The sequence below is a fragment of the Diadema antillarum genome, unplaced genomic scaffold (assembly GCF_040938485.1).
Source record: "Diadema antillarum isolate AM-2024a unplaced genomic scaffold, OU_Dant_1.0 seq00000906_RagTag, whole genome shotgun sequence".
In the NCBI taxonomy this organism is placed as follows: Eukaryota; Metazoa; Echinodermata; class Echinoidea; order Diadematoida; family Diadematidae; genus Diadema; species Diadema antillarum.
Genome location: NW_027271764.1, coordinates 259,969 through 330,000, shown reverse-complemented (window position 1 = coordinate 330,000; position 70,032 = coordinate 259,969). Strand labels below are relative to the sequence as shown.

At 38.5% G+C, this 70,032-nt stretch overlaps 2 protein-coding genes across 2 annotated transcripts in view; both read right to left on the bottom strand.

Annotated features, from left to right (window-relative positions):
• Positions 1-5,496, bottom strand: part of LOC139741137 (A disintegrin and metalloproteinase with thrombospondin motifs 19-like) — a 12,008-nt gene extending 6,512 nt beyond the window's left edge. The window contains exons 1-5 of the mRNA XM_071651723.1: positions 5,425-5,496; positions 4,405-4,420; positions 2,409-2,518; positions 1,628-1,717; positions 514-629 (exon numbers count right to left, since the gene is read on the bottom strand). Coding sequence (XP_071507824.1) covers positions 514-629; positions 1,628-1,717; positions 2,409-2,518; positions 4,405-4,420; positions 5,425-5,496 — 404 coding nt within the window. The remainder of the gene's footprint in view (positions 1-513; positions 630-1,627; positions 1,718-2,408; positions 2,519-4,404; positions 4,421-5,424) is intronic.
• Positions 5,497-25,041: 19,545 nt separating this feature from the next.
• LOC139741126 (cholesterol 7-desaturase nvd-like) lies at positions 25,042-68,764 on the bottom strand. The gene is made up of 7 exons (XM_071651712.1): positions 68,208-68,764; positions 31,491-31,682; positions 29,371-29,555; positions 28,273-28,367; positions 27,030-27,177; positions 25,862-26,035; positions 25,042-25,223 (listed from the first exon to the last, which is right to left on the bottom strand). Exons 1-7 carry the CDS (start codon positions 68,668-68,670, stop codon positions 25,062-25,064), a joined length of 1,419 nt encoding a protein of 472 aa, XP_071507813.1. The 5' UTR covers positions 68,671-68,764; the 3' UTR covers positions 25,042-25,061.
• Positions 68,765-70,032: the final 1,268 nt, after the last annotated feature.

The following is a 70,032-nucleotide window of genomic DNA, read 5'->3' as shown; positions in this document are numbered from 1 at the left end:
ATCAACGAGCAACTAAGTGTGTGTTACGAAACGAGGATTTTTTTTTTTTTTAGAAAAACGAACCTTATTTCAATTTGGGATTAAAGGGATGGTACAGTATTGGTGGAGATGAGAATTGGGCTTTAAACTTTTTGCGAGAGACCAAGAAAGATATGATGTAGTACAGAGCATACCATTTTAAGAGGAATTCAAAGTTTATTTGATGAAAATCGGTTTTGAAATGGCTGAGAAATCAAAAATAAAGTAAAACAAAGCAATCGTAATAAATGTGTGGGTCCCACACTTTATTAGAATCGCTCTTTTTTGATATCTCAGCCATTTCAAAACCAAATTTCATCAAATAAACGTTGAATTCCTCATAGAATTACATGCTCTTTCATATTTAGAGGTTCCTCATTATTTCACCAAAAAATGTTAGAAATCTGAAATTAGATCACAACCAAAACTATACGATCACTTTAACTAATCTTCGGGAGAACGAACATCACCCAAACAACATACAAATGAATATACCTTGTTACTAGTATGGCTGCATCGTAACTGAGATCGCTGGCAACCCTGAACAGTTTCTGCCAGGAACAAAACTTTCGGAGAGCCATGACTGCGTTAGAAGTATTCGGCAGTTCACCCTGAAGAAAATGATGATGATGATGATGATGATGATGATGATGATGATGATGACGATGATGATAAAAATAATAGTATAATAATAACGATGATAGCTGTAATAGTAATAATTATAACAATGATAATAGTAATAGTAATAGTAATAACAAAATTGATAATAAAAAACACGTTCCTCACTTTGATCCCACATAAGCCCCAATTACGGATGATACTTTTTAGTTCTATCAACCTCTTATAGGCAATATGAAAATGAATAATGTTTGATTTGTTCAATAATATTGATTAATTGATATGAATATATAGTGGATTTGGTGAGCAAGAATTCTTCTCTAGTATGATATGGCCTACATAACTATTCCGATCAACAATCTTCAAGCTTCACTTTTAAGTTGGTCCCCCATCTACATTCCCCAAATTATTTGTCACTCAATTGTTTCACTTCTTGAATTGCTTTCTAAAGTATAGTGCACCCTGCTTTTTGGATTACATATGTTGACATCACATCTCTTTCATTTCGTTTACATCGTGCGCATAATAACTATGTGTCATTGATTATGTTTAGATGGAGGAAAGATAAACCTCAACTTAAACTTGATTTTGAACTTAAACTTGATATACAAGACGATTTTACTTGGTGGGTTATGCAAACGAAACACATGCTCAAGAGCGGTTGTATTTAGGAAATACTCAAATTTATTCACGGCACAAAAATTGAATACAGAGATGAATTTTCGTTGTTTTCAAAACGTTGCTAGTTACCAGGATGTGTTTTTTCAACATGTATGTATACAGCCGATTCAGAATTTTGCAATGTCTGTGAAAACGCAAACCATCTTCTAGAAATTCCGCCGAGAGAAAGAAGACACAGGTATGCAGATAGCTAAACTTTGCTTTAAGATAATGTCAGTACAACAGTTTAACAGTATAGTATTTAACAGTGTAGTGGTATATCTAACAATACAGTATGTAGCTAATCGAAGGCAAGTAGTTTTGTTCTTACATGTAGGTCACGCTGGACAAGTATCAGTTTCTTCACGCTGAGAGTTATATTGACCCCTAGGTTCTTGACGTCGCTCCACAACCCCGCTGCCTGATGATTGAAACAAAAAAAAAATTTAGAAGGACAAAATTTGCACTCGATATTGCTCTTTTAATATTACAATCATGATGAAATGATACAGTGGAAAGAAACATTGTATACGTTGCAGATGAACGAAGACATTGTGACAGAAGAGTCACCAAAATCGGACATATGGCATTTAAAAGTTTTGGAGGGAATTGAACGCAACTATACATGTAAAGGAAACAAACTCCAGTGTCGGTCGCACCTTGCGCCTGACAGTGTCTGATTTCTTGAATTGCTGTTCATCGTAACGTTTCTAAATAGCAGCAAGTTCATGTTATTGAGTTAACTGCAACCGATAGTTGCAAATAGTAGCAAATACATCGCATGCCATGCATGTGAGACAATTTGGTGTCTTGGATCAATATAAACTTATATGACATTCTTTTGCGCTTGCTATTGTGTTCCAGTAGGCCCTACATCTAGGCTTCACCTCGTGTCTTTTCGGAACAATGTCTGTCAGATGGTGTCGTGAAAGTTGCTTGGAACAAAATAATTAATATGCATATAATATTAATGTCTACACATTCATAATGACATGTGCTCATCCTCATGACGAAGTCACAGATGTGGAAAAATCATGATCTCATGCATGGTATTACATTGCAGGATATACTCGAGATATAACCATTAGCTATATAAAATCGTGAGTTCTTACCTGATTCAGGGCGTTCGTGATGTAGTCCGCCGTGCCGTTACCATGGTAATGGCATACGTCGGAATGCACGACTATCAGCAGTTCCACAAACTTGGGCGGTAGGACTTCACCTAAAATGACAGCACGGAGGCATGTACGAGTGATCACAGGAAAATGTGCTGGGGTTATTTAAACGCTCCGAGTTACGGATGTGTAATGCACTGGTGTAATGGCAAAAACTCCCCCGTTTTTTCTTTTATTATAATATGGTAGACCCCCTGGATGAATTTGACTCAAAAGTAGGCTCTATGTTTATCTTTCGTCAGAAATTAGATGGTTGCTATTCAGACTAACAGAAGGAGAATGAAATTTTAAAAGTTCATTAATCAAATTGTGATAGAGAAACAAAAAACTTTTTGATGAAGATTCCAAGAAATTGATCATTTTATACATCGTGTAGCCTTCATCATACTCAACTAGTACTTCAAGTTCAAGTTCAAGTTGATTTATTTCACTTCTAACAAACAAATAATAAGAAATACAAGGGAACGCTCATATACAAAGACGTCATGAAATCAGTACCACAATGCGATGAACAGAAGAATAACATTGTAAAAGAGATACAGGTAAATTATCAACAGAGATACAAATAACTGTTACGTCACTGTGGTAAATGCATAAACAATATTGCTGGAAATGGAGGGGACTGCTAAAAAGCAGAGCTTGTAGAATGCAGTCCCCTCATAGAGAAAAAAATATCATTGAAAAAAAAAACAGCAACAACAACAACAAATTTCCCTAAGCGGTAGCAAAAAAAAAAAAGACAGACAGAGTAATACACACATACATGCATACATACGGACGCACATTAACAAACACATGGCGCCTCTCTTGTAAGGAAAAATTGATGAGAGGATAGAAAGATATAGTAGTGAAGAAGGTAGTAAGTCCGAGGTGGACAAGGGGGGGGGGAGGAGAGGGAAATGGTGGGTCATAACTAGGGCACTGGAGGCACAGAAGCACGGGCTCGCTGATTAAATGATTCTTTAACTATAAAGAAAATGTATAAAAACTTAAAGCTTGTTTTACATTATTATCCAGAGAATTCCAGAATTTTGGTCCAGAAAAGGAGAATAAAGATTTTGCAAAAACCGTCCTAGTCAAAGGCAAATGATATTCATGGGATTGACTGGTTGGATATGCATGAACAGTTTCATTCTTTAAAAACATGGAATCAAACACAAGGGGGAGAGAATGGTTGGTGAGTTTATACATGAATTGTCCTAATTGCAAACGATAGAGGTCATACATTTTCAAAATATTATTTTCGTGGAATAAATTATTAGTATGACTTCTCCACGATTCGTGACAAATGATACGAAGAGCTTTTTTCTGTAATGATAATATTCTTTCTGTATAAGTAGAAAAAGTGTTTCCCCATGCGAGTATCCCATAATTAATAATGTTTTAAGTAAGGTAGTATCAAAGTAGAATATAACATAAAAAGTACATTTTTGGGAAGATAAAATTTAACTTTGTTCACCTATATTCCTTGAAATAACACGACATACAGAATCAATATGCGAACCCCAGGTAAGTTTATTGTCCAGGATCAAACCTAAGAATTTGATGGAAGAAACTTCTTATATGACCGTGTCTTCCAGGAAAATATTTCTCGGTAAATTTTCCAGTGAATTACTGAACAGCATGCATTTAGTTTTTTTGCAAATTTATTGATAATTTTGTTCGCTCTTATCCACTGAAGTATCTTCATTAATTCACTATTTAAAATATCAATTAATCGATCAGAATCAGAATCAGATAGAAACATATCAGTATCATCCGCAAATGATAAGAAAGAGAGGATGTTTGAAGAATTTGACATATCATTAACATAGAGAATAAATAAAAGGGGACCTAGCAAGCTTCCTTGAACACCACAGTTAACATTTTGCGTAGTCGATGCATGTCCGTTGATAGATACAAATTGTTTTCGATTAGTAAGGTAACTCCTGACCACTCCAATGCCTTAGCTGTAAATATGAAAGAATAAATGAATAAATAAATGAATGAATATGTATATATATATATATATATATATATGTATATATATATATATATATATATATGTATGTATATATATATATATATATATATATATGTATGTATATATATATATATATATATATATATATATATATATATATAAAATAAGATTCAAGCCTTCATCAGGTTCATTGTTTGGGAAAGGAACAATCTCCAGATATAAATATTAATATAAATATAAATATAAATATAAATATAAATATAAATATGAATATAAATATAAATATAAATATAAATATAAATATAAATATAAATATAAATATAAATATAAATATAAATATAAATATAAATATAAATATAAATATAGATTTAGAGATAGATATAAATATAAATATAAACGTAAATATGAATACTAGTATAAGTATATCATACATACATACATACGTACATATACATATGCATACATCAAAACAACACGACGCAATTAACCCATAATTCCAAAGTATTTTGGTATGTCATATAGGTAGCATGCAGCTTCAAGCTGAAACATGAAAAATTGCCTTGTAATTATTCGAGATGCTGACTTGATGTTCCTTCTTATTTCTATTCTTACCAAAAGCAATAGAAGATGTGGCTGATTTTCATAGAATTAGTGACATAATGATGTTAGCAAGTAGCGTTATCACAAGCATCATCAACACTTTTAATGTTGGGACTCTCCTTAGTTACCATGCTGAGAGGTACTCATTTGCAAAGAGGACTGTGTTCGAAACTTTCAGTAAACCTACTCAAATTTACACCTTAGTGTTTGTTCAGTGAACATCTACATGGTCAGGGAGACATCAATTTTTCAGTCGTAAGCTCATTTTTGCATTGATTAAGGAATCGGAACTGAAACTGAATCTTTAATCACAGTGGGGCACATTTTGTCCTGCAAAAAAATCAATGATAATGATTACGCTGTCTGTGAGGACACGTGTAAGCTTCTCACCAAATCTCCCTCAAGGATTGCTAGCATTGAGAAAAGCAGAACGATGGCTTCAGCTGGCAACAGACGTCTCATGGTGTCAACAAACTTTTCTAATCCTTCGCAATCAGCCGACCATCACAATGATAATCCGTCATTAATCCGCCCTTATTTCTTCTGATCTGACATCAGACCTTTGTGAATAGCGCACTTCTCATTTAGAGGGCATCTACCGTCTGGAAATCCGTCACAGCCTGATGCCGGCAGCTTAATCAACAGTTAAGGCAAGGTTCAGCTCTTTAAACTAAATCATCGTTTGGGGATTACTCCCACGCCAATATATCCTTTAAAAAACTTTGCAAGTAGAGCGTTGCGTGGGCTAAGATGTGGGTGACTGGTCGAGGTTCTGGTGCCTAAAACGGTTATGGCGAATGGGCGAGTGTGCGTGTGCATCCGACGCTAATGTTGAAGAAGACGGGACAAATTCCGTCCAATTGACGATGTTCTCACCAGGCCGTGGTGGGTCTCATCTCACTACCAGATTCCACTCAAGAAGCAGCGATATTGCTGTCTCGCGCAAAAAATTTTCTGTTGTGAATGCCAAACAAAATCAGAAACAAAATCCTCCTTCACAATTAAGGTGTAAGATGACCACGTCAGTATGCGATGAGGTTTAGAGGGGATGGCTAGTAACTGATCAGTTGGAATCAGTGGGAATGCTGGGGGATGATTGTTCCAATCCTTGTGGGATTCATTTAAGAGTATATGGTCTCATATTCCAGTAATGTGCAGTTTAATGTTTCCAGGTTAGCATGCCTGTACAGTGACGGGGCGATTAAACTGCACATTGCTTGAATATGAGACCATTCTGTAGCAAATAATTTTCACACAACAATAGATATATAATATACTCTTAAATGAATCCCACAAGGATTGGAACAATCATCCCCCAGCATTCCCACTGATTCCCACTGATCAGTTTACTAGCCATCCCCTTTAAGGGTGCCTGAAATTGAGATGAGACGGAGAGGTGCAATTGTTAAAATAAAGAATTGAAGGTGCGATGTAAAAAAAAAAAAAAGACCTAAAAACTAATCTAGTGGTGAAAAATAGATATCCACAGCATATAAGTCGGTCTTGTTGGCTAATTCCATGACAAAGATTCCAGCACAGCACTGCAGTTCTACGGCGTTTTTGCTCGACAGAGAGCCCCTAGCTGCGTCCGTGTGTGGGTTTAGCGCTCCACAAACTCGGGAGCTGACATGATGGAAAATCCTTTTAATAAATCCTAATGCTATCATATCACGTAAGTTTCCGTCATATTTTGTAGTCCCTTATTCCTCAAGAAACCTCTAAGATACCCCCCCCCCCCCGCAGAAAAACAACTACAACAAACAAACCATCAAAAACCAAAGACAGAAACTAAAGGAAGGAGACGAAGAAGAAGAGAAAAAAAAGTCTTAGGAACCTTCTGAATTAATAAAATCCATTTTTCATGGAGAAGTCGTTCACGGCTCTCTCGTGGCCAATGATGACTCTTAAAGTTTGTGGTGGTAAAAAAAGTAAGTCATACTCAACTAGAGAGAGAGGGTGAGAGAGGGAGGAGATGCAGGGAGAGAAAGTGAGGGATAGATAAATAAATAGATGGAGATGGAGAGAGATGATGGCGATACGAGGCTTGAAAAAAAAGGGGGTGGGAGAGAGAAGCGGGAATGACGTTCACTCGCTCTTTCTCTGCATTAAACATCACTGTTTCGCTGTGATTTTTCAGCCAATCGTCCCCCGGAGGCACTCGTGAGAATGAATAACTTTTCCCGCGGGAATACTTGAGTCGATTGTCGGTTCAAACATGGGGTTAACAGGGAAAATACATTCACCCCCGTTTTTTCCCCGGTTCTACTGAGTTCTCCTAGTCGTTTCTGCTGACGGTGATTCTTGTTTTTTTTTTTTTTTTTTTTCTCTTGGTTGTCAATGCTGCGGTCATTCTCAACACAGAAGATCAAAAAACAATTGATCATAATCATAATCATAATCATAATGTTTAGATAAATGTTTAAATAATCGAGGAATTCAGGTTGCGCAAACAGATGCAGGCAACCCATAATGAGGCGAGCAGTATTCAAAAAAAGCCCAGCTTTGGTTATGAGACAGTTATGTCCATAGACGAGTGCAGGAAATTACTGTGATCCGGGCCGGCCCAATGGGGGTGGGGGGGGGGGGGGGGTACTCTTTTGCAGAAAATGACTAGGGTCTGACCATTTTGTCCACCCCTCACCCCCCCCCCCCCACACACACACAAACACACTTTTTTGGGCAGAAAATAAAGGGTCTGACTCTTTGTTTGTCATTCGATGTCGGTGGAGATTTAAATTGGCAGCCCAAACTACAAAAACTGTTTTTTTTTCTTGGCTTGTCCTCCGATTTAGTAGACGAGTGACATCCAAAACGGTAGATACCTTTTTTTTCTCCTCATATTGTCGCCCCCCCCCCCCCCCAAAAAAAAAAAAAACACCTAGCGCCGGCCCTGGTGATATCCACAGAAGTTTTACCTAATTTCGACAATGCACTGGTTGTGAAATGATTCTACATTTTCTCTCGTTGTGTGCTTGAAATTTTCGATGATCAGTGAAACTACGAAACATTCATTTTTGTCGTTATTTCTGTTACCCTTTCCGTAGTGTCTCGTCAGAAATCGTCATCTCGATTCGATGGTTATAGAACAAATGTACCATTGAGAATTTAGGTCGCGATTTCTCCACACCGTTTTCCGTCAATCATTCATCAATTTCTTATAAAAATCACATATCGATACTTTCTTCTGGTAGAGGTAGCCACGAGCATATACCGTCAGTAAAAACATGGACAGTTTCTGATATTTTCGATTTTTCTTTTGTCTCCGTTTGCACGATGCTGTCCCTTGTGGTCAACAAAAGTTACGAGACAGGATCAATAGAAAATGCAATTCATGTCGTATCTGTTGGATGACTGTGGTGTTGGCGTTACCATATTTTCGTCGTGTTTTAACAATAAATTGAACAATTTTGATCCGTAACCTAAACGAAAGGGTCGGGTCTAAAAACTTTGATACAACGATTAGATCTTGGTTTGTGGTTTTAAGCTCTAGAATTCTGTAACTGGTAAATCGAGTGGACTACCTAATAGGAAATGACGCCCTTAATGATAATCTTTGGTCAGCCTGATATGATAATCTGAGAAAAGGGAATAGCGCTTTATACATACAGGTGGTCTAAGCGCCACTAGCTGGATGATCTCGGATGTTCAAACGGGTGCAAGTCTCGAGACCGACACCCACGAGTCATATAACCCACAAGTCATATAGCCCACGAGTTCGACACTAAGCAAACGAGGCCCATGAGACTGACACGTACATAATCCCCGTGTAGTAATGTCGAACTAGTGGGCTGTTTTTGCCTCGTGTTGAACTCATGGGCTGTATGACTCGTGTGATGGGCTGTATGACTCGTGAACCTTTTTTCAATGTCAAACTGGTGGGCTGTATGACTCGTGGGAGTCGGTCTTGTGGGATAACCCCAGTTCAAACAGGTCATACATTTGCAATGAATTAAAGGACAAGTCCACCTTCATATACATAAGGATTGAGAGACTGCAGCAATATTAGTAGAATACATCAGTGAAAGTTTGAGGAAAATTGGACAATCCGTTCAAAAGTTACGAATATTTTAAGTATCTGCGCAGTCACTGCTGGAAGAGAAGACTACTACAGTGTATGATGTCACATGCGTACAACTATATAAGGAAAATAAAAAGAGAATTTCACAAAACTTTACTTTTTGAATAAAGTGCACATTTCTTCGACTTGCTACTGACGAATGTTAAGGGTAATATCATTCCCCCGGCCTTCTGAAAGAGAGAAGTCGAGCGTTCTTTTGTTATGCGAGAAAAATGGAAATATGTTGAATTTTCTTTATTCTTTCTTTATATCGTTGTACTCATGTGACATCACAAGGTATAGTAGTCTTTTCATCCAGCCGCGACTGAGCAGAAACTTCAAAAATTCATAACTTTTTAACGGATTGTCTGATTTTGTTCAAACTCTCACTGATGTGTTCTACTAATATTGCTGCATTCACTCAACCCACATATCTATGAAGGTGAACTTGTCCTTTAAGTATTTCAACATTTTCAGAATCAATTTGGAAGTCTGGATTCGATATCATTGTGTATCACATACCTGTAGGTTAAAAACGAAAGCTAAAACACCCATCTTAAATCTTACGGAGAGATTTTGCAAAGCAACATAAACATGCTGTACAGCGCATATTTAGTTGGATTTTTTGTCCCTACTCCTGTGTCCGATCTCGATCCATTTTAGACTTTTATCGCAAACTTTAAAACAAATGTATTTCATTAAGCATAATCATTTTGAACATTGTGTTAAAATTCCCTCCAGCGATCAAAAAAGAGGCCCCCGTACTGCTCCTGTGACACAATATTTTTCATGTTTTAGGTTTGCTACTCCCCAGCATTATTTTGGTGCTTAGTCACAGGCAGTTGAGATTGGAAAGGCACCTCAGCCGAACAAGGCCGAAATGTGGGAAATTTCTCTTTTTTCATATCAGTGACAATACACGATTAAATCGTCAATGTTCAAACATTATTGTAGGCCTGATAAGAGTATTACCATTCTGTCGGTAAACTGAATCGGGGAGGTGAGACGTGTCTCTGCACCTCCCTGGGATTAACAGACGAGAAAGGGACGCATCTATTTTGTGTCCTAAGCTGACTTGGGCGTTTATAAATGTCTCGACAGCAGTTTGAATTCACCTCACTGATATATATTTCTTTTGATTATCCTTTACAGTTGGAGGCGAATTCTTCTTTTCAAAGAAATGTATTGATTATAAACAATAAATTGAATGTGAGGGATTTTTCGCTCCCGATAACCCACTAAGAGTAAACCTTAATAGACCCAATGCAAAAATATCTTAAAGCCAGTAGAATTCTATACCAATGACAAATGATCATCAGACTCACCGGTAGCACAGAAATTTGTTTTCCATGCTTGGAATGCGATGTAAAAGTCGCTAATCCATCTTGAAACTCTTACACAATTCCCACCTTCTGATCTGGTTTGAACATTCTTGTGGGCATGTTTTCACCAGTTTTAGTGGACCCTACAGCTGCTAGTACAACACAGGAGTGCTATAACGAAGCACAAACGTACATAGGGTGTGTAGTGAATGGGGTGGTGAATACAGTACGTGTACCCTTTGCCTGCAGTTTGTAGTTATTCATTCGTGACAAAGATATGAAATACTTCGTATTATGAATTACATTTTTTTCCTTTCCACAGAGTGACGTCACTGTGTAAATGGATGGAGTTGTACAGACCAGGGAGGTGAAACGAACACCTCCCTGATGTACAAACGCAGGTTCATGCATCAATAGGCCATGGAGCTCCAGGAATATGCCTTGTAATTTTCCACACACGCTGTAAGGCAAATGATTCCCGTTGGAAAAAAGCAGGATAACACAGCAAACATATGTCTAAGGGTTTATGTATGTATGTATGTATGTATGTATGTACGTATGTATATAATAATAATAATAATAATAATAATAATAATAATAATAATAATAATAATAATAATAATAATAATAATAATAATAATACTAATAATAATAATAATAATAATAATAATAATAAAAGTGTACTAAAATCACACTTAAATGGCGGACACGTGATCACAGCTCTAAACACCTGGGCGGTAGCAGTTTTGAGATACACAGGAGGAGTGGTCGAATGGACGAAGGCTCTACAAAACCCACCAAATGAGTGCTGATGTCGACAGGTTGTACCTGCCAAGGAAAGAAGGAGGCCGAGGGCTCGTGAGTGCGTCAGATTGCGTTAAAATGGAGCAAATCAGCCTCAACAATTACATAAACAGCAGTGAGGAAAAACTCCTTCGAGCCGTTCTGGTTGAAAGTGGAAATAATGTAAACGCCATTGATCCACTTGCTTTCAAAAGCCAGAAACGAACAGAAAGATCTGCAAAGTGGAGAGAAAAGCAGCTGCACGGGCAGTTTTGCAGAGAGACGGAGAACATCAGCAGTAATGACACATGGTTATGGCTGAAGAAAGGAGAACTGAAGAAGGAGACAGAAGGACTGATCATCGCTGCCCAAGAGCAAGCACTGTCAACAAATGCTCTGAAAGCCAAGATACAAAAGAGAGATGTGGATGCCACATGCAGGATATGCCGAGAAAGAGACGAGACAGTGCAACATATCGTATGTGGCTGTAGTAAATTGGCGCAAAAGGAGTACAAAAGACGACATGACAAACTGGCACAAGTCCTTCACTGGGAGCTTTGCAGAAAACATGAAATACCATGTGAGAGCAAATGGTATATGCACGAACCACAGAAAGTTTCTGAAAATGATCAAGTTAAAATCCTGTGGGATTTCGATGTTCAAACTGACAATGTCATCCAGCACAGGCGTCCGGATATCATCGTCGTAGAAAGGGCTCGACAGATGTGCACAATCGTCGATGTCGCGGTACCGGGAGACAGCAGAGTAGCCGAGAAGGAGAAGGAAAAGATAGAGAAGTACCAAGACCTTGCCAGAGAGCTTCGCCGCCTGTGGAATATGAGAACGAAGGTGATCCCTATTGTCGTTGGAGCACTCGGAACAACGCCAAAGCAGCTGCGACGGCACTTGGACGATGTTGGTGTGTCAGATCGAGTGCAAACGCTCCAAAAAGCAGCATTGCTGGGGACGGCACGAATCCTGAGAAAAGTACTGGAAGTCTAAGGTTCCAGGATGGAACTTGACGTGATATTAATCTCCAAGAGATATCTTGTGAAGCTAGAGATAACAATAATAATAATAATAATAATAATAATAATAATAATAATAATAATAATAATAATAATAATAATAATAATAATAAGGTATCATCTACCCAGGGTAGCCACTGCTCTACCAGGAGGCCCTGCCATTATTACCCCAGCGTTGCCAGGTACCCATTTATACACCTGGGTCGAGAGGGACATAGTGGCTAAAAACATCTTGTCCAAGGACGTAAGCACTTGGCGGGATTCGAACTCGGGTCCTCCGAACGGGAGTCTTATCCATTATGCCACAGCGCCCCCACTATATATATATATATATATATATATATATATATATATATATATATATATATATATATATACACACACACACACACACACACACACACACACACACACACACACACACACACACACATATATATATATATATATATATATATATATATATATATATATATATATATTCGCAATGTTTACATTCTAAAGGAACACATTAACAAATGGAAACTGCATTTCATGTTATCTGCCATCAGTTAGGCACTCTTATTATCGGTACGGATTAATTTCCCAGCTCGGCGTTGTCTTGTATGAAGATTGCATTTTTTTTTTCCGTTTGACATGATCGCATGTACGATAAAGTAAGAAAAGTAAGATTATCGTGTTAGGTCGGACCTAAACAGGCAAGGGCTGTCATGCAGCACACCCGATGGTGGACTTTAATTGTTGTTGTTGTTGTTGTCGTGTTATTGTTGTTCATATTATCATCATTATAATTATTCTCATTACTGTTATTATTACTGTTGTTGTTGTTATAGTTGTTGAATCAGTGTGTATCGTATTTGTTTTGGTTTTGTAGAACAAGAAAAGAACAACAACAACAACAACAAAAACCCTGAAAATGAATGAAACCATGCTCCCCCACCAACATTACCCTTGCTCGAATTTGCCTGTCTCTCTTCTACACGTCCACCTGCTTGGGTATCATCTATCGAGGCCTATACGTTAAAGAGACTGAATTTTGTTGTTGTTGTTGCTGCTGCTGAGATGGGAACTCAGGTCTAACTTTTTATGACATCATTTCTTTGTTTTAACCAAAAATAAAGAGGGGGCGTGCACCCGCTGTGCCCCCTCTGGATCCGCCACTGCTCGCTATTGATTATATCCACCAATCCTTATATCTATCAACCACTATTTCTCTCTTTGTAGGTATCACAGTCATTTCAGATTTCAAAGACATAACCCACTCTCTCGTAATCTATTTCAGCTATTGTTTTTATTTCTCTTTCTCCTCATCTCTCCACGGAGCATATGGCTTATTTTGCTCTCTCTCCCCCCCCCCCCTCTCTCACCCAATCCATATATCTGAAATATCTTATCTATCTATTCATCCATCCATCCATCCATCCATCTATTTACTTCATTTATCTATCCTATCTATCTATCAATTATCTATCCATCCATCTTATCTATCTATCCATCCATCTTATCTATCTATCCATCCATCTATCTTATCTATCTATCCATCTATCTATCTATCTATCTATCTATCTATCTATCTATCTATCTGTCTGTCTGTCTATCTATCTATCTATCTATCTATCTATCTATCTATCTATCTCTCTATCTATTTTTTCTATCTATTAACCTCTACTTCTCCCTTTGTTGATATCACAGCCATTGCAGATTTTCAAGACATATTTCACTCTAGAGAGCATAATACACAGTATGCAAAATGAATGAGACAAAATGCTATAGAATATAAATGGTCACACAAAGATTGAAATCAATTTTAATGAAATCAAAAGAAATGCAACAGGAAAATAAGCTCTCACAAATTCACTGGCATTGTCAGCTTAAGCAATGTGGAGCTTGGTGAAAAGGGCATCGAAACTCAATTACGAAAATACTGGTGTAGAGTGTATTAATGTGCATACAACCAGAATGGGATATATATCCTTTGCCATATACAAATACACATTGTATGTATCTCGCTGCAAACATACACCAGCATTAGTATATGAATATACCGGTATACCTCCTGGTAACTGGACATAGGACAGGTACTTTACAGCAATATATAACAGGCGCCGTCTCCTACAGAGTGGAGTGAGAATGAAATACATATATATTCTCTATGTAACCGTCACACACTGGGAGCTTCTTTTGTAGGTCAGAAAATAAGTCTGTACATGGCAAATGGAATTAAATGCCTACATCCTGGGAGCAAATGTTACCTGAAGCCATGTAGAAAAAAAGAAGAAGACAGAAGCAAAAACAACCCCAAAAAAACAAATGAGAAAAAAAAATCTTTGTCTTTTCACACCAATGGCATGTGCTGCAGCTCCCACACGAGAGCCTGTTCACATAGTATACATACAATAAATTAATATTTGTTTGTGAACTGGTGTTCAATGACACATGTGATGCCAATCAACATGAAATAGAGAATGCCAATGATTATATAACATAATCCCAAATTGCTAAACACATATGATTTCATTGGAAGAGGCATTTTTTAATTCATTTTTTTTTTATTTTACTTTCTTCCTTAAATAGAAATGCATGTCTTTGTTTTCTTTGTTTTGTTGTAGTGTAATTCAATATACTTTAATATATTTTCTAAAGCTACAGTGACAGAGGATCAAACTGCTTTACCCCTTATATGGAATAAAGTTAAAACAGTATTAAAGTTTCTTCATGATGTCAAGGCACAACTCTTAATCACGTACAGTACTGTCAGACACACCTAAATTCACATTTCTGACGACATTTAGTCAGGAAATTACATATATAGGCAGATGCTTGCTTCCGACAAAGAATGAAACACAAATTGCTGTACTCACAGAATGCATGATCCCTACTTGCTTTCAACTACTGCACACAAGGGCTTAACAGACACTCATTAATACAGTCGAGTAAGTAGAAAGTCATAACTAATTATTGTAGGGCACACACAAAATTGCCATCCGAATCATTCATTATCTTGTAGCTTGCCAATCCACATACTTCCATTTTACATCTCATCTTCATCTTTTGCCCCCAAAAAAGACAAAATGCAATAAAATATCAAGAAGATAACAATGAATTGCATATGAAAGACTAAACCCCTCTACACATACATCAAAGTTCAATGGCAACCCACATTAAAAAGCTCATTCATATCCCACTGCCAAGCCTCCAAATGCCTAAAAAAAAGGACACCAAACGGTTATGACATTATTGCTCTAAGGCCACATTGATAATCAATTTTCAAGGTTACATCTATCTACACATACACTTGTTACAGGAGCTGTGAAAGCATAATAAGAGCATCATCACAAAATGGACTTGGTGCCATTTTGAAACATTTTCAAGTAAGTTCATCATCAGAGAGAGCAACTTATTTTTTTTTTCCAGTGATAACTCACTTATAACATAAGAAGGAATATTCTTGAGGTTATGATTAAATATAACTTGTATTCTCTTATACTTTCCCCCTTTTTTTAGCAGTTTTAATTGTAAATATCTCAACCTGACAAGAATAGTATTCTATTAGCTTGTTTTGCAATAAAACTCCATTCTACAGTGTGTCTGAGTCAGTAGTGTGATCACCTCAAACAGTCTCGTTCCTGGTGGATATCTGTCTTACATTCTTATAGTTTGTTATCTACTTTTCCTATTTTTCTATGACGTGTTTACAATTAAACCATCTTAACTCCATTTCACATCTTCTGGCTTACAGGAATTTACCAAATATACAATGCAAAAATATAAGATTGTTCACCACAATCTGCAATATCACAATCAAGACATTTTCTTGTCTTTTTTTCAGGTGATACCGGGACAAATATTTGTTTCAGTTACCAATCCACTCCAGTTTACACAGCACAGAAGCAGGGTAGGAGAGTACACTGCACTAAAAATAGACTTGCAAACTGCTGATATGTGGGGTACATGGTGTGAACTTTGACCGTGCTAGATCACTAATTAGACTTCTGTTTTAAACAGACTGTGAGAACCTTGGGGGGGGGGGGGGGGGGGCAACTATAGGAAAGATGATGAGAGAGAGAGGTAAAAAAGAAAATAAGACATTTGGAGATGGGAAGAGGATCTGTGTGGAAAGCACTGTTAACCCATTCAAGGTGATAGGATTTAATTATCTTGTACACCACTCTTGCCCTTAATAGACCCCAACCAGGACTTCATTCAGATCTAGTTCTGAACAATTGGAAACCTAGATTATCACTGGTAGAAAAAAAATACAGGGAACTCAACAAAATATATTGTCATGCAAGCATTGCGCAACATAGTACTAAGAGAGAATACATGTAGGCCTACAGTCTAAAAATGGCTGAAAATTTGAAGGTATCATAAAAAAGCTAAAATGTACACAACAAGGACTGACAAGATGAACAGTAACAACTCAAAGAAATTCAAAAACCCATTTGCATGGCAATCTGTCACATAATGCTGGGTCACTTTACAATGAAACACAACAATGTACAAAAACTGTGAAATGCCAATAAATCACACTTTGTTGGAATGTTTCCCATGTTAAAGACTTGCAATTGTATGAGTGCAGACACACATGAGAAATGTCATAAAATAGACAGCTTGTTTGGCACGCACACAGAAAATACACCAAGGTCTAACATAGAGAGCTCTTACATCTCAAAATAGAACAAGTAGTGCCGTCTGCCTGATAAGTATACTATCTTACGCATACAAGCGGATGTCTTGGTACAAGAACTTGCATGCATCTTGGCATACAGCATGTATGTCCCACACAAATCTGTTCCTAAAAAAAAAAAAAAAAAAAAACCACAACACCCTAGAACAAATGGCACAAATGTTTCGCCATCATTGACATGTGCACATACACAGGGCTGCCAACACTCATTCATCAAAGTCAGGAGGATTTCAAAGAGCCATAGGAGCGAGACACTCGCATGTTGCCTGCATCTCTATGAGCAGATTGATTCCCTGAATCCAGGAGATTTTGATATTCTCTCATCCAGACATGGAAGAGATATCAATAGCAAGCTTCAGGTCTTCAAAGCTAGTGCTAAAACAATTATGTTAATTAGGCAAATATATATATTTTTCAAATGGTCTTATGCACATGCGCAAGACAGACGTTCCCATTGTCCAACCCAGGAGACTGCATCATCTCGGCATTCGCATTGCAGGTCTGAAACTTGCTAATGCGTGATTGCAGGGGAAACTTCCAACATAGAACCATGGAAACTGGACATTTTAATATGTGCCCTGCTCTTGCACTGATCAAGGCTATTGCAACCATGCACCAAATTGCGATGCGTAGTTCATTGCAATTAGTACACTGTACAAGAGAAGTCCTGTTAACTTTAACAGTCTTATTTTTTTATTATTTTTTTTAGTGTGGAAAAAATAAATCTGAATTTCCTGACTGCAGAGAAATCAGATGACCAGGTCAGTGAAGCGTCACGTCTAATGCACTCCTGCCTTTTACACAGCAAACCAACACCCCCAGTACTTGTCTGATTCTAACTTTCTCTGTTCATTCACTCCGGCAACAGTCTGAGCCCAACTCTTTCATTCCTATGAATCTGATTCCTCGAAGCAAATGCCCCCTTTTGCATGTCTAACAACTCTTGACCCTTGCTTTAAAAGCAACTTCACTGAATAATAAAGCTGCAAATCAGGCAATGGCCCATTTATTACTGTATTTCTACTCATGAGATCGCACAAAGCACTACATCGTTTATATTTCCAACAAAAATTGCTTGCTATTAAACAAGAATGAGAGAAAATGTGGGAAAAACAAAACACCCTAAGGCTAACCCTTCAGAAAAACAGACTGTTGTATCCTTGTAAAAAATCTTTATAGTGAGGTGGAATGCTATTACATAAGTTTCAAAGCTTGTCAAGGCCAGGGAAGGCTTTGCTGAAAAAATAGTAAGCATGGAATGCATGAAAGATAACAAGAAGTGACTGTCTTCAAAGTAGGAGAATTCACCGAATTTAACGGTACTGGACAGCAAAATCTTTAAAAGAGGGGAAAAAAAAAGGTCGGCTCACCCTTTCTCAGTGACAAAGCTTCAGACTAAAGCTCATGATTGCACTAATACTAACTACACGATACATATTGACGTAAAGAATTTTATTCTCCGTATTGTTAAGTTTTCAAATGAGGAAGAAAATATGTACATCATGTCCTCATTACGCAAACATTCTCCATTCAAGGCATTTTGCATTGCGAGATGAAAACTGTAAATAGAATTGATCTCTGAAACACTTTGCTACATTTTTTGTTCTCCTAAAAGGAGCTAGTGGCTGTCACTATAATACTTGAGGATATTGCATCACGCTGTCAAATTGGTAATGTACAAGATATTTGGTTCTCAAAAAGTGCTATCTGCCAAGAGTAAACAATAAATAAACAACAAATTTCATCACGTCCTGCACGCAACAGACCAATCAACAATCTTTTCTGTTCCTGCAAGGCAGCGTCTTTGTGGCGTCAGTGGCTCATTACAATTTTTGCTTAGTCAACATCACCTACGTGCAGAATTTCGGCTTCAAGCGTCTCTTGCGTCAGTCACTACATCCATATCATGCTCATTATCTGCTCTTGAACTTTGAACTTGACGTTTGATTGACAAGGCCTATAATATTTTCATTGACACAGCAACTGCGACCCATTACTCATTTGTCATTCATTCTGTAATCTTATCTATTCTTAATAGCTCCAATCAATTTAGTTTACTAGACAAATTTTAAACTTCCCACTTCACTATTTAGTCTATTCCCACACTCACCTCTCTCTGAAAAAAAAAAGAAGAAAGAAATGGTATGAAGATAATGTTCCAAGTTTGACGAGTGCGTCAGCTACAATAGACCATTTCTATAATTTTATCACACTAAATGGATGTTTCTTTCCCTACAGCCTAGTAATGAAGCATCTCATGTACCTGCTCCTCCCATTAAGTTCCATAGGCAGGAATTTGCTTAGTTGTTGCTAGGTAGGGCAAGCCTCTGGCAAGCTTCGCGGTTGGAATTAAGGGCAACTTTCGTGAAGAAAGCATGCATAAAATCTGAATACATTGCAGAGCTGGTCCATTGGATTTAGACCATTCCAAGTCAATCGAGTGCCCACACGGAATAATGCAAACATGATCATCTTATTGACAGAATGGGTGCAAAATGGAGCATAAATCACGCATGCCGCCGACCGTCTCTCGATCAGATTACAGGATGATTCAAACTATTCACTGATATTTTCTTTCACTAACTTGGAAGATAATCTTCAAGAGGAATAATATGTGCGAAATAACAATTGTAGGTTGGTGTCACAAACCATGTCAGCTTGATCAGTCTTAGTTGTTAGTTGTTAGGTTAGTTGTTGTTCCCTGCCGACTCATAAGCAGGTACAAACAGATTCCCCGGCTTCAATAATTTGCCCTTCACATATTTCCCAACGCTTTCAATGGGGTTGGCTACTACTGTTGGTTAACATTTTACAATATTCCCGGATTTGTGTCCAAGTTCTTCATTTGCCACAGGCGAAGGATTTGTTTTTGTTTTGTTTTGTTTTGGGTCTAGTTAAGATTGCACTGCAACACATGAACTGAATGTTGTGAAGGGTCTACTCTGTGAGCTGTACGGGAAGTGGGCCTAATGAAGGCTAATGGTTTTGAACAATGCCCCATTTTTAATACAATCATTGAGAATGAGGAAAAATGTGTTATATCACAGAGCCCGAATAAAGAATAATCAAACTAAACTTGTTGTTCCTTGGGGAGTTGCCCTAAGTAACTTAAAGATCTTAAAACTCCCCCCTCTTGTTCCACTGCCGACACATTCTGTACATGCAGGTCGCTGTATTTCTACTGGGGGGTTACTAGATTCAAAATGATTCATTACATTCACTTCATTCATCCCCCACATACATCACTCCCTTGTACGATGAGGTCATGCACAGTTGAAACTATTACGTGCAGGGTGATATGGCACGTAACTCGGCAAACATTTAAGTTTTGATAAGTGATAAGGATACCCACTTGCAAAAACGAAGCAATGACAAAATAATCACCATCTGCTGTGGGATTTCTACTCCTTGCCCAACTCTCTCGCTGTGTTAAAAACAACTTTGACGGCATCGCGGCTTTGATTACCAAATGCGCAAATGCAGTCGCTCGACTGCGATATCCCTGGGCGGCACGTTCATGTTGTGCACATATTGGAAGCGGGTCGCCTATCTTCACCTGCTTTGGTTTCATCTGTCTGTATTCATATACTCATTGCGGGATAAGTGGCACTTGTCTTGTGTATGTGTTTGTGTTTCAGATGGTAATCTGTATCACTTTTTTCTTTTTTTGGTGCCTCAATTACATAAACAGAAACCATCCAACACCAAACTTTCGTCATATATATATTGAAAGCTCTCCTCTAAATCATGCGCTTGTTTGTTTTTAATACATAATGTGTATGAATGTATGCATGCATGTACACTATGTGTTATCTCTATAGCCTACACAGACAAATGAGAATGTGTGTCACAAAACCAACAAAAAGTCCCAAGCCCAAATTCACGCTAGGACTCAAAATGGGTAAATTCTGTCAACCTTGTCAGTCTTTAGTTTTTTTTTTTCATATCTTTTGAAAGAGCAATTCTTCTTCAAGATAGATTTATAATATGGAAGATAAAAACAAATATGAAAGGTAAATCTGTTATTTTTGCAGTATTTATAAAACAGTTTTTTTTTTTCAAATTTAGAATGATGTGATCTGGTATGTCTTTAAGCCTCCTTTTCATTTCCTAGAAACTCTTTACACACTTCCCACTCGACTAAATTTTGAAAGGATGATGTTAGTGCTTTGTAAGATAGTATTTAGCCATGAACAGAATGGGAATGTATTATAGAGTGTGCAAATCTTCATCTTAAAGGGATAGTACAGTATTGGTGGAGATGAGAAATAGGCTTTTAACTTTTTGCGAGATACCAAGAAAACACTTATGAAATAGTACAGAGCATACCATTTTCAGAGGGATTCAAAGTTTATTTGATGAAAATCCAGTTTGGAGTGACTGAAACATCCAAAAACAAAGTAAAACAAAGCGATCGTAATAAAGTGTGGGTCCCACACGTATTAGAATCACTCTGTTTTGGATATCTCAGCCATTTCAAAACCAATTTTCATCAAATAAACATTGAATTCCTCATAGAATTACATGCTCTTTCATATTTCATAGGATGTTTCTCATTATCTTACCAAAAAATTTTAGAAATCTGAAATTAGGTCTCAACCGAAACTATACGATCCCTTTAATCTGATAATCTCTTCATTGTGGTTGCTGTGGAATTTTACATCTTATTATTGTTGCTGTTATTGTTGTTGTTGTTTTTCTTGTCCCATTCAATGCACAGAACACAGCTTGGTGAGTTTAAACCTTTTAAATAGACTGTACGCTTCAAAGGACGTGCAATATGTCAGCTTAATCTGATAATCCCTTGTGATTTCTATTGAATTTTACATCCTATTTTTCGTCCCATTCACCGCAAAGAACACAGCAAGGTGAGACTGAATAGACCCTAAGCTTCACATAAGCCCCCTATTTTTCAGTGAAAGCACTTTTCCAGAGTGTGCACTTTCTTTCCACTTTAAAGACGGGTTATAGGGAAGCCCATTTGTATTGAGTTATATACATCATTTGAAAGCTAAGAGTCTGCTCTTGCAGAATCTGTCCTGCACTAAAAGTCCATGTCTGGTAGTTTTTGGTGGTCTTGTGATGTAGGGGCACATACAGTATATCATGGAGGTAGCTCCATGCACATTATGTTACAATAAAGCACGAGATACCAAGGTGGTTTGACCAGTTCCACATGGGTGGGTATTATGGAAGTGGGCTTAGAACAAGAAGAAGGAAAAAAAAATCCTGTAGTTGCGTCCTCGACCTTCTGCCATTTATTATCTCTCCCAGACCACCCACATTCCTCCACAAATTCAAATTGCATCCAAGGCCTAAAGCCACACCAAGAGATTACGGCATGCATTCTATTTCCGGAGCCTCACTTGCAAAAAAAAAAAAAAATCCACTGCTAAGAGATCTGTGATGGGTGCAAATCATATCACCAAGACTCAAATTGGAAGTAAAAAAAAATAAAAAACTAAATAAATTGCAAATGCATCAATTTCCACCGCATCTCATTTTTATTGCAGCTGATTGACAAATTGCTCCTCATCGACGCAAATGAGACTTAGATCTCATTCTTCCAAACTTTCATAGCTATATCCATGGCAACATACGAGGATGAGGCAATCTTCAAAGACTTCCATTTTAAAAAAAATGTGACACTGCAGATGACGTGCTCCATTCATGATCAAAATGTACATGCTCTACATCAAGTGCTGTTATTGCCGCAATTGCAGCAGCAGATGGCTTGAATCTCCACTGCATATGATTGAAAACCTTCGTTTATGACACACCAAACAAGGAGATTTTTTATTGAAATGCCACAATACCCTGACCTCTACCTCTAAATGGTTTACATTTAAAGTTTATCCTAGATTTTGTAAAAGAAAAAAAAAAAACGTCCTCCAGGATTTGGTGAAGTGAAGTCATTTTTGGTGCACTCACATCGTCAGTGAAACCACATTATCTTGTACAGTATTTCATGTAATCTGCTTCATAGGACATTTGAGCAGTGCATTAAAAACACAATATAGCATATTCTTGCCCGCTTGATTTTCACTCTGCAATATGAAAGCGAAGTCAATGAAACGCATAGACAAATCTATTAATTCCACATAGGCTACCATTGTCACTGGCTGTGCAATAATACACCGTATTCTGTCTCCTCTGTTGCACGGGCGCTTGCTGACTGTGTGAACTGCAAGTGTGCAAACTCTTGTTGCAATTCACGAGCACGCAAACACGAGCACGCAAACACCTTGCTACACAAGTGCAAGTCACTCCTATTTTTTTTTTCTTCAGCGCAGAGTCGACTTCAAAGTTCAGTAGAAATACAGTACTTTTTTGGTTCATGCTTTCTCTAGATGATTATATAAATGATAATGGCTTTAATCACTAGGATACCAAGGAATATTGCACTCATTCGAACCAATATTGCATGAATCTTCGAATCTTCGATTCATGCAATATTGGCCATAACTTGTGCATTATTTCCTGGTACCCCACTCATGCCATCCAATATGATATGAATACGAACTCCTTTGCCCAGTGAAATACAATGTGAAATACGGCGGTGGCGACTCAAACTTTGCATGAAATGTGCCAAGCAAGAATCAAATCATGTCGTAAAATACTGCAAATCATTCGGTGGTGTGTTTCTCATGTGACCCCACAAATTTTGTGCCCTTTCCCGTTGCAGGTTTATGTGCGTGCACAATGCTTAAATTACCAAAAATATCGAGGCATTATATGAATGAGAACAGTATCACATCAAATACTGAATGGTATCTAAATCTGTGACCCTGATATTTTGCCAATGAGGTTAATGGCGAACAAATTACTTCAGTATTCAATACCACAGCAAATTCACATGTGAATGCGATGCTCCGAGAACAGTGAAAACTATGATGATTTGGTCTCATACATCCCAATTCTCAATTCGAGATAGAATCCTTCAAATTTAATTACAGACAAAAAAGACATACAAGTGGACAGAGATGGGGGTAAAAATAGAAAGACTTCATATTCCTATTGCTCCATCGCACACATATTCTCATCACCAATCTCTATATGGAATGAACGCAATTATCAAAAAAACTGAAACCATTATAAAATCAAGATAATGACTTCCTCTTATCTTCTTTGTTTGATTTTTTCTTCAAGTGTAGCTTATATTACTATTCCTATATCTCACACCCTACATTAACTTTGCATCATATATATATATATATATATATTCTCATCACTAATAAATATTCCATGTGTGCTCACATATCATCTGCCACATCACGTTACAAATCACTGGAGTTTAAGCCATACCACTGCAAATGGCCCATGCCCGTCTCAAAACAAGTTATCACAAGTCGTTTACATCAGTGGCACTGTCATTCAAATCAGTGTTTTGATTTAGAAAAAAGAGAAATTACTTCCTTGTGTGCTAATTTCCCTTGGACATGAAAATATTACACAAAACTTTGGTATTAAATCACATCAAACACATAATAAAAAAAAGAAGAAGACAAACATAACATATCTATCAAACATTTCCATGATCAAAGCAAGCCTAAAAGTATCAAAATATGCACATCACACTGTGACTACTTTTTCTTCCTTTAATCTAATTTATCACTTTCCTAACAAACACATGGTAAAAATTCTATTGTTCTAATTCAAAAATTATGCACGGCAAAGAATTCCACCCATGAACAAGAATGCATCAACAATTCACTTCCATTTTCCATGCTTGCAAAAGCATTTACATTGTTCTGTGTTTTTCTTTTTTTTTAACATGTATTTATGTTATTCTATTTCTTTCTTTTTTTGAATTGCAGCTACCGTTCTGCTGAGGTTGAGTGGTGGGAGAAATACTTACAGATATACACAAGCATCCTTCATCAGCAAATCACTGTCAAAAAAATCTTCATTCACTCGACCACAACTCTTGGCTAAGTCTGGGACAACATCCTGATCACAGAAAATGGTGAAGAAAAAAAAAAATCACACTTTCCCTTTGTGTCTTGCAAACTATGACACATATAAAATGCACTGATACATCTTCAGTGCGACTCTCTGAAGGTTGTCAGGACGCTTGGTCTCCAACCCTTCCCTCCCCCTCCCCCAACCCTAACGCTCCACCCACCCAGATCCCGACAGTCATGACGGGACTACCAGTCCAGTGTCGGCTTCTGGTCGCTGAACCGTGGGGTGTGCTCCGAGAAGAACTGTGAGTACCAGCGCCGGTGCTTGCCGATGAGCCTGTCCTGGGCGACCAGGACTGGCTTATTGAGGTAGGTCTTGTGGTTCCAAATCGTGATGTCGCGCTCAAACTGGAATACAAACGGATCACAAATCAAACGAGTCACATGGTATGAGTGCCTCTCCTGATATATCTGGCAAATGCTGAAGCACTACGAAACAAGACAATGAAACTTTGAAAAAAAAACACAAAAAAACACACACACACAAAAAAAAAGGGATTTTTCACTACCATCATCACAAGATGTGCAACGAGGGATTTGATTGTGTTGCAGCAACATGCTGGAATTCTTGTGCAACAGCCTCAAAAGCCAGCAGAATGATATGTACCATCCTTGAGAATTGGCCACATGCTCAAAATAAAATGCAATCAAATATAACATGTGCAAATCTTGAGAAACAATAAACTACCACGAAATTTGTGCACAAAACATGAGACAGAGCATCGAAAGTAAGCAACACAATCAGGATTAAGTCACAAAATATTGCACCCTACCAGCTCATTAAGTGCACTTCATGCAAATAATTTCTGCAGTCTTCTCACAGTCACAGCTTGCAACATGCTCAAATTTTGCAGTTAAGGACCACCCTGCTTTAACATGGACTATTCCAACAGATCTTCACAAGAAGAGGAACTTCAAATCAAATGAGGATGAGGAAAAAAAAGGGGTGCAAACTCCCTCTCCATATTATTCTTTGAGTGACTCACCTGAAGATATTCTGCAAGGAGAAAGAATTTGGCCAGCCACCTGGGCACAAAAGCTGTGCTGAAGACCTGCTGAGTGACCTTTTGCACAAGTCCCTCCGTGGGTGTCACCCCTATCGAGATGACAGCCGACCCAAATGGCAGGTAGAAATATAAAAGCACATGGGCTGGTCCATTCTGTAATGAGGGGTGAGAGGGCAAACTTGGGGTGATGGATGTCCATCAAGCAAAACATGTTCAAGTTAAAAGAGGTGACTACAAAGCTCTTTGTTCACTAGACAATTAAATGTTTGTGATCAACCAAGTAGCCTTTAGGTCCAGTAATTTGGGGCAACATTAAATAACAAGCAATAACCATTCTCTTGAACGAAAGCATTTCAAACAAGATACTTACCTTCCAACCCAAAAAGAAAGAAAAAAAAGTTAGATCTAAAATCAGGGATATATCAGTGACATTATATAGTGAACCACCACACGCTTGATTTTCTATTACATCTCCAAGGCTTACAACTTTATGTGCTTTGTTTGCTTGGTAAGACCTATCTTCATTATCATAACTTCTTTACCAAGACAAGAGTGAATTGAAGATGGCACTTTACAGCTCTGATTTTCTGGGGACAGTGGTATTATTTGATAGTGTTTGTGGCTGTTTTACACTGATTCTGGGTGCATGCACTGGTCAGGGAGGAAGGCCTTGAGCCTCGGTGATTATGTTTGCCTTTTCCTCCCCTGGCAACCAGCGGCATGCACCTAGAATCACCGAAATCTTTATATCATGTAATATGATTTTCCCTTTGTATTCTATGTCTGCTTGTATTGAATATTGAATTGCTGAACAAATAATAATGATAACGGTGCAGAGTGCTCAAAAAAGGATTAATCCTGTTTTACTCTTCATAAATTCTCCTGTTTCTGCCACGAAAAAAAAACATCTCAATATGTGATAAGCTGGCCAGTCCAGCATCCATATGAAAATGTTTAATCATGAGTATTCACATGCACGCTTGTCTGAGATGATAGTTTCGATTTTTGGACTTCAATTCTTTCATTTTTTACCAAAATGAATGCAGGAAGGACAGGTGCACAGACAACCCTCTCAAAAACATAGCGCCTCCGATGACACTTTGTCAAAGAATAGAAGAGAAGTTGGAGAGTGCTCCTTGCTACCCACCTGCCGCGCCTCGCTCTTCGTCTGCGTCATCATGAGCGGGATCCCGAACAGGCTGAACGAGTGGTAGATTGTCATGATACCGATGTGCTTGTCATCTGGGTCCTGTTCCCACGTCCCTCCCCACGAGTGTCGTGCCCAGCTCAACCACCTGATGGGGAGAGGAGTGGTCGTGATGGTGGTGGAGGGATAGAGGGTGGGATGGGATGGAGAGGTGATGTGGGAAAGGGGATGAGTGGGAAAGGGGATGAGGGAGGAAGGAGGTGGTGATTAGGGGGAGGGAATGTAAGGGAGGCAATGGAGGAAGTGTGGGGTAGTGATAGAAGGGGGAAAGAGAGGTGGTAAGGGAAAGAGGGAAAGAGGTATAGGTGGGATGGGGCAATAACGAAGGAGGAACATAAGGGGACAAGGGAGCAAGGGTGGGGTAGTGATAGGAGGGGAAGGAGAGGTTATGAGGAAGAGGGGTGGGGAGGTAAGAGGGGTTGATACAGGAGGGAGGAATATAATGCAATTGGTGTGTGTTTTTCTCTTTTTTTAAAATTCAATGCATAGATTTCAATTTCGTGAAATGTGCATTACTGCGGAATTGTAGGTTTAATCAACATATAGGATATTTTCGTTTGTCCTTATCGAGATTGGATTTTTTTTTGGTTGTCCTTGTCGGTTTTTTACTATCCCCCCTAATATATGCCTATCATCACTGCACTAGAATCCATAGGCCCTACTGTACCATCAAGTGAATATCAATCATAGAAACTCCTGCATTTTAGTGAATATAGTCTCGGGGAAAATAACATGAGATAATAAATGATAATTGTGTTATACTAATAATCATAAGGTCTTATTTATCCTGGGTAGCCCCTTCAATGTTGCAACTGCTCTACCAGAGGGCCCTGTCATTATCATTACCCTAGCGTTGCCCGGTTCCCAAATGCACCTTGGTCAAGAGGGACGAGATTGGTAATAACATCTCATCCAAGAACATCTGAAAGTACTGGGTGGGAATCAAAACTTGGGTCCCCCAATTGGGAGCCAGGAGTCTTATCCACTATACCACAGCACCCCCTCTATGACAATGACAACAGCGATGAACGATTACGATCATCGAGCATTGAATTGCATCCAGGGATGGAGCTGGATCTACACCACACACGGTGAACCCCAAACCCCTCACAATTTACAAGCCCAGGACATTGTTCTCCGTTCGATCCCAAATAAATTGATCCTGAAATTTGTCGCGACTTACTTGGTCCCCATGTATCTCAAGTCGTTGCCGCTGACGAAGAGGTTCCCGTGGACGTACTCGAGGTGATTGCAGTCCGCTCCATTCTCCGAGATTTCCTGGCAGGGAGGACATTGGGTGAGGAGGCACGTTACACAGTGAAATCACCTGACTGATCAGTCATGTGACATAGCGAAATCATCTGACTGATTAGTCATGTGACAGAATAACCGTACTATTTGGGGCTCTCTTCTTCCACAGAGTCAGAGGGGTGGTGTCAATAAAAGTTACTTTACCTCTACCAAGGAAGTCATGTTTTTGTTGGTTTTGATTTGTTTGTCTGTCTGTCTGTCTGCCTGTTTGCAAAATAACTCTTCTTCTACTTCTTCTTCTATGTTACTGTCTACCATCCCTAAGAAGGGGCCAACCAGACAAGGGGTGTGCTGGTGTTTATAGCACGGAGAGAGAAGCTTAGAAACTAGTAACTTTGCTCCTGGATGTAGTGGAGGGAACCCATTAATAGTATTTGCAAACTTTTTTTTTTTTGCAAATTTTTCTCAATCTGTCACTGATATTTTTCATGTACTTATATTTTTACATACGCCTGATCTACATAATATATATGAAGGCAAACTTGTCTTTCAAAGACAGAGTTACACAGAAGTAGTGCACGGCACAGTGCACGGTAGTGTACATGCAGTGAATGCAAGGTTTCTTTAGATTTGTGCCACCCCTGCATAAGCGCTGCAAGGTGAGTACACAGTGCACACCATCTAAAGATACCGAGCGTACACTGCACTTACATTGTCGCACAATGGGACAAGAGTACTATTCCTTTTATAAGACAGCAAGTTTTGATGAATAACAAATAGAAAAAGGGTAACATAAGATCAAATACACGACAAATGATAGACAAACTTCAACATGATATCACAAGAGTGGTATATCACTTTAATATTTGGTGCAACATCTACACTCCTATGCAGTGCGCAAAATAAGTTGAATGCCATGTGACACGTTTTGACCAATCACCCCGCTTGAAATCATGTGGCTATCTTATACATGCATCAAATATATTCCAAACACTCCTCATTGCAGAAGAGAGCGACAGAGCCTACATACCTCTATGTGGGCACAGATGGTGTGCTCCGTCTTGCCATGGAAACGCATCTTGCCCCATTTCTGGCAATCCATGGATTCTGGTTGCCATTGCGGTTCCCGCCCCTCCGCGTCGTGCCACACAAACACCAGCCCGTTCTGCTCCAGCATCGGCCACGCCTTAGAGTGCGCTACGTTTGGAATAGGCTCTGGATGACAGGGACAATGATAAAAACATGAGAGGACTTTATAACTATGCGTTACATTTATGTGAGATATAAAGACATGTGGGTTGAGTGAATGCAGCAATATTAGTAGAACACGTCAGTGAGAGTTTGAGGAAAATCGGACAATCTGTTCAAAAGTTATGAATTTTTGAAATTTCTGCTCAGTCACAGCTGGATAATAAGACTATTATAGCTTATGATGTCACATGTGTACAACAATATAAAGAAAGTATAAACGTGAAAATTCAACATATTTTCACTTTTCTTGCATAACAAAAGAACACTTGACTTCTCTCTTTCAGAAGGCAAGGGGAATGATATTACCCTTTACATACATCAGTAAAAAGTCAAAGAAATGTGCACTTTATTCAAAAAGTAAAGTTTTGTGAAATTCTTTAAAACTCCTTTTATTTTCCTTATCATCGTTCTATGCATCATACACTGTAGTAGTCTTCTTATCCATCAGTGATTGCGCAGATACTTAAAAAATTCATAACTTTTGAACGGATTGTCAGACTTTCCTCAAACTTTCACTCACGTGTTCTACTAGTAAATACTGTTGCATTCACTCAGTCCACATGTATATGAAGGTGGACTTGTCCTTAAATGTCACTTGATATAGTGACAATGATGGATAACTTCTCCAAAGATGAAGTTTCCATTAACTGCAGAAAATTGGACCAAAGAACTATCAGCATCATCATCTACATCATCATCATCATCATCATCATCATCATCATCATCATCATCATCATTACCATCACCTCTGAAGCAGAGGCATCCAGTCTTTTCTTGTTTGTGTATGAAAACAATGAATGAAAAGATTATCACAGAAAGAAGACTACAGTCCTACAAATCTTGAGATTTCAACCTAAAACTCACAACACAAAGTAACTGTTTCCTCCTTTTTGGCCTTTGGAAATTTAACAAATATTTGTTTTTCTTTCTTTCTCTTTATGCAGTATACTGTATGAGGGTATACAAACATCCAAGGAGCTGCAACATTTGCAAAGAATTTGTCTTGCAAACAAATCTTTGAACATTCAAATGCCATTCTCCTTCCCTTCAACAGATATGCAAACACACACAAAATTATGAAAATCATTCTCTAAAAGTTCTTAGCGGACAGAGAGATATCATTTGTAATATCATAGATAGTTAATGCTGTCTCGCATTTGTGATTACTGGAAAACAATTCAAGCTACAAGTTTATAACCTGTTTATCATGCACTGTAAAATAAATGCAAAGTCATCTAATTTTGGCATAATATTTTGTTCCTTCGCAGAAGAGCACACCGATCCTCAGAAAAAAAAATACTAAAACATATGATGTAGTACATTAAAACTTAAGCTGGTACAAGTTGTATTTGGTCATGTATTATGTAGACTGTTTTGTGGAGTGGAAATTTTTGCAAATTATTATACTCAAACTTTCAGAAAAACATAACAAAACATTGAGATATGAAGTTGTGTATACAAGTCTTTATATCACTGAAATTTACAAATGATCAAAGTTCACTAAATTTGGGCCCAGTCAGAAACATTGACAAAGTGAAAGTGTCCTTTCTGTTGACATTGAATTTATTAGAAATCCACCTATTTGTTAGCATGAAATCACTTTCTATGGAAAACAGTTAGGTCTTGTGATTTAAAAAAAAAATCAATCTTGTGATGAATAGTATGCATGGGTGCCCATTCATTGCTGCCAAAAGCCACCCAGCACCTCGATTAGTGCATAGAATAGTCACTCAACCTCGCCCAAGTCGAATCTATTTGGACTGAAGAAATAGCTTCGACTTTAAGAGAGAAAGTTTGAATTATGAGGGATTCAAATCAATAGAATAGTTGTACCCTGCGTTACTACAGTACCCCGGTGTATGGCGTGACGAATCATATACATGTATCTGTGAGACTTACTATCTGACGGCTTGTATGGGATGTCAACGCACTTTCCTTCCTTGCCCTCAAACTTCCAGCCATGGAAGGGGCACATCAAGCAGTTTCCCTTGACGAGGCCACCGACGGCTATGTTTGCTCCGAGATGAGGGCAGTATGCGTCGAGTACGTGCGCTTCGCCATCTTCACCGCGAAACACCGCAAACTCATGGTCTGTTGCACGGGGGAGGGCAAAGAAACGAATAGAAGTGAGAAAGGATGAAGAATTACCCTTTAAGGATACAAGACATTCCTTCTAAACTGCAATTATGTTCCACAAATATCATTATACAGCAGACCTCACGTATAAAAAGCACACATACTTTTGTGCCTTAAAACTGGGGCTCCTCAACAAGGTGTTGGCTAAAATACTCTCACTCAAATAAAGCCACAGAAACCCACTTGTTTGAGGCTAGAAACATGAGACTATTGCATTGGGTAGAGACACTTGACAATGTCTGGAAATGACTCATGTTATGTCTAAAATATTGGATTATTTCTGGATCTAGTCATCATTTTGAGATTTCATCGAGCCACAATGGCTGCATTTCAGCCAATATTTATACAACCGCCCAGCTCAAAACCCACAAAAAGTTGCAGAGAAGATTCTCTGTCATGGATGAAAATATATCACATGGGTTGACCGCCTCGAATTTCTTAAGTTTGCCATTACCTGGAAGAGTAATTTTTTTGCTACCTACTGTCAAATTTTGGTGGCTAAAAAACAAAATTGAAATTGAAACATTAACAAATTTTCTGGACTATGTTTTTAGGGATAGGCGCTACTTCAAAGGGAAATGTGTATTGCACACTTGAGTGACCCTAATCTTTAAATCCTCTTTTCTCCCTTTTCTATGATACTGCATTCCAAACCTCTCTTATTTGACCCACTTTTTAAATGGGTTAGGATACTCCAGTTTATAAACAAGTTATACATCATTTTAAATCTTAGAGCTTACAGTTAGATATTCCACATATTCAGCGAGTCTAAACTTCTGTGAATCGAGATTTCGAGATGATTTTGCAAATGTGGATAAATTTGCGAACATGGATAAATTTGCACTTGTGGAGTACTGTACTGAACGGAAAAATGTATGCGCATGTCACATTCATATTGAGATCAGAGTCAATATTTTCATGTGTCTTTCTACCACTGCAAACTTATAGCACCTCCTGACTCACAAAATTTGTGCAAATGAAAACCTTGTGAAATATTCTGTGTATCCAGTGGTCTTTTAAACTATGTAGATGTTTGAAATTCATTTTGGCCTATTTTCTGTAGATTTGGAGCTGGTCGGTCACATATAAATGCAGGTCAAACAGAGACATCAAACACATAAAAAAAAAAAATGTTCCAAACTCTTCATTCCATTCTGCACCTTGTGCTTTAAAACCAGAAATGTTTGCATGCATTTAGATATTTTGAAATTCGCGAGAGCCAAGATTTGCGAAATGAAAATGTTCTAATGTATAAAGTTCCTGTCGACGCTATTGAGCATAGACTGCCAGTGGCAATTTGCGGAGATTTCACGCCGCAAAAAATATCTCGCTTTACAGTTCGTAATTAGCTACTATACAGAAGTCATGTGATGGGAGGGTTGTTTCCAAAGAAGACTTGGCTTACAGCTGACATGAAAAGAACACACATCTGGCTAATCACTTCTCAGTATCAAAGTCATAGCTACGAGTGTAATAACAGCCACTACACAACTTTCTGTCTTCTTTTCTCAGTTATTGGTCGACGTGAATGAACGACACATCTGGCAAATTAGTCCTCAAAATTTGAAGTCACGGTCACCGCAACACATCCGCAAAAGATTTTCATTCGTTTCCTTTCACAGCTCACAGTTGACATAAGTAAACAACATCTAATTGGGATTTTTTTTCTGAAGTTTCACAAGACTTAAAAGGCAGTAACGTCCTTTCACCAGACCTCTCCAAGTCTTGCTAAATCTGTCAGAAAATAACATGTATGCTCTCTACTGATAACTTTCAGAAGCCATTATTTTTAGTGGCCTATTTTGACTAATTACCCATTGAACCCTACTAAAACTGACAGTGCACAATGTCTATGAGAGTCCTCATTTTGAGGTATGACATAACAGACTACTTCTGCTTGCAAATGACAGTGCACTGTTCCGTTTTGCTTTAGATTTCATGTTTATTTTAACACACGCTTTATGCTCCTATAACTCTCATCAGTTTTAATTTATGATGCCCCACCCATCACTTGTGATAGCCCTTTCTTTGCAGGATAAGAAATCATCCACTAGGATGCAAATCTGACGAGGAAGTGAGCACACCAAAAATGAAAATGAAACAAGAGGTTTGGCCAAGTTTTTGTTTTTGTGCACCTTAAAGGACAAGTTCACCTTCATAAACATAAGGATTGAGAGAATGTAGCAATATTAGTAGAACACATCATTGAAAGTTTGAGGAAAATCAGACAATCCGTTCAAAAGTTATGAATTTTTGAAGTTTTTGTGCAGTACCCGCTGGATGAGAAGACTACTGCAGTGTATGAATAACTTAGATGTCACATGCGTACAACAATATAAGGAAAATATAAAGAGAATTTCACAAAATTCCATCTTTTGAAAAAAGTACACATTCCCTTGACTCGTTACCGACAAATGTTGTGGGTAATATTATTCCCCCTGCCTTTAGAAAGAGGCAAGTCAAGTGCTCTTTTATTATTCTACTAATATTGCTGCATTTTCTCAATCCTTATGTTTATGAAGGTGAACTTGTCCTTTAACTTTGACAACTGAGTCACCATCACGCGTCATCTGCCACTGAAAATCTTTCAGGGACACCACGTAAGTGTACATTGCATGTGCGGTGTGGTGTGCACACTGGTGTGCACACTTGCGCAGCCAAAGAAACGTCAGTAAGTATTCAATTCAGTTACAGCTTGTTCAAGAAAAAAGTATCTTTTAATGATTGAGCTGAAATGATAATAAGGTATCAAGAAGAGAGAGCAATAAAGTTGTTTTTTTTTCAATCCTGCACTGAGGAGATGAAAAAGAACAAAATGGAAGTTTAAGGTTCGACATCAATATTTGTTGGACAAAGTATAGGAAAAGTTTTTATCAAAATCACAAATATTTACTGTAAAGCAAGATCATTTTTGCAGCATGATTTTTTTTTTCGAATTGAAGCCAACAGCCATTTTCGCCTCATGTAATTTTTGCAAATTGTCACTGACATTCAATGCATAATATGCATTATAGTGTAGACTAGAACTTTTGCATGCATTTTGATTTCATTGATCTAGGTTCTTGCAAAATTCTCGAAAATAAAACATGCAAACATTCCTAGTTTTATAGTACACATGAAAGTTACAAGATTTTCAAGTTCATGTTTTCTTAAGCGAAGCATGATATCAGTGGCATTCTCATGTGTCAATTTAGGAAGTGATGAAGCTCCACAAGCACCACTTTGACCTTGACACAGATATCTACCACCATTTGTATTCCTCTTCTGAAAAACTTACATCATTCAAATTTACACTACTGTTTTGCTGTGCATTAAAGAGAGCAATATGACTTCTAAGGGTGAACAGGTTGTATTGATATACTGAGTATAATATCTACTTGACTCAAATGAATGATTTTCATTACATCTTTGTGCACAAAATAAGAGACTTTTGAGATTAAGGCATCACAGCTCATTCAATTTGCACTTATGTGGCTGCAACCAATGATATTAATTGTTCTTTGAACCAGGGAGGTGGAAGAGAGATGAAGATGGCACTCTGAGAGCTTCCCTCAGGGGAAAAATCAGTACAACGGTGATTAGTTAGGTCAAAATCTGGCCTTATCGATCCGCTAAAGCTAAAGTGACCATGAGTTACCCAACATCATCTCCTTTCCAGGCCTTCCATAAGACAAGCTCATCAAAATCGGGCTTTGAAGCTATGTGTGGCACCGACAATATGACGTCATAATCAAAATTTTGGCTGTCTATTACATTCAGTAAAAGATGTTCCCCTTCTAAAAACTACAACTTATGGCTCAAGAATTGGGTAGTGTGGTATGTCTATTCCTTTCGCTGGAACCCAGACTGTGCTGAGGAGATTGCCGTTTGAACCAGCGAAATTGGTGTGAGGGCAATACAATTCTAGTTCGCGCAATAAATGTTGTATCCCCCTCAAGGCCAGTCCATATTATATTATCATTGAACTTGTTACAACATAGACATTTTCTTGGGCTCAATTTTTGTGACTCTTCCACTAATAAATCTATTGACTTTTACTCTATTCTTCCACTAATTAATTTATTGAATTTTACTCTAGTCATGAAAGTCAACAATGCATATTTATAAAGCAGCACTACACTTGGGGGGTTGCACATAGTTGGAATTGTTTGTCATAAAACAACAAAGAGTGTCCATCTGGTGGAACTGTAGATTAGTAGATATATCAACTATTAAAGCAGTTTCATCTCTGAGCTCAGGTGGAGTGTTTGAGAACACTACTCACACCCAACGTCGACACGTTGATCATTAACTTGTTCTACGTTGTCAGGCATCATATTTTTTTTTTTTCAGTTTTTAATTTGCATCCCACAACTTAAATAGATAGGACGTCATTCAAGTTTATTCCGTTTATCTCCTGAAAACGGGAGGCGATACCTCAAACTGGTCAAAGGTTGCTTTTGAAAACATCCCAATCACTGATGTAAGCACTTGGGTGCCAGTTGTAATCTATTAAAAGAACCATCCATGCTGTCAAGACTTAATGAAAAGCCTAAGATTCTGTAAAAGTTGTTACTTTCGCGTACATAATTACATATATTTTTATGACGACGTCAAAAGGCATTTTTGAAGGATGTTGTTTTCAAGGTTAGACTCCAAAGCTATCTTATTGAAAGTGGGCTAATAACCTACCGTGTGGCAAAATTTCCATTTGTTACATTCGCGACCCAACAGTGATTTAGCAAAATTCATGAAAATTTAACCCTCACAAAATTAACAGCTCTTACGAGAATTCTTTCACACAGAATTGTGCTCAATGTCACAAGACATGTGAAGACTTTGTTTTTGCCATATGAAAGAGATACCACTATTCTTAATGCTAATCATGCTTACAAAACAAAATACTGTAAAAGTAGTTTCTTTTGCGGTGGTTTTATTTTCGCGCTTTGAGGTTGAACCGCGAATTTAACATCACGCGAAAATGTTTTGAACTCGCCGCTTGTTACAATGCTAAATTGCGCACATGCACACACGAAGATTCCGCGCATTGAGTATATTGATGGTCAACAAACACACAGCGATACCGCGCAATGTAGGTCATCTAGGCAATTTTACAAGCATGTTATAAAGTACTCCAGAGACGGGATTTCAGATAAGCCTGCATTTGATTTCAATTTCTATTTAATAAAAAGAATGATTGGATTATAGTTTGGGTTTTCATGTTCAAAATAAAACAGTTTTTGCCGAATGTGAATTCACAGACTTTGCCGACCGCGAATTTAAACAAACGCGAAAAAGTCGGCACCGATGGAAACCGCGAAAGAATGATCTGTACGCAAAAGAAACCACTTTTACAGTAATCAGTCATGAAAGATCCAATTTTGTCCTACCTCTTCCGTAATCTCTTATAGGAAACCATAGCCCAAATATGAAAAATGGGAGTTTGTGGAATTCTCCTTTCAAATGTTTTCTTTAAATATTGTCCCATATGCTGCCATGAAGTGCAGCAGTCTCCTAATATCCAGGCATGACAGCACCAAAACTTTAAAAATTCACGACTATTGAATTTTGACTGCCCAATTTTCCTCAAACTTTCACTGATGTGTTCCACTAATATTGCTGAACACTTTTAAACTCAATCCATATTGATACTTGGACTTTGGTTTCCATTAAATTCTGATCACAATACAAAGCTACTTTCTCATGCAAAATCTCTTCTGCTGATCTCTTTGATCCACTTTTAACTTGGGTTTGTTTGAAGTAAAACCTCACAGGCAATAATGGCCTTTGCATGAGTAGGGCTGTTAATTTTCGACATACTGTACATGTACACTTTAATGATGAATTCAAAATGTTTCAACTGTCATATCTTTCAAGATCTGCAAGAAGGAATACTTGTTCAAACACTTTTTGAGATCAGGCTGTCTAGTTGTTTTTGTTCCTATCGTCTTGAAATCTGTGAAGCTGATAAATATGCGGAGGTGGTGCACTGCACAGTACCACTGTCAAGACTTTCTAATAGTAATTTAGCATGTGCTGTTTGAGATCTTCTCTGATCTGATTGCAGAATAAAGACAAACCTGGCAAAGTATAAAGTTCTTATGATTGTTCCCAGCTCTGTACATAGAATTAAAACTTAATTAAAGGTAGCAAGTCTCATGCAGCAGCCCTTGAAGCCAAATTCGTCTCGCAGTTCAATAAACACAACTGCCCCATTTCTTTTTACCCTCCCCTTTTCTATTCTGCTCAATACACAACACTGCATCAGTATAGTTTCATTAACTACAGCTCATTTCAAGGCCAACTGGGTACATATGCCTTTTAATATTTGAGTGCTTGATCAAATGCAATATTATTTCCACAGTACAACCTTGTTCAGACAAAAATGCAAAATAAATACAGATCGAAATTTACATTATGGCAAAAAAGAGAAATTATTTTATTGCATACTACGGGTAGTTCATTTACTTTTTTTGTTGTTGCTCTAGCAAATTACAACTATGCCGATGTTTGATGAAAGTAACCACTACTGCTTGACAGAATATTAACCAATAACACATAAGGATTTGGTGGTAAAATCCCAAGTGCCACCAAATTGAAAGAATATTGAGATTTAACTGCCAATGCTAAAAACAAAATCAATCCCAAGACTAGACTTAAGGAAAAGCAGTGTTCAAAGCATTTAGGAAAGTTGCTTATTCATTTTACAAGTTCTGAATATACACTTGCACTATCACATTCCGTCCCTTACCCCTTTAAAAAGCCAATCGTATTTTCTTTTTCTCACTTCTAGCCTTTCTTCAGCTTGTCTGTCTACCTCTTAAAAAAAACAACAGCAAAACATTAAGGCTGCGTTCATGCGAAACTAGAATTGCGTTTCTAAATGCGTTTAGTCCCTAAACATGTTTACTTGCGTTGATGCAATTTTTCCATTTAAACCCGTTTCAAAATGCTGATCTGAAATGCGGAAAAAAGGGCGTTTTGAATCATGATTCTGCCAGAATCACAATCGCATAAACCGCATGAACGCAACCGTGATTTCAATCATGATTTTATGTCGTCATTGTGCGCTGTGCGCATGCGTGTCTTACGAACCGTGTGTTTCAGTACCATACCTGCACTAGTTTGTTTACACCAACGCCATACATTGATTCTATGCTACTATCTAGCTTTTTATTATGATAATACAAGTAATTACTCTCCGATTGAGTTGATAATAGTAATGACTGCAGCTGTTCTACCAAAGGAAACAATTGGACAGACAAAGAATTAAGATTATTCCTCGATCTGTGGGCAGAGCCTGAATGTCACAGCGAATTGGAAGGTATTCACCGAAATAAAAATGTGTACAATAAACTCACTGATCAGTTGGCAGAAGAAGAATTTAACAGGAGGTCAGGCTCGAATTGCAGAGACAAGGACAAACTGCGCAGTGTGCTGCGCAATGGCAGATAATGAGCTGAGCTAGAATCAGCGTTGACGAAAGCCCGCATGAACGCTCTTCCGCGGAGACCGTGATTTGAAACGCCGTTTTGAATCACGATTCATGTTTGTGATTCTGGCTACGAAATTTGCATGAACGCACCCTAAAAGTAGGATCAACAGGACAAAGTGCTCTTTTTTCCCCACAAATACATCCCAAAGGATCATGACCAGATACGCTTCGTATCCATGGCAACCAACATCTGGAGAACACCGTCTGAGAATCACTTGAGGGGATTAATAATATCCTGCTGGGCCCATGATCACAATAAAGTTCCTCCCAATCAGTAGGATCACCGTGACTTGGTGTGCTGACTGGAATCTGAGAAGTTTGTAGGCCTAAAACTTCTCTTGCAGGTAGGAACAGAACTTGCAAGATTTTTTGTGCTATACCCCTTAAAGTCTAGATGACATTATCCACTTATGTGATTTAAGCAAAACTAACACACCAAACCTTACCACAAGAAGGGGGGGGGGGGGAGTGGTGCTCTTAAATGACATTTCATATTTTATGATGGTTTCAATGCTTTACAATGGACCCACATATAGCTGCCTGTTATTTGTGCCCATGCACATTACATGTGAATCATGATTATCATCCCACATTCCAAATTTCAATTACTATTGTAATTTTTTTTTTTCATAATGATCCAACAAAAGTTATTTGAACCACCAGAAGCTTCACAAATTGAACTCATATTGGCAGCTTAAAACCTATTGTGATTTTTCTTGTTTTTAATATACACGTAACTCAGAAAGTGACCAAGCAAATACATATATTCTGTCCAAAAAAAGAACTAACAAGCAATAACAATTATAAAACATTTGAAATAAAAAGAAATTCAATGTACTACACTGAAAGACTAATTTCCAAGGTGAATTTTGCCTTTAAAACTAATCTCACCATACACATTGTACTTTCTTTTTCTTTTGTTTTGGAAATCTGTGCTCTTTTCTCACAAAGAAATTCTGCTGTGTAATCATGAGACTACTGTAAAAATGGAAATTTTCATGGTGTAGAATTATTTGCACATTTCGTGTGACATGAATCTAGAGCAAAAATAAAAATGCGCTTTTTTTTTTTGCTTGTTACTATGTAAATACTACATGTACTTTATATGTTGATTCTGCAGAATTAAAAGCGAGAGAAATTCATCTTACAGGGCCAAACAGGAAATTATTGTTGGCTCAAAACTTTCCATTTCATCAAATGCAAGCATGAAGGTTGTGAATATGGATTGTTTTCATTCATGTCATGTGTCCGTATGGGATTTCCCACTTATTCTACTACACTGGGGCACTGGTTCTACCAAGTTGGTACTTGTTATCACGGAACCAATATGCTTTGCTGACACGTGTCTTGTACATTGTAACACTGTTGTTTCTGTACCCCCCCCCCCCCTCCCAAATGCCATTTTTTGTTCCAGGGTACATAGAATGTAGTGTATTTAGGGCTTTTTGAATGGGAACTTGGGTTCTTGCCAACTGTTGTCAGTGTGCTTCTGGTGCGGAATTTTTTCAAGTGCACACTTACCTCATTGAGACCGAGACAGGTCACAGGTTATCCTGCTGTCTTGAATACTGAACAAATAATAATCCCTTATGCATGGCTCAAGACTAACACATTTCTCTGGTGGGCAGGTTCAGGCCACTAGAATCTTTCATTCAAATTCAAGAAATTCTTCCGTCAAGATGTTTTCTCATTGTAACTGATTGACAAATTGCCCTACACTGATGTAAACTAGAATCATCACTGAAGGTGATTAATATCCCCGCCCCTTGTGTCGCTTAAATTGTATGTGATGTCATGAGGGCAATGACGTTAATACCAAGTTTGTGCACTTGTCGAATTGGAAGCAGAATAATTTTAGTTTACTGTACAATTACAGAGTTGACACTGAGTTCCACAAGGTTTGGGTAAAAAGTGTGGTTACCATGGCAATGCATTGTCTGATACAAACACAAGGGACATTTTGCATAACTACACTTAAAGACCATCATACACACCAAATTTGACCTTCATAGCTTGAATGGTTTATTTTTATTTAAAAAATGAGTGGTTACCATGGCAACACATTTTCCTTAAACTAACATATTGGTGTCTTGCAAAACTACACTTCTAGATCATGATGCATACTAAATTTGACTTTAATTGCTTGAATGATGGAAAAGTTATTCGATCTGCAAGGTTTTGGTAAAATTGTGGTTACCATGGTAACGGTTTGTGTGACAAACACAAAAATAATGTGTTCCACATCTATACCTCAGGGCCATAATGCCTACCAAATTTGGTTTCAATTGCTTGAAAACTGTGGAAGAAATTCACTCCACAGGATTTAAAAAAAAACATGCGGTTACCATGGAAACAAATTGTCTGATGCAAATACCAAGGACATTTTGCAAAACTACACTTAAAGAGCATCATACACACCAAATTTCACCTTCATAGATTAAATGGTTCAATTTGATTAAAAAATGAGTGGTTACCATGGCAACACATTTTTCTTATATTAACACATTGGTGTCTTGCATAACTACACCTCCCGATCATCATACATACTAAATTTGACCTTAAAGGACAAGTTCACCTTCATATACATGTGGATTTAGTGAAGGTAACAATATTAGTAGAACACATTAGTGAAAGCTTGGGGAAAATCCGACAATCTGTTCAAAAGTTATGAATTTTTATAATATCTGTGCAATCACTGCTGGAGGAGAAGACTACTACTGTGTATGAGGTCACATGCATACAACGATATAAAGAAAATAAAAAGGGAATTTCAAAAAACTTGACTTTTTGAATAAAGTGCACATTTCTTCGACTTGTTACTGACTTATGTGAGGGGTAATATTATTCCCTGTGACTTCTGAAAGAGAGAAGTCAAGTGTTCTTTTATTATGTGAGAAAAGTGAGAATATCTTGAATATTCTTTATACTTTCTTTATATAGTTGTACTCATATGACATCACAAGCTATAGTAGTCTTCTCATCCAGCAGAAACTTCAAAAATTCATAACTTTTGAATGGATTGTCCGATTTTCTTCGAACTCTCATTGATGTGTTCCACTAAAATTCCTGCATTCACTCAACCCACATGTCTATGAAGGTGAACTTGTCCTTTAAATGCTTGAATGATGTGGAAGTTATTCAATCCACAAGGTTTTGGTAAAATTATGGTTACCATGGCAACGCTTTGTCCGACAAACACAAAAATTATGTGTTCCACATCTATGCCTCAAGGCCATAATGCCTACCAAATTTGATTTCAATTGCTTCAAAACTGTGGAAGTTGTTCACTCCACAAGATTTCGAAGAAAACATGCGGTTACCATGGCAACGCTTTGTCAAGTACAAACACAAAGAGTGTCTTGCATAACTACACCTATAGATCATCATAGACACCAATTTTGAAATTGATTGCTTAAATACTATGGAAGTTATTCAATCCACAAGGTTTTGGTAAAATTATGGTTACCATGGCAACGCATTGTCCGACAAACACAAAAAACATGTCTTGCACATCTATACCTCAATATCATCATTTACCCTAAGTTTCATTTAAATTGCTTCAAAACTGTAGGAGGAGTTCGCGACGCAAGATTTTGCAACAGACCGACCGACCGCCCGACAAACATCACGGTGATTCCTATTATACCCCCTTCACACTACATGTGGCGGGGGTATAATAAGCACTGAATTGATCAGTGTTTTAGTAGTAGCCATGATAAAAGAAATTGTGGCGTACATACTCGTGCAGGATTCGAATGACCTCCTGATCTCCGGACAGGTGTCATCTCCACTAGACCACTGAGCTTTCGCCCGACAGCAGGTGTTTGTTCTAATCCTTATAGCATACAGCGGGTACTGCATAATTATTCAAATTCATGAAATTCTTCCGTCGAGATTTTTTTTTTCTTCAATCTGACATATTTGTAGCCCCCCAAAAGAATGTTTTGATCTGAAATAAGAGGAAGAATAACAATTCCTTCGAGACTACCCAGCTCAAAAACTCACAAAAAAGTTGCAGAATAGGATTCTCTGGAACCATAGCCAAGAATGTGTCATTTTAATTGACCCACTCAAATTTTCTAAGTTTGTCTTACCTGAGAGAGTACTGTAAAACAAAGAATGTTTGCATTAATTCTAATTTCACAAATTTTGCGAGAGCCAAGATCGTGAGATTAGAATGCATGCTAAAGGTCTCCTTCATGTGCTCTGAATGTTAGAGGCAACTCATAAAAATATCATGCTGCAATTAAGGCCGTCCGCTCCCATTCGTGAACATTTCGTGCCGCCAAAATATTGCATTTTACACTAACTGTAAAAGTAAATACAGTCAAACCTGCCTTAGCGGCCACCTCTCTATAGCGGCCACCTGTCTATAGCGGCCACTGAAAAATCCCCCCGAGAGAAAAGCCATGTTAAAGACCCTGTGTATAGCGGCCACCTGTCTAACGCGGCCAGCGGCCACAAATTTTGTTTCCCGCGGTAGATTTTAACCTGTCTATAGCGGCCAAAAACCCGATGGAGCCGTAGCCGAGCTGATAATTTTGCTTTTTAGCCGTGCCAGTCATTTCTGGGCAACATTCAGTGATCGCGACCGTTGCATTCATCACTTATTCAGTCACAATAATGCACTAATTCATGACTGTGCACATGCTACATCTAGTGTACTGTGCAACAATTTCATAAACACCGGCATTGTTCTAGATATGCATGATACATATGTGTGCATACGTACACACATAAATGTACATGTATATACAACGATGATACATGTACATGTAGGCAATGCACACAAAGTTGGATTACCTGTCTATAGCGGCCACCTGTCTATAACGGCCACTTTTTCCGTATCCCTTGGGTGGCCGCTATAGACAGGTTTGACTGTATTTTCGTGCGACTAATTTTTCGCGCTTGGCCGGGTAAGAAGAGTTTCACGTGTTTTTAATTCCACGGAATCAAGACATCACGCACAGGCACATATGGCAAGCAAAAATATCTGCATGCTTCTATTTTCGCGCTAGTTTCTGGTTGCACGAAACGCGCGAAAATTTCAAGACCACTTTTACAGTATTCATTTCTCTACCTAATACAGTCAAAATTTGGCGACTTCAAACATAACAGAAATTGAGATACAGTACTCTCCGCATAATTGGGTAGGCTCGGCAGAGCGTTTCTCACCCGATTAAGCGGAGTACGCGATTAACAGAAGAACACGTCTCATTCACATTGACACACGCAATGTGTATGTACATGCATTGTACACTGCATCAAACACCTATACTGTATGCTTAGCACGCGTGCTCGCACGGCACGTTATACATTTATCTTACACTTGCTCAGTCACGAGCAATAATTTACACTCCTTTGGACAAATATGTCTTTAGAAAACTTTGTTGTTTGACTATAGACTCCTCGCTAACACGCAGGCGTTTTCCGAAATGAACACGTCTCTTTGCATGCACTAGTCACATAGAATGTCGGGTTACAAGTGATTGGGGAAAAGCAAGCTGGTGCATGGCCTGATTTTCGTTTCAAACTTAACTCGTATTGTGAATGTTGTTGCGGAGCAAGGGAGGAGCGCAAGTGTGTTCAACTCCTGTCTGTCTATGCAAAGTTGTGAGTGCCAGCTACATGTGTAATGTTCGTTTACGTGTGACAGGTCAGTATTGGTACATGTGTTTTATGTTTAATCACTCCCCAAATGATCAGTCTTCTTTGCAAATTACCGTAAAGTTCCGTGTATAAGACGCACTATTTTTCCGTCGGAAAACATTGAAAATCGGGGATGCGTCGTATACACGGGTACAGTCGAATCACAGAAAAAAATCCGTCTTGTACACCCAATTTTATAAGGCCAACTTGGGGCCATGTATGCCCATGCAATCGACGTTTGGAAGGTAAGCAATCACTAAAACTTGCGGATAAATGAGCGATCTTTCAATCTGGACACCTAAGCTGCAAATACGAGATAAACTTACATCGGCCTTGTGCAGAAGAAACGATGTATCAATCTGGCCATAGACAACAGCTGTAACGGCACTGCTGTATGCTACCGATGTCAGTCTACCAAGCTACCAACAGCCAACCTAGTAGCTGGAATACGCGATGTACAGGTATCATTACTAAATTACCGATACCGTAAAACTTATCAATGTACTAGTATCAATATGGCCATAGACAAAAGCTGTAAAATACGGAGTAGGATCGACACTATGTCACCGTAAATATGAACGATGTGTGAAGCATGCATGCATATCCATGTCGTTCGTTTGCTCTTCATTTCACGAGGCCAGCAAGGACAGCATAGCTACACTGCACTGTAGCTAGCTAGCTAGCTAGCTAGCAAGCCTTTGGCAAAGGCAGCAGCTGCAGAGAGGCTTTTGCAATGGACTCGCGTGCACACAGCGATCAGATCGTAGCGCGCTTGCCTGTTGCGCACTGTGTGTGCAAGTCCATTGCTCTCTGTGTACGTGTGCTGAAATTATAGCGAGCTGCCTTTTGCAAAAGGCTAGCACTGTGCATACAAGCATGGTACAAGAGACACACACGTTACTGGTAATCCCTCCGGGCGAAACAACAGTGAGTGTAATTACCGTACGCACCGTACGTCTCGCCGTATGATCCCTCTGCTACACTTGTTGATGTTTTTCTTATTTTTCGTAATGAACCTTCCAGTCTGACCTGCGTCAATATGCGAGACACCCTCTGCTATGCATGACAGAAAAGATCGTACTGTACACTCATGAGTACGATATGCATGACACATGTACCACGATTGAAAGGCGAAACAATAGCAAGTGAGTACCGAGACAAGTCTCGCACTTTGCGTCTTCCATATTTTGCCATTGTCCGATGAATACCGTTAAAAGAAAGTATAAAAGGAAATGAAAAAAAGAGCAAATACATGCTGAATTCTAGGAAAATTTTGAGCTGAAATAATATGTATGACACACGCAATATTTGCGTGGAAATTTTCATTTTTTTTTTTTTTAATTTTAGGCCCGAAAGTAGGGGTGCGTCTTATACACGGGTGCGTCTTATACACGGAACTTTACGGTAAGCAGAGAATGCAATTAGCCGTGGAAAATTTGACATGCATGATTTTTTAAAGTGTTATATCTGCGATAAAATGGGGGTAGAAATTAGGTTACAAGAAAATTGTTTACCCATTTATGCGGAGAGGCAACCCGATTATCAGGTAATTTTAATGTGCATTGGAACTGATTTTGACATTACTACCCAATTAAACGGAGTACCCGTTTAAGCGATACCCGATTACGCGGAGAGTACTGTATTAGCAGTTTTACTGGACCATAGTTTTTTCAGACCGGCGCTGCTTTCACTTGGAAATTGATAGTTCTGCACAGCACGCCCGAGTGACCTTAATCTTGTCGGCTTAGAATTGATAAAGGGCGTTAAGCTGCTACTAGGCACCTTAACGCCCTGATCATTCTCACCCGATGATCATTTAAAGGACAAGTTCACCTTCATAGACATGTGGGTTGAGTGAATGCAGCAATATTAGTAGAACACATCAGTGAGAGTTTGAGCAAAATCGGACAATCCATTAAAAAGTTATGAATTTTTGAAGTTTCTGCTCAGTCTAGGCTGGATGAAATGACTACTATAGCTTGTGATGTCACATGAGTACAACAATATAAAGAAAGAATAAAGAAAATTCAACATATTTCCATTTTTCTCGCATAACAAAAGAACACTCGACTTCTCTCTTTCAGAAGGCAGGGGGAATAATATCACCCTTAACATACGTCGGTAGCAAGTCGAAGAAATGTGCACTTTATTCAAAAAGTAAAGTTTTGTGAAATTCTCCTTTTATTTTCATTATATAGTTGTACGCATGTGACATCATACACTGTAGTAGTCTTCTCTTCCAGCAGGGACTGAGGAGATACTTAAAATATTCATAACTTTTGAACGGATTGTCCAATTTTCCTCAAACTTTCACTGATATGTTCTACTAATATTGCTGCATTCTCTCAATCCTTATGAAAGTCGACTTGTCCTTTAAATCCTCTTTTCTCACTTTTTAGGAAACTGCACTTTCTGTAAATTCTCTCTTATACCCATTAAGAGTTCCCCTGTCTAGACGGACCTCAGAAGGACATCCGAAGACGCCAGACGAAATGAGTGTTGATCTTTTATACTAATTCATCGGAGGGTGAGAGACACCCTTGTTTAGATTTCCCCTGTCATCTTGTGGGAGGTCAGTATTTGTGACCCGCTACAACAAAATGATCCTAAAGTCGGGCGAGGTCGATTATTTGAAAATTGCATGACACAATTCCCTAATCTTTCTGCTTTAAATTGATATATAACACATCTTATAAAAATAATCGGCTGCGGAGATATCGATGTTTAAAAGAGAGCATGTCGAGACGTCTGGGAAATCACTGTTTCGAGAAAAGCGCCCTAAAAGTTCTCCTTGCGATTCTCCTCCGGACAATAGAAGGTAAGCCCTAGCAACCCCCAAAATGCTCATTCAAACACAGGGTCGGCGGTCTACTCACCGACCAATCAGTGACCAGGATGCCAGGAGAAGCGGCTGGGCATAGCGCACCCCGCCAGCACGCACCAGTCGACTGGGGAGTGTGCGAGCTTCACGCTTCGGTTAGCGGCAAGCAGCAAACTGACTAATGAGATCACTCTGGTCGTTGTTAGGGGCGGAGCCTATCTGTGGCGCTCAATCCAAATGTTCGAACCAGTTTCTGCTTCATTGAAACGCCAAAAAACATGACCCAGAAAAACGCTATTTTTGGGTCTTTCCTTTCATCATTTTGCCTCAAAATTTCGACAGATGATAGAAGACATGTCAGACTCTAATAATATGTCAAATTCAGAAAATCGTAAGTTTTGACCGATTTTGATGCTTTGACTTCAAACTCGATTTTCACGGCTTTGACCGTGCGCGACTTTAGGACCATTTTGTTGTAGCGGGTCACATTTGTTTCAGGGGAATTCTGTGGACGGGTGTTTCTCCTCGCAAGATACGCCCTTTCTCGTGCAAGCGAGTGTAAACAGAACGAAAAAATAATCCTGGGCTAAGCGACGGAGACGAAGTCCAACCCCCCCACTGACCATTCAGAAACGAGGTAATCAAGTGCTGCCGGTGCATGCGTGTACTTGTACAGTGCACAGCGTAATCATGAATATTCATGTGGTTTGGAAAGTACGGGGCTAAGAAATAAGAGTGTAAAAAGGTAGTTTTCTCCTTAGCCCAGGACAAGAGCTTAGTACGGGATTTATTGGCGAGTGTAAAAAGCTGAAAAAATTGGTACGGGACTAGCGATAGTCCTGGGTCAGAGAAAGTACAGGGTTAAGAAACACAAGTGTAAAAAGGACTATAGAAAGGCAACAAAGGTTTACCTTGAAACTCGTATGGAAATTGAAAATAAATGAGAAAGTATCATTGGAAATAGACTAAGAGAGCAATGAGGAAATGTAAAACCACAGAAATGTTCCATAAATTTTCAGCAAATGTTTTCGGATGACAAAGAAAATGCGCTAAATGATACTGAAAATCCATCTTGAGCGTGGCTATTAATTAACTTTACTGTATCAAAATAGAAATGACAAAATGATCTCTATAACAAACATTAGATAACAAGAGACAACTGTAGTGCCTTCTGAGGGCATGTTTGTTATTTAGCCCCACCCCCACCCATACTAAGGACACGGAGGAATCTGGAATTTCTTGGGCCACACGATAATGCCCTGACCGCATCATCCCCTGGCTAAATATTAACAGTGTCTACGTGCAAGATAGCATTTGATTAAGGCTTCGAAACTGAAATAGTGAGACACCTTTACCTCATCACTCATTGTACAATTACCGTTTGTACTATAGTAGAGAGAGAGAGAGAAAAAGAAACTAAATACAGAGCTAGTTTGTACATGTACACATTAAACTTTTTTCATCTGTTGGACTATTTTGGCCACTAAAATCTCTAGATTTAAAATTTTGTTGGCCTGATATAAAAGGATATATAAAAATCCACTTTAAATCTTATAGTAGTTGCTCATGCAACTGGCCATCAAAAGGTTTAACTTCTGCATTATGTACATATTTTGTGAGGTATAATGTGTCACAGGGCCTCTGAGCATAACAGTGTTTGTAGCCACTGACAGAACTACCCTGCTGAAAAAAAAAAAAACAACAACAATGTTATAGAAACTGTACAGGTCTGGTTGAGGTGAGGATTTAGCTTTTAACGTTTTGCGAGATATTCAGAAACCACTCTATGAGGTGTCAAAGAGCATGCACTTCTTTGGGGAATCAAAAGTTTATTTGATGAAAATCGGTTTGAAATGGCCGAGACATAAAAAATCAAAAAATGAGGTGAAACAAAGAGGTCCTAATAAAAGGCGTGGCCTGTCGCCTTTTATCATTATCACTTTTTTTGATATCTCAGCCATTTGAAAACCTTGTATTTTCATCAAATTAACGATGAATCCTTTTTAAAATTACATGTTCTTTCATATTTCATACGAGATTTCTCATTATCTCACTTAGGAATGTTATAAACCTGAATCCTTACCTCAACCAGTACTGTACAGTCCCTTTAAAGTTTGGAAGACAGATCTAAATTTTTGGTAGCCCCAGTCCATTAGGCCACAACTGATGTCAAGTCCTGCATCAATACAAATACAATTGTACCTGAGGGCCGTATTTACTAGGCTGCATTAAATGCACTGACAGGTATGCTAGATATATTTGGTATTTTACTCGTAGCTCTGCAGTAGACGTTACTGAAAGCTACTTTCCTACTGAAGATTACGGTACTTGCACATTAGTATGACGCCAAACTAAAAATAGCCATTGCCATATGGCAGACATGTACTGCAGAGCAATCATTCTGAGGATACTGTTAGAGCTGGCATTATTTGCCGTTGTGGAATATCGTGTGCTGCTCATGGCTGTGATGAATCACAATGGTGATGGATCAGAGCCTAAAATTTGTGGGTACAATATGAAATTGAAGTACGTTGTATAAGTCCCACTGAACCAAACCATGCTGTCATCAGTTAATATCCATTTAGCATTAGCTGATGGCCACATCACATGCACACAAACAAAAATCATACATCTCATCATGGAGCTATCTTCATGATTTTACAATAAACATGAAGCTCTTATGACATTTGCCTTATCACTCTTTGTCTTACTGTAAAAGTGGATATTTTCGCATGAGTAATTTTTCGCGCACGACTGGGCAAGATGGATTTTGCATGTTTTTAATTCCATGAAATCAGGACATCACCTACTGGAACATAAGACATGCAAAAATATTTGCATGCTTTTATTTTTGAGCTAGCGTCTGGTAGCATGAAATGCTCGAAAATTTCCACTTTTACAGTACATTAACAGTGAAAAAAATATATAGTTTGAAAAATGAAAGTTTTATGTTTCAGAAGGGCATACATAGACCTACATATATAGATTTATAATCTCTAGGAAATATATAAAAGAGATCTTTTTTTTTTTAAAGAAGTTCAAAATCAAAGTGATGGTACATGGTACACCAGTTGAGTGTTCTCTTTCAGTGGTATTCGAAGGCAGCCCCCCTATTCATATCACAGCTTCACAGCTTTCAATCCCATCTTATATCTGAATACCTCACAATTCCCGGCCAATGAGAGTTTATAGTCTGAAAGTACACAGTCTTTAAAACTTAAACTGAATCTCTCACCTGCAAAAAGATGAATGGTTGGACGACTAAACACAATTACCTGGTGACCCGTACTCACTGCCAATCTCTGCATTTCACAACAATTTTGATACGGTTGAATAAAAAAACTGGTTGAAAAAAACTGGTTCAATTGTCAAAACAACAAATCGGTGGTTGGCCCTTTAGGGTGGGATTTCACGGAGCACGCGAACGATTTGCGAAGGACGCGAATGGCAAAATCCAACATTCGGAAAAGTTTTTCTCCGAATGTTTTCCGACAATGAAGCCGAAAACTATTCTTGCGCAAGTTGTGCGAAGTTTCCACGACGTATGTGCGAATGTCGTGTGTATCATTGCTAAAGTACAGCATGTTACGTACACGAAGAACACGCGACGGAAATGCGAACAACGAAAAATTTTCAACTTTTTTCTTTCCTCTATTTCTCCTTTCTTTTTCTATCATTTCTCTATCGTGTGCTTGCCTACATTTTTTTTCCTAGGGCGTATCTCCATTAGTAAAGCATTTGATCTTTTTTTTTTTTTTTTTGCAGTTCCTCCAACACATAATCTTTATACTTCAAATGAAATTTTACATATTTTAGATTAATTTTAAGTGTATTCTGCGATTCTTTTCTGTATATCAAACATTTCTTTCTGTTTGCTGGCCTTTAATTTCTTTTGTTAGTATAGTTGTTAATAATTGTTTGATGTTTAGGTGTATGCTACGATTTTTATTTGTAGAAAACGTATAGGTCATACATCCCCCAAACGTGCGCTAAACGTTCGCGAGAATGTCTCAAAAGGTACACGAACAGTTTGCGATTACGTCGAAAATGATCGGAAAAACTTCGCAGATTTCGCGTGACATACGCGAGACGTTCTCCAAAGTTTCGGAGTCTGTTTGGGGTTTCACGAACATTTTGCGAACATCGCGCGTGTCTTGCGAAGGTCTTGCGCATACGACGAGGCTTTAAAGACACTTTCGAGAACGATTCACGAGCAAATCACGACCAAGTGTGCGGAAAAGGTTCGCAGAAAATTTCAAACTTTTTTGAAATTCTCGCCAAAGTAAAAACGACATTCGTGAACAATTGACGACGCTTCCGAACCCTCACGTTCGTTTGGCGAGCTTTTGCAGACCAAAATGCGAATGCTGGATTTTGTCATTCGCGTCCTTCGCAAATCGTTCGCGTGCTCCGTGAAATCCCACGCTTAGACCACCACCTTGGCTTTAAAAAGAAAAAAAAATGCTTACCTATTGGCAATCCTTTACAAATGAAGTGTGCTCAAGTACAAAGGCACCTTTGTGAGTACAAACGTCCACTGTATACACCAAAAGAACCCATTGACCTTCAGATTATTCATGAATATAATGGAGGATTAATTCCAGCATCAATACATATCTCTAGAGGCCCTATATCAAGACATGGAGAAGTTCCCATGCTTTTTTTATATGGCTGAAGAACCCATTACATTCCTCAATGAATTTTGAAATGTCCCACGCCAGTCACAAAATGGCATTGGGTCTTCTTGCTAACTGTTCCCTTGCTGCATTTGCTCCAGCAATCACACAGTCACTGCATGGTGAATTATAGCAATAATTCAGAAATAAGCCCAAGATTTCTTGGAATTTGCATCGCGATGCTCACTGCGATAATTTGTGGAACTTCTGTGTTCACACAGGCAAAAATCTTGAGATTTTAATACAATCTCAAGATTTGTACCCACCTATTATTTGCCTTTACTTTAGAAGCATTTACGTGCCTACAATAGGGATGATTCTGTCTCATCTATATTTCAGAGCAGTTACCTAGCAGTACGTGCAAGAGAAAACTGGTTTGGATTGAAGATTTAGACTGGTGATTGAAATTCATTGTGAGAATGAAAAATCCTTACAGGCGGTGCCTTAGGAACCATGATATGACTGTGAATTCTTGAAAGGTATGGCCTAACCCTTGTTGCCATGTCAACCAGTAGCAGCTATGATGCATCAACCTACACCACCATCTACTCATACGTAGGTGCTGGTCTGGTACACGCTCTATCTCCTGAATCCTATCATTGAGGTAGATAATTTAATACACAGAATAATCTGTACTGTGAATTGAGTGATTTCAATTTACTTTTTTTAAATGCCAGAATTCATCTCCTGACGAGAAAATGAATTTGTGATTGTGATTTCATTGGCCAAGGTTATCTGTTCTGACATTCGACAACAGATTGGGAGTAACATGGGTTTGAGTTTTATACATTCAGTCTTTGTATTCAAGCAGTCTCTTTCAGATTGGCAGGAGGTGTGTTCAGAAACAAAAAATATGGATAGGGCGTGTGATTATGACAGCTACATGTGCTGTTTATGGTAGTTAGATGGATAACATCTCGTTGAGTTACAAGTGTACTTTAGTGGCAGTCAGTCATTAATAACCCTCTTACTTTAACCAACAATTTTTTTAAATATATTCCTTGTTTGTTACTTCTGTATAAAGCTGTAGCTGTAATTGTTGATGTTGTTTGTTTTTTTTTCTTTTTTGCTGTTTGTTTTGAGATGTCATTCTTCTATCTTCTTTCTTCTTTTTATAGCCATGATAATACCTTTTACAGACTGGTATCCAATGCATGAATAAACAACATACTTTGCTTTCGATACAACTATTTAAGACGGAAAAACCTTTTCACTTTTCAGCGTCATTAGATGCAGCATTTCAGGGACTGCACAAACACAGGGAATGAACAATATTGGAAGAGTTCTATGCATGAAATTTTGTGATACTCATCCCTTTCGGTATACTCATGCATTTTTGGCCAGCTCCTGGCCCGAGCTAAATTAGCCTGCGCCAAGCAGTTAAAGTTGTGCTGAATATACTAGTCTATAGCAGAGCGGTGCCAATTTTACAATGACCTATTCACGAACTCCGCCAAGTAAGTGATAGCTACCATGTAACTGAATGTGAGCTTCGGCGGAGAACGGCCAGGTAATTGTGCCCATTGACTGCGCAAAGAATTTTGGCCCGAGCCTGCATGGCGCTGCTATCATTCACACACTCTTCAATCGGCACCAGGCCCAAGCTTGGCCCACACACGGTGGTAGCTTACAGCAGCGCCAAAATAGCTCGAGCCTGGCGCGGGCCAATTTGGCCCGACCCATTCTAAAACTCAATGTTTTACGACTTAGCTCGGGCCTGGCCCGAGCCAAGAGAGTAGCTGAAAGGGGTATAGAGCTCACACAGAAGATCTAACTTTTCACTTCCTCTTTTCGTCAATAACATTTTACCGTACTTGCAGATACGATTTTCATTGTCACGGTTGGGTAGCTTATAAATAGCACTACAAAACATGCAAATGTAGAATTCTGAGGTCATCACTTTCATGCATTAATGACAGAACTTTCCACATCTCATTCAAGTTGGCTTTAGCAGTATAAAAAAGATTAGATGAACAGAAAGTTTGAGTTCAGAATAGAAATTAATGGAATTCCAATGCTTCCCATGCTTTCACGAAACCAACGGTGCTATTCCATGCCCCACATACTCAAATAATCAGTGGCAATGAAGCCATCACTAAAATTTGAATCTCAAAGGGAGCTATTACACAAATCCCAAATAAATTTCCCCGTTTTGATGTGAAATCAAGAAGAACGACATGGATCTTTTGCATCATATAATTTTAGTCTCATATTATACAAAATCACTAACAATGACTTTCCTGGGGAAAGATGCTGTGGTTGCTACTGTACATTGTCATCCAAATAAACATGATTTCAATGACATATCAATGTGCCATCAATGTGGGACTATGGATCCCTGTTAGCGGCTCTCAGGAGCAGAAATAGACAAGAGGTGACACCCACCATATCACCAGAGTAGTCCCTCGTGGATTGATATTAGTACAGATTTGTACGATAATGATATCTTACTTCTGTTTCCTGTAGTACCATTGCCAAATTTCCTATCTGATGGCCTTCATAGCACTTTTGATATCATATCAAATATTATTTTCATGAAGACAAAGATTCTTGATGAAAGTTGTTAGTTCTTGAATGTGGGTCATGATTGTCTGATCTAATATATACTTGGATTTTAGGGGATAACCACACGGATACACTACATTGGAGTGCTTACAATGCATGTCCACAAAACATTCCATACATGTACACTCTCTGTATCTCAAAACTTAATCTTTCTCAAGGTTGGCGTGTGGATTTACTTTTTGACAGAAGAGTTGACATTACAGTATGAAACAGTGGCCATAACTGGGTTACCATAGTATATTGCAGACAATGAATAAATCTGAGTATTAAAGGGAAATCACACTACACGTTGTGTTCTTATTGCGGCCTTCTTGTTACAACAGTGTATGTGATGGTATGTCAACCCAGTGTACTGCCATGATTAAATGCTGAAAACCTCTCAATGACCGAGTCTCAAGTGAAACTTGGCTGCAGCCATTTGGAATGGACTTTCCTGCCCGTTTACAACACACAGAAGCTGTTACAATATGTATCTGTATGGAGCCAGAAAATTAGAGAACATGCTCGTATCACTGGGACTGAGGGCTTGGGCTGTACATGCGTACATTGCTGGATGAATACCCTTGAAATCCCGAAACAATTGGTCCACAATGGAGCTAATAATGCTGGCTTGTACGTGTAAGATGAGCAGTCTTGTGTTTGATGACCATCCCCCATGGCCCTGTTTACCTACAGGGATCACTGGCAAACATTGATTGCATAATTGCCTTTTGACTCAGTGCCAGTCAATGAACCACTCCATTCCTCAGGGTCGATTAGTCTACGTCTCAGGAAAAGTGGTGAGGAAATACACACTAATTCCATCATTACGAACTAACTGAACTAAAGAGCTACAGCCAAATTTGGTCTTGGTTATAAAAATCTCTGATTATTTTCATCTCTGCAAGGAGCATAAAATGCGAATGCTCTTTACACTCACTCTTTCTCCCTCTTTCTTCTATCTATCTGTCTATCTAACCATCAATAGCATCAACATGTACAATGGAAAGTGAGAAGGACTCCTTGAAGCTAGACTACAATTGCAGCATAGCATCACTTATGTTTACTAGTGACAAGTAAATTCATTTTAGGGCATAGTAGAAAAGGGAATGAGCTTACACAAGTCGAAGATATTCTCAAAGCAGTACGGTACTTTCTATGTTTTAAATGCCATCAGGCCTCTGAATGACTGTACATGTTGCATCAATGGAACCCCATTTGACCTCACCTTGAAACCTGTCTTCAAGAACAAAGACTGTTAACAGGTCTCGTAACCAAGGTGATGAAAATAAAGCATCACTTGTTGCCTCATGAACCAGCAACCTGCATCCATCTTCTATTTGGATGAGGGAGGGAGGGATGGGAGATGGAAAGGAACCAAAGGAAACTGAGAGAAAATGATACAGATAGATGAATAGACAGGCAGAGCATTCTGTAAAACCACATATGTTCGCATGTATTTTATTTTCGCGAAATTTTGTAGAGGCAAGATTCGCAAAATTGAAATGCACGCAATAAGTTCTCGTTTACACTAACCATATCTACGGATTTAATGCCAGTGGCAATTCATGAAAATTTCATGCTGCGAAAATGACCGTCCTATTCGCAAAAATTTCGTACCGGGAAAATATCTTGCTTGAAGTAGAGAAATAAAAAGATATAAATGTAGATAGATAGAGGACAGACATCTACTGGAAGGAGGGATGAGGGCTAATATTCGATGCTGAAGATAGTAAAGTGTATTAAGTGCATGAGGAGAAGCTAACGACGCACGATAACACGACGCTCGATAAAGACCGTCTCTGCTTAACATCTCACTGTCTAATGGCAAAAATGTGATTGCAGTTGGCATATAAATGTATCGGAACTGGCTAGGAAAAAAAAATCCTTCTGGTAAAGAAATGACATCTCTGCAATTATTTCAAAGGATTTTCTTATTAGCCGGGTTCACACGTACAAAATAGCGGGATGATGATCGCGCTCCATATCTTGAGATTTTTTGCAACCGTTCACACGCTCCAAATTAGCGGGATAGCGATCTTGCTCGGAATCTCTAATTTCTTGCAAGCATCCACACATACAGAATTATCCCGCTAATTGCCGATCGAGATAACAGCAAAGCCTGCAAACTGGGTCACACAGCGCCCTTCTCTATCACTACCTGTGCGCACTTCCCTTTGTCCTTCGCAGAGGCCTCGCTGTTATGATGTGCGCCATTGCATGATGGGATATAAAAACTCGAGATTCTAATCCCGACCGTTCACACGTACCAGCACGGGGCGAATTATCCTGCTAATTGAGGAACTAGCGCAAAATTTCTTGGGATTAGCATCGCGATGCTTATCGCGCTAATTTTCGGGTTTTTTCTGTCCACACGTGCAAAAAACTCGAGATACCGATCGCGACGCAAATCTCGAGATTTGTATTCCGCTAATTGGTGTACGTGTGAACCCCCCTATAATTTTTAGACATTAATACACAGGTCATGGAAGTGTTTCAGCCAGATTTGTCCCGATAAAGCGGTTCATCGTTCCGATTAAGCGGTGGAAATAACATGTTAAATATTTGTTACATCAAGTTTTGTTACACTTATGCGGGGTTCCCGCTAAAGCGGTTCCGGGTTAACGGGTGAGCACTGTATCATGAATTCCCTCTATTGATTCTACAGAACAATTTCTGGGTCATGGAAAACCTCAAAATTACTACAAATTTGCCATTCGAGGACTTTGTGTACTTTTACAAGCAGTTATGAGGAAGTAGTTACAATTACAGTGTATGTTTGATATGGCATAAACACACTTCTTTGTCATAATGAAATAACATTTTATTGTCATTCTGGTATGTAAGGTGCAATAAGCTTTGGATATCATATTTTCCCAGGGACGCTGAACATTTGCACAATTACTTGGTATCTCTGTCAAGTACATTTAAAGCGGGTCTTCCAACAGCAAACAAAGCTGCCTCAAAGCAATATTTTGGTTGATGGTGATACAGTGCCTTTGCTACACTTGCTACATTGTACTGTATAAAGTCCTATTTTAACCATAAAGTTCACAGCTTTGCGATTCTTTCCTCACTGCTCTACTAATAAGCTTGCTATAACTTTGCTGACCATGATAAATAGGATTACCTACATGTATCATTTCATTTTACCTAGTACCGGTACATATTCCATTGAGTTACACACTTTCTTCACTATTTTTTTTTCTATCACACATTCCTCATGGACATGCTTCGATAAATATTTAATTGCTTCGATTACAGCATGTTAGGATGCCCTTCATACTCTCATAAACACAACCTTGTAAGGCCCAGTGACGATCACTTCCACTGTGGTCGCCCACTGTCACCTTGACATACAGACCAATAATTGTGTGCATTAACGCTCAATACTGGCACTGGTCCGACAGTCGCTGACAGGTAAAAATCACTGTCAGGCTAGTAATTTTTTAGGAATTGCCAAATTTACTGGTCTGGCATGACCAGTAAAAAAACGCTCCCTGTTTACCCCAGATGATCGGGATTCTAAATGTGTGGTCCTGTACTGCAAAACCAACAAAAAGTCGCCAGATATGGTCACTTAAGGGTAAATTTGGAAAGAGCAGAATCTAAGCTTTATAATGGCATATGATATAGCTCGATTCAAATGGACTCTCCTAACATAACAATACTGTAAAACACATTATTTTAGAGGCATAAAATTTTCGCAAATTGGAACCAACAGCCTTTTTCGCAGCATGAAATTTTTGTGAATTGCCTCTAACCAAGGAGGTACTAGGTTTGTACCTCCTTGGTGTAGACAAGACCTTTCATACACTGCATTCTACATGTGATTTCGCAAATCTTGGCTCTCGCGAAATTTGCGAAATCAAGATGCACGCGAACATTCCTTGTTTTACACTATTGGAAAGAAAGCACATACTCTGGTAAAGTGTGAAGTGAATGGTAGAGAAAAAGGCTCTATCGAAAATATATGGTCTATTCAAGTGCTTAATCTTATCAAGCTGAGCTAGCGTCACGATGAATGGGACCAAAGACAGGATTTAAAGCACTGTAGTAACAACAATGAAGGGATTTCAATTAGATTGAGCTGAAATTGAGCGTGCCCTATCAACACATTCTGTTTACCATTAATGCCAACTTCCAAAGTAGTCTTAGCAAAATGTTATCCTCTCAAAAGTTATTAGGGTTAAAAATGAGGAGCTTGTGCCTGGACTTACAAGAAATTAAAAGGGGCCTTCAGTAGGACATTATCACACTACCATAAAAGGGTTGTAGAAAAAACTGCTGAAAACCTACTTTCCCATTCATTTTCTGATACCAAACTTAACAAATAATGTAGAAGAAGAATTTAGCTCTTTCAGAAATGGAAAAACAAAAATTGACATGGTTGACTCATTTCACCTTTTTTGAGTTCTCATGTATTAAATCAAGGGGTATGACCTTTTTATTTCTATTTTTGGTTTTGTGATGATCGGTAACAAATGGTCACAGCATTGTGCCATGACCGTTTTAGAGTACTTCTGTACAATGTAAAAGAATCACTGATGCTCGAAGATAGCAACCTTTCCAAGGACCACTTTGTTATACTGAAAACAAACTACTTTGCTCAGTAGTATCATAAATTTCTGAGCAGTGACGTACAATGTAGCACCGGAAGTTAGACCCCTACACAGCTTTTTTTTTTTGGCTGTTGACTCTTTGGTAAATTACTTAGGAGACATTCCAAAAGTCCATTTCCAGGCACTGAGTCAATACCTTGTACTATTATACCAATGTGCCCACAACTGAAATAGAGGAATGGTCTGTATACCCTGTGCACTTGAATTCTCCTGGGGCAGCAGATAGCACCAAATTTGTTTGAACGATGTGGTGGACACAGTATAGTTATGTTTACACGCTATTCCGAAACTTTAAGTTTAGGTTGAAACTTAACTCTTGATGATTAGCCTGTAGTTTAGCACCATGTGGACACTTTCGAAAGTTAGCAATCTTAAAGTTTAGTCGATGATTACAACCACAAGACATCTCAGGGTTTATAAATGCTCTATCCATGAGCCACAGGTGGCTCCCCACTCGTAGTTTCGCTCCATGTGGACACAAGAATCAACCTCCAGCTGTGCATTTGACCATGCTTTACAGATTACTGTTTGTCTTTGCTTGCACAGGTCTAAATGTAATTGTTGCTTACAGGCACTACATGTATAAGATCTTTTGAGGGAAATTGTGAATTCTCTTCTCCAATTCTCCATATCACATATAGCCGATATACCGTGATATCAGCTATCGATATCAACATCTGGGTATTTTTGCTGGGAAGCTCACTTCCGGTAACAACTTTGAAACGTTATACCCTCAATGAAAGTGTGCGAAGTATCATCGTTCTTTTTCTGAACTGTTCACACATTCATCATGGATGAATTTCAGGGAATGACAGTGCCACAACTGAGAGAATTTTTGAACAGTCCTGGTGTTCGGAATGCTGTGAAACGACAAGAACTCGAGACACTCGCCAGGAAAGCCAACGAAGCTGTCATATAAAAGCAAGAAAGCATCCATCGCCAACAAGCGCGCCAGCACCGGAAGTACCCTTCCCAGCACATCCGGGTACCTTCCCAGCACATCCGGGTACTTTGAAGGGAATTTTTGCTTTCGATAGCAAATAGTGCTGGATATCGGCTATATGCGATATGGAGAATTGCAGGGGGTGAAGATGATGTTATGAAAGATGATCAAATAATGTCACTGTTTTCACAGGTGCATTCTATTTTAAACAGCAATGTTTCCTGTGTCCTGCTGAGTGAGATAGTGCTTTACACTGCTCAGTAGGTCTGCAAAGTGGAACTACCCGTATGATGTATGTCAGAGTACATGTGCTGATCTTCAAAACATGGCAGAGTTTTAAATGTAGCCTACAATGTACTTGGACAATGGCTCAGGCTACTAAAAAAAAGGCATCTGGGCACAAAAGAGAAAAGTAACCAAAGACCCTCAATAATTTAACAGAAATAATGGTCCAAGTTCAGTAATGTGGGCAAGTACAAGTGTATGCCCCAACCCCACCCCCCCCCCCCCCACAAAAAACAACAACACAACAAAATCAGCACATGATATGCTCTATTTGAGTGATGTTTATTTTGAATTCCATGAGACAAGAACTTGAAGTTTACTGGTCTTTTCTCCATGAAGAGGGCTAGCAAGTCCCTCATGAATTGTTACTCTTACATAAGCTCATAGTCCCAGGGGTGAAAGTGACATCCAGCTATTGTTCGTCTTCTTCCCAATTGGATTCCTTCTTTCAGACGGAAACAATGAAATTGCTAGGCAATAATCTACACAATCAAGAGTCAAGCTCCAGTGGGCACAACAACGCATGGGTGCACCATGTGCAGGGTCTCACACCTGATTCAGTCAATTGAGAGGCAGAAGGAAGCATGGCCCCATTCATCACCAGTTTCATCTTTCTGCCGCGCAACTACAGTGCTAACAACATTCTGCATCTGATGAAACTTGCGGAAACACTGTCCCCACAGAGACAAACTGTGGTATTTGGTGTTTAGGGTTTGGGAGAAAACCACAATTTTGGAAAAAAAAAAACCCAGTTGACTGCACTAAAAGTTAATACCGGTACTTGTTTCATGCTTGGTTTCCAGTACGATTACAGAAGATTAATTTGCTTTATTTCAGTACTAACCTCCACATGTGGGATCTTAATCTGTCATACCTCATCCTCTCTTAATCATATTATGACAAGTGTTGTTGGTGGCACATAGATATTACATGTTTGTACACTATGAAAGCAGCAAAAATGACAACACAACTCTTTAAAATTTGTACCATAGTACCCGATGTATTTCATTGGGACCACAATTTAAACTATGCGTACAACAAATCTTCTTGCTGTGGGGCAAGTCCAAGATATCGCGCACCTTACGTATGGGACATTCAGAGATTTCAAACCTCTGAAAAGTAATGAAGGAGCACTTGGATTTTACTGTTAATCATCAGGAGGACTGGTATCCCTGAGAAGAATATTGTGTTTAAGTTTGATGTCATTTGACCTTGGGTTAATTATTTTATTAAGAAAAATATGGCAACTTACGTATGGGACCAGAGAAAAACTGGATTTTTCAAAATAAAGTTTGAACTGAAAATTCTCTGAAAGTGCCTTACTGATCAAGTTCTGTTTAGAAGTGAAGAAAGGTACAATACTGAAGTATCTTTCAGCAAAGTTTCACTGCAAAAGAATAAAGCATATTTTCATGAAGTTGGTTTAATTAACGAAAGTACACCTTACGTATGGGACATGGCTCAACTTACGTATGGGACATTTGTCTTTAGTGCACAAATGCATTCACGGGAATGACTTTAAATTTCCCCATAGTGTCATATTCAGTTCCACAAATCATACTACAACATGTAACAAATGAAATAGACTTCTAAGTGGGTACTTTCCCGGTTCAGGTACCTAGCAAAAGCTAAAATAAAACAAATAAAAGTAATTACTAATTTACAATTAAATGTCTTAGTTTGGATGCCGTCATGCGTTAACACTGTCCTCATGATGTCTACACATACAGATATAGTATATACTGACACTCTATTTCTAGCCCATTTGTAATACTCTAGTCAATATTTCTTTATCAAATGAAAAAAAGAATGAGCGAATTCTAGCTTGCGACCTTGATATAGCATACATGTACATGTACACTAACTAATTTGTAGTCTTGATAATTTCAACTTTAGAATCAAATGTCATGTACAATGTAATTTGCAAATACAGTTTGAAGTGGGTACTTTCAGTAGCTCTAGGCTTTCTTGCAAGTTGTCTAAGTTTTTATAAAGCTTTATAATTGTTTGAAATGCAGCACAAAACACAACAACAACAAGAGTACTTTATTTTGCTCTGTAATCATCATGTTTTGCCATGTGAATTTCAGCTGAACTGCAAAATCAATCAAATTTTAATGAAAGTTTTAGATTTTAAGGAGATAGAAGAATGTATGTACCAATGCTGGCTTTTTTTTTTCAAATTGCTTGGCTTCATGTCTATGAAACCAAAGACGACAAAATTTGTGTTACTTTGTACATACATACATGCTTGTGTAGTGATACAGGAAAGATTATCATTTGCACATTCAAATCTAGATTTGAAACACTTAAGTAACTCACTGATCTGCAACTTACCATTTTGAATAAATTCTAATAACCTCATTTGATCATACACTACCAGATTGCAATGTATGTTGATAATTGTGTAGATGTGGGGTACAAAGTAAGTATGAGTAGATGAAGGTGTCTCAGAGCAGGTCTGTCTCTTCAAACACAAAATAGAAAAGAATATTGAATTCCCTATTTGTTTGTGTAATTTGTGTTTTTAGCACTCCAACCACAGAACCAGTATTGATATTGTGGTTTACGGCAAATGTAAACAATAGTCTTCATTTTACAGGATTTTCAGAAATCATGTTCATGACCTTGATAAGTCATGACATATTCTGAGGGTGAGCAGTTGAAATATTAACAATCATATCAAAATAAAAAGTATTCTTATAGGGTTTTTCCTTTGCTATCAACTCTAGTAATGACAAAGTTACCTCCTGTCACCTTAAGTGATTTTTCTTTTCAGTAAGACCTATAATGTTGTCATTGATGAGCGCCATAAGCACAATTGTTTTGATTTCCCTTTTGAGGCTGTACAACCTGTAGTACATGCTGAACAGTGTACTGCACCTAAAATGACACTCAGAGAATCCCATTCTCTTGGACAAAGTCATTTTGTAGAGAGGTAAAGTTGAAAATGATAACTGAATTAAGAAAATGTCCAATATCAAAATATTAACGGGGAATGTTAATTTAGGACCAGCTGCACAGCCTGTAATGAAAATAAGAAAATACAAGTATAAGTGGGCAATTCCGCGGTTAGTAACGTTACATTTAAAGAAATTTAGATACATGTATTTATTTTTACTACTAAATCACCATTTATTCATTTCAAGTCAAAATCATGTTAAAACATGTTCATCCTTCCCAGGTCTATGATATAGAAAAGAATGAGTACAATCCAATAAATATTAGAATTACTATGGCAACTAAAAGGGCTGGTTAGTAACGTTACGAAAAAAGGACATGACAAAAAAATCAATGTCTTGTAACAAAAAGTGTGCAAAATTTCAAGTTACTTCAAACAAAGTGTTGCATTAATTTTAATTATTGCATCATGACAAATGTTCATGCAAATATTTTTAGCAGTTCGACCGATAATTTATTAGCTAGACCCCCAAATGCATGGTTAGTAACGTTACGGTTAGTAACGTTACATTTGTCCGGAGTAATTCCGCAGGTCATTTCACCCTTTTGTAATCGACAAAATGTCACATGACTTCTGGAGTATTCAAATGTATTCATCTTTTACCTTTTAGCAAAAATTTGAGGAAAAAATTTCAAAGCAACCCACTGTAATTAGCATTTAAGTGAATTTCAGCATCCCCAGTCCCACATGTACATTTTAAATGATGGTTTTAGATTTCGCAAAATCAATAAATACGAAAAATAAAATCTACTGAATTTGAAAGACCTTAGTGATTGGTGAACATCCATGGCATTAGTTGATACCTAAATTAAAGCGTAAGATAAAGAGGCACATTTCTTTTATCCATGGCATGTCCACCTAACTGCGGAATTGCCCAAATGAATATTCTTTATTGTCCTTTCTTAATCATAGAATGACTCAATAATGCTGTTCTTACACTCTCCCTGAGGTCAACTGAGTAGGAGAGGCAGATATATAGACATATCCTTCAGAGTAGGTGCAAAGATAACCATTAACCAAACAAATGTAAGGACATATAGCATCCATGTCAAAAGGCATTTTTCCCATTCACTTTGCATGTAATGTCCCATACGTAAGGCATTTGTCCCATACGTAAGCAAACTTTAATTAGTTATAAGATGAAGGACTAATTAAATTTCCACATTTAGTTTTGCTAATCTGGAGTTGAAATGAATAAATTAGAACTTCCTAAAGTATGATTGGTCAATGTTAAAAATCTTCAGAAAAAACTAAAAAAAACATACTCAAATCCTTACGTATGGGACACTTTGTTCTGGGAAAGTGCATAATTTGCATAATTAATGTGCTGACCTTGTCTTACCAATTGCAGATTATACAAGCTCATACAGGGGTCATGTCCATAAAGGAACTAGGTCAAGGACAAATTCAACTGATTTTAGATGAATATTTATAATTTGTCCCATACGTAAGGTTTGTTTTTGATTTATGCAAATCAAGGCCATATTTCTTGCATAAATTTGCATAATTCAATATTTTCTTTGCTGGAAATATATGATTTAACTCTTTGGCTACAACATGATATCAATAACTTTTTGATTAAATCAAGATGAATTTTGAGCATCTGAGGGGACATTATCTTGGACTTGCCCTGTAACAAACTGGTATCCCTGGTAGTATGGTACAGTATACAAATAATGACTGCTATGAGGGTCACAGTTAAAATTATGGGCCCAAGGTGATGTGAAAACCGTAACCATGCCCAAAGCGAAGCTGAGGGCATGGTTACGGTTTTCACATCACCGAGGGCCTACATAATTTAACTGTGCCCCGAATATCAAGCAGTCATTATTTGTTTTATATACCGAAAATAGAGATTCTAGTCTCTTTTACAACACTCGTAATCAATGCTGATCGACAGCGCGGTAGTCGTATCATTGGTACGTACGTACACTCACATGTACATGAGTGATCATAATATACAATTTGTAACAGGTGTACAGTGTACGCGGTTGCAACTGTCTCCAAACCAGTCCACTAATCTCTTTTACAGCACGCTGATCAAATGCGCGGCGGTCGTATCATTGGTGCGTCCATATGAGCGATCTATGTGTACGGGGTTGCGACTGTCTCCAAACCTTTTACTAACTGTGCCTGGGCCCCGATCACAGTACTGGTACCGTAACTAAAAAATACGGCACAGCTATTTTCATGACTCCCCTTTTAACCAATCAGAGGAGAGGATTCTAGAAATGAGGTATATAATATGCAATAATACTGTAATCCTCCTTGGTCCTATCATCCATCTAAATGGATCCTGATTCCAATTACAAATGGTGGAAATACGAATCTACAATGTACACCATGGTACTATTATAGCTGGCAATCGACACGAGTTGAAGATTATTGCTGTAAAAACTAAAGCTCGTGGGAAATAGACAAGTGGCATCGCAATCATTTTTCAAGCATAACCAGTAGTTAAGTTGGTAGCAATGACAGATAAATTGCCTTCTAATCCCTACCTCCCCCCCCCTCAAAAAAAAAAGTATTCAAATGATACTGAAGAGAACTTTTTTCTCTCTCTTTCTGAAAATGGATAGAAAACAACTTATGGTCTAAATTCTAACCTACTGGAATTTCAATTCAGTGAATTGCGAATCCCTGCCCTAGTTGTATGGTAATGAAAGCTCTCATATCATATTTAGATTATTGCAAGAACAATGCAATGAATGGACATAATTTTGTTGATGGACACCAGAAACTTGCTGTAAAAATTCCACTCACTCATGATACAAAGTCTAGAGAGTGATAACAAATTTTCAACTGCGTTTATATTCCTTTGTTTGCTGGAGTATTTTTGTGCATTCTCTCTCACAGAAATTAATGTTTCCTTATTGATCATTCTCAGTGGCCACGGACTACCAATTAGCACCAAGCAATCAAGGCTGCATAGCAATATCAACAGCTTCAAATTCTGCAGTGCTCAGCAATATTATTACCTCTAATGAACTGTTGTACCTTCGATCAGCCCTAGTCATAATTCTGAACATGGGGGGGGGGGGGGGGGGATAGAGGAGGAGGGGGTAAAAAAAACAGAGGTTCAGCGGAAATGTTAAACTCAGTCACTGGGAGGTTTATTCAACGCACATAGCTGACAGACCTGGTTGGCTCACACGTGGAAACAGCCTGGTTTTCATAAGTTATTGCTTTGGGAATAGGAGCAAGAAATAAGAAAGTAATGTTATACTGTCACAGAATGTAATCCTATAGATCTGTATAGAAACCACTCAAAAATGATATGAACATTCGAATAAGAGCTGGATTCCAAGATTGAAAAAAAAAAAGACATTTAAAATACTGCACCACAACTGGATGGCAAACCTCTTTCTAATAAAAAAAATTAACATTTTTAGTGTAAGATTTGGTTAAAAAAATAATTTGGGGACAGACTTCAACAAATTGACAGCAGCCATGCAAAAGAAACAGATCTACAGCTGTACAGCTATCACCTTTCTATAAAAAAAGAAAGAAAGAAAACGAAACTTCTAGCGAGGAAGAGAAAATACAAGTTGGTTCATCAGTGGATGCTATTTCACAGACAGATGTGAAAAGTTTAGGACACTTCGTATGAAGTTTGCAGCGACGTTTTGTCGCTTATTGCCAAGGCCTTTATAGCTGTGCCTGTGGTTGAATGCAATTCAGTTGTGCACATGCACACTATAGTGCAAACACTCGCATTAAATACTGTCAATTTCACTAAAAGGAGGAAATCCTTCATCCTATGCAAATCAAACTAGCACAATAAAACCATTCTACGCACAGGGGGTAGAATTTTTCTTCATCTTTGCCAATCTTTTGACTTCTATGCAAGGTTGGCTGTGGTGAGGTTGATTGTATACTGTAAAACGAGGAATTTTGGTGTGCATTTTAATTTTGCGAATTTCGCAAGTGCCGAAATTCGCGAAATTAAAATGCATGCAAAAGTTTTTGTCTACACTACATGCATTGAACGCCAGTGGCAATTCGCGAAAATTTCATGCCACGAAAAAGGCTGTCGGCTCCAATTCGTGAAAATTTCATGCCGCGAATATATCATGTTTTACAGTATTTTCAAACTTCATATGTTTTCTATCAGATGTGACTGGAATGTTCAAACATCACAACATCTTGTTTATCATTCTCCAATCTGTGAACAGGCCTTAATAACATAATTTGAAAATACTGAACGTGAGCAATCTACAGCTGGTGTAGAGGTACTTACATAAATGTAGAGGTTCTATGCCTTTGGTCTGTGCATGCTGTAAAAGCGGAAACTTTTGCTGTGTGGAAATTTTCACATATTTTGCATATTTCAGAAAAAAAAAAACATGAATGTTTTTGATTGTTCACTGAATCATCGATCAACCAGAATAGCTCAGTCCAGCTTATCATGTGAACTGCTACATGAACTACTTCTTCAGAGTCTGGCTATCAAAATGATTGCCAACCCGAACGACATTGCAATTGTCCACAATGAGATGCTTACCAAAAGCGCTGATGTACTCCACGTCTCCTTTCTTCAAGTTGCATGATGCTATTAGTGGGATCCATCCATTTGGGAAGAGTGGTGGCAACTGCCCCACCTTCCTTCTCCTCCGGATTTCGTTCACAACCTCACTCTTCCTTTTGCCATCCAAAATGTAGCCGACATCTCCAGGTCTTCGAATAATATTCATGGGCAAGAAGAAGACACCGTAGAGATACTTTGCAACGTAGCATCCCACTGCAAATACAGTTATCGTGAGGACAGTTTGCGAAGCGACAAACCTCACAACATTTGTGATCATAATCTCAAGCCAGTCTCCCAGGGGCATATTGACGACTTTCAGGTTGTCTTTGAGGAGAGACAGTGTCGAGGTGGGAGTGCTACCAGCAAGAGCCACTGCTAGACTAAGCCCGAGAATCAGGAGCAGAGCCGGCAGCACCTTGGAGACACAAACTCGCGCCATGTTCACGCACCCACAAGATCACGAGCGAGACGGAAGTGAAGAGCACACGACTAGCGGCTCAGGGGTAATTCTAGCAGATGATTTCACTGGCAGCTTTGTGATTACCAATCCAAGATTTTATACAGCGACAAAGAACATGAGCTCGGAAAGTTCGAGTGTTACTGTTAAAACTGAAACGTGCAGCTGGAGTCAAAGTCCACGATCCACGCGAAAATTGGCCGGCCTTGGTTTCAGTGGATACCGCCCGCGCCCGTCAACTGCATGTAAATTAGAGCTCTGAATTATGTCAACAAACCAAACCGAGCTGCCGAGCAACTCGGAAAACTCAGTGCATGGGACCATTGATCAAATGCAAGTTTGACTGTTCGTACGACTTACGAGAACGTTATGCCGCGCAGTATCTGGAGTAAAGACGTTGAAGACATATCACTGAGACACTGGGTAGAAATATTCAATTCCTCACAAGCGTGACTCGGTCCTGTCTTGGAGCCCTGAAAGTTGTAGTACATTCAAGGCAAAATACACGAGACGATGCCGCCGATCCGAGTCCGACCCATGCACCGCCGACCTGCTGTTCAGTTATGTAATACTGTTACTCAGGTACTAGGTCCAACCTGTTGAGTGTCGGGTATACTATGGTCTGTGTAGCGTTCCGTTTCAAAACGGTACCAAAGATTGTGCTTATGAATTATCACGACTACAAATTGGTCTCAATGTCAGGTTTTGGCAATATCACGCCCACGGGACACGTGCATGCCCACACAAAGCACAGTTTTGTTGATATCCCGGTTTCCCACACGTAGCTGAAACCCTACACACCTGTTCATTCATCGGGGGGGGGGACGGACCAGCAGTGCCGTGTGCACCGGCGGCGCGGGGGGAGCCGGCTAACTGCTACCGCAGCTAAGGAATTTGCAGTTGGAGGTCGCTACTAATATGTGGGCGGAGTTTGGCGGAGTCGTCACAGCAACGCACGCGGGAGCCGCCATACGTGCTCAACAGGCATCCCGCCCTTTCCGAACCTCCACGACGCGACTCTCACCAACGATTTATCAAGGAAAACCGCTGAAAAGCATGAAGTAGAGATTTCTTTTACCAACTGCTTTTACAATATCATCATTAACCCAAAATACGGACTGATATCTTATTTACAAAGAAAATGGGGCAAAATAGAAGGAAAAGAGAAAAACATGCATGTAGTTGCAAAAGCAAATTCCCACTAGGCCTAAGTATCGTGCGACCACCACGAACGCCACGATTGCCCATTCAGTTGCCGATCGAAGATTTTTTGTGAATGTTGTTCATCACAATTTGCGCCACTTTGTATCGAAATCGTGGTCTTAATCGTGGAGTAGACGTGGT

Excerpts from the sequence above, each read along its gene's own strand:
- LOC139741126 (XM_071651712.1), bottom strand. The coding sequence starts at position 68,670 with ATGGCGCGAGTTTGTGTCTCCAAGGTGCTGCCGGCTCTGCTCCTGATT. Across the intron at positions 27,178-28,272 it reads TTGAGATACATGGGGACCAA|GTGGTTGAGCTGGGCACGAC; the intron begins GTAAGTCGCGAC and ends TCTCCCCATCAG. Across the intron at positions 25,224-25,861 it reads TCCTTGCAGAATATCTTCAG|TTTGAGCGCGACATCACGAT; the intron begins GTGAGTCACTCA and ends TTTGTATTCCAG.